General features: G+C 41.2%; 3 protein-coding genes across 10 annotated transcripts; all 3 read left to right on the forward strand.

Annotated features, from left to right (window-relative positions):
- Nucleotides 1-1,649: 1,649 nt before the first annotated feature.
- Nucleotides 1,650-8,842, forward strand: ZNF367 (zinc finger protein 367). Its single transcript, XM_074812197.1, has 5 exons — nt 1,650-2,209; nt 2,799-2,949; nt 5,015-5,134; nt 5,548-5,686; nt 6,197-8,842. Exons 1-5 carry the CDS (start codon nt 1,871-1,873, stop codon nt 6,435-6,437), a joined length of 990 nt encoding a protein of 329 aa, XP_074668298.1. The 5' UTR covers nt 1,650-1,870; the 3' UTR covers nt 6,438-8,842.
- Nucleotides 8,843-9,541: 699 nt separating this feature from the next.
- On the forward strand, nt 9,542-32,570 carry SLC35D2 (solute carrier family 35 member D2). Of its 7 annotated transcripts, XR_012621801.1 has the most exons (14): nt 9,666-9,768; nt 12,043-12,076; nt 13,276-13,438; nt 13,681-13,767; nt 16,457-16,524; nt 18,556-18,627; nt 20,504-20,572; nt 21,607-21,709; nt 23,089-23,181; nt 25,628-25,695; nt 26,441-26,519; nt 27,886-27,968; nt 28,586-28,755; nt 31,745-32,570. XR_012621801.1 is itself a non-coding variant. In XM_074813582.1 (12 exons), the coding sequence occupies exons 1-12, from the start codon at nt 9,629-9,631 to the stop codon at nt 28,686-28,688; spliced, it is 999 nt and encodes a 332-aa protein (XP_074669683.1). In that variant the 5' UTR covers nt 9,542-9,628; the 3' UTR covers nt 28,689-30,748. The 7 variants fall into 7 exon arrangements, 1 of the variants encoding a protein (XP_074669683.1); XR_012621796.1 differs by lacking the exon at nt 13,276-13,438 and having other exon boundaries at nt 9,542-9,768; XR_012621797.1 differs by lacking the exon at nt 13,276-13,438 and having other exon boundaries at nt 9,542-9,768; nt 32,123-32,570.
- Nucleotides 32,115-59,287, forward strand: HSD17B3 (hydroxysteroid 17-beta dehydrogenase 3). Of its 2 annotated transcripts, none has more exons than XM_074813583.1 (11): nt 32,115-32,171; nt 35,794-35,840; nt 40,892-40,967; nt 50,776-50,883; nt 51,580-51,647; nt 52,795-52,830; nt 54,822-54,856; nt 55,889-55,970; nt 57,616-57,681; nt 57,989-58,138; nt 58,829-59,287. In XM_074813583.1, coding segments are annotated over exons 1-11 (780 nt in total). In that variant the 5' UTR covers nt 32,115-32,170; the 3' UTR covers nt 58,940-59,287. The 2 variants fall into 2 exon arrangements, with proteins under 2 accessions (XP_074669684.1, XP_074669685.1); XM_074813584.1 differs by lacking the exon at nt 32,115-32,171 and adding an exon at nt 33,479-33,686.
- The last annotated feature ends 11,144 nt before the right edge of the window (nt 59,288-70,431 follow it).

Consider the following 70,431-nt stretch of genomic DNA (forward strand, 5'->3'; position numbering starts at 1 on the left):
ATAAATGAAGTACTGCTGTGTCTGATAAAGCTAAAGTCTTTTTACTTTCAAGGAACCATATTATAAAGGATTCAGTAAATAAGGCACAATGGCTAACTGCAGATTTAAAAACTGAACATATAACCTGTTACATGTTTTTACCAGCTAAAGCCAGACCAGTACATGCCAGCGTATTTCCAAACCATTTCTCACTACCACCAAATCTTTTGCAGGTCAGCCACATAGCTCTTACTCATAAATGAGTTAAAGCCGACACAAATCCCAATTTCCTGTGGCTGCGGGAGCTTTGCACCCAAGCTGACCTGCAGCCTCCCTGCATGCAGCAGTTTGTGCTAGCGAGCTGCAGAATTAGACTGGGTCTCAGTTTCAAAGGATGTAGGCTGGAAATCTAGATTTTAAGATACCATTTTTGTAATCACTGTATAAATAGGTGAACAGAAAAAAATAAAAAGAACAAAACCCCATCCCTCAAACAGTTCTATATTAAAATTGGTAACCTGCACAAACTTTTAATGCCACGTGTCAGAAACGCCTCCTAAAATTCCCGTCTGGGGCCCGGTGGGAGCCGGTAAGCCGGCTGCGGCCCGGGGCAGCCCCCGCAGCCGCTTGGCACATCTCCCACCCGCTTCTTGGACTCCCGGGACCGGTGCCTGTTGCTCCGCAGCAGCGCGGCGTAGGAGCCGGCCGGGCCGCCTGCCCGGACCGTCCCGCGGGCTGCAGGGCCCCGCCAGGCCGGGCTACTGCCGGCTAACGGCTGCGGGGGCGCACAGCTCCGGCCCCGCCGCGGGGGGGCCGCTGCTGGGAGGGGCGTCTCCCCAGCGCCCCGCAGCCGTTAACGGCCGCGGTGACGGCGGTGGCACCTCACGGGCGAACCCTCCCCGTCGGCCAGCGCGCTCCCAGCTCTGCCCGTCGCGGAGGGCAGAGCCGCGGCAGGGGAAGGGGAAGGAACCAGCTTCCCCCGCCACCGCAGAGGGTGTCCCGCCGCCGCGGCGGGCAGCGCTGCCCCGCGAGGCGGCCCCTTTAAACCGCGCACACGCCGAGCCGCGAGGCGGGCGCGCCAAGGCCCCCGCGCTGCCGCGCCGATTGGTCCGGGTACCCGGCCGCGGCCAGCGCGCGCCAAGCCTGCCCGGGCGCGCCAGCCCCGTCTCCTCCCCGCCGCTCCCCGCTCCGCCGCGGCGGGCCAACCAGCGCCTCCTCCGAGGCGGGGAGCCGCGGCGGGGCGGGGCGGCCCCAGCGGCCCGCGAGCCCACTCAGTTTCGAATTCCGCCGGAGAGCCGGCGGCCTGTCCAATAGGACGGCAGAAGCGAGGCCGCGTCCCTCTCGGACCCCGCCTCCGGGGGCGGGGCTGATGGCTTCCCCGCCTAGCGGTTGGTCGGCGGGAACCGCCGCTCCGTGACGCTGGCGCCGAGTTGGGTGATTGGTTACGCTCAGGCGCGAAATGTAACGCGGGAAAATCCAGGGCTCGGCCTGGGCTGTGGGCGCGGAGGGGTCGCGGCGGCTCCTCCTTGGGCATCGCCGGGACCGGGACTGCCAGCGGGGCCGGCGCCGCTTCGGAAAGGTGCGGGGAGGCTGCGGCTGCTTCACCCCGGCCGCTGCTATGGCCGGGGGCTGCCGCTGACTTTGCAGATCCGCTCGGGGGTGGCCGCGGAGAGGGGGGTGGTGCACCGAGACCCCGCCGGGAGCCGCCGTCCGCGGCGATGAGCGGCTGAGGCGGGCCTAGGCGGCGACAGGTGGCGGCAGCCGCGGGACCTCCGTGCCGCTCCACACCACTCATCCCGGGACGCGGGCTCGAACAGCGGAGCTGAGCCGCCGCGGAGCGCCCCCGTTCCCTCGCCCCCCTTCCCGCGCCGGTGCCCGCGAGGCGTCGGCGATGGCGGAGCGGCTGCCGCCGGCCGCCCCGGTGTTTTTTTGCCAGGACTCCCCGAAGCGCGTCCTGGTTTCCGTTATAAAAACCACCCCGATCAAGCCCTCGCGGGGAGGCGGCGAGGACCCGGCGCCCGTCCCGCCCGTCCCCACCAGCCCCGGCTTCAGCGACTTCATGGTCTACCCCTGGCGCTGGGGCGAGAACGCCCACAACGTGACCCTCAGCCCCGGCGGCACCGCCGTCCCCTCGGCCCTCCCGCCGCCGCGCGGGGGAGCGGGCAGAGCCCCCGCCGGGGACGAGGAGAAGGCGGGGAGCCCGGGCAGCGGCAGACACCGGCACCTGAAGGTGAGTGCGGGGCGGGGCGGGCGCCGCTGCGGCAGGGCGGGCGGGCGGTGCCGTTAAAAGAGTGACTCCGCGCCGCGCGCCCCTCCCCCCCCCCCGCCCGGAGATTTAAAGTGAAGTCACTTCCGGCAGCGGCGCGCGCGCCCCCGGTGCCGTTCGGCGCGGGGACGGGACGGGACGGGACGGGACGTGGAGCCCAGCTCAGCCCGGAGCCGCCCGCAGGCGGAGCGGACCCGGCGAGGCTTCTGTCCCTCCTCCCCACGTTTAAAATTAAAAAGGAAAAAAAAAAAGCAAGGGAAGAAAACAAGTTGTCTTCTACTTCATCTGTTCCTCCCCATTTCATTGAGTGCGAGTCATCGCGCTGGCGGTGCCTGAAGTTCTCCAGCTGCACCTGCCGGCCGTAGCCAAGGCGTTGGGAGCAAGTTAGGGGAGGGCTTGGCACGCTCCGGTTTGGTTAACGACTAAACCACTGACGCTGTCACAGCACTGGTCCTCGGTCCCACTGGTGACTTGAAAGTCACTTCAGGGAAAGTTGTGGATTTTGACCAAACTGCAGAGGTGGGATTTCGGTCACATAATTGTTTCGATGCAGGATGGAATAAGGCGTGGCCGGCCGAGAGCGGACACTGTCCGTGACCTGATCAGTGAAGGAGAGCACTCTTCCAGCAGGATACGTTGCAATATCTGCAACAGGGTCTTTCCACGAGAGAAATCCCTTCAGGCCCACAAGCGAACTCATACCGGTGAGTAAAGGAAAGGTGTGAAGAGCTGGTGTAGGCAGCTTAGGAAACAGCAAGGAAGGAATTAAAAACACCCACAAACAATAAAGAAATGCCAACAAACTCAGCCTGTTAATATTTTATTGTAACTGTTAAATTAATCATACTTTTCTTCCCATGCTTGTTAGTGCAAGTCTTTGTTATGGGAAAGTGTAGCAACAATTTGGACTATAAAAGTATAGGCAAATTGTGTAAATATTTTATCTGCTGCTGTCATAGGCTTACTTCATAAGAGGGAGAACTTCTCTTGATCTTGGTGCTCTGTACATGGTAGCACATTTTATTCTGACTGCCTTTTCTGTGTGGTTTGTTTCCTTCTTGATGGTGTGTTTTCCACAGAACAATTGAAGTTTAGCTGTCATAGGAGACAGTAACTTAGAAAGTGACTGTGTAAGCTGACACAGGCAGGATGCAGGAACAATCACAAAACCACAGATGATATGGAAAGAGTAAATTTATTCTCTTTACCTTGCAACCCAGGGGATCTCCATAGGAGCACCTGGGCAGAGGCATGCAAGCGGAGATGCAGGCATTGTGAAGCTCAGGCCTTGCTAGCCAGAAAGAGAAGAAGATCTCGAACCTGCTGCTTTTGCAGGTGTAGTTTTCCCACAGCAGGGCAGGCATCTCAAGGATGTTTGATAAAGTGCCTCTGAGTCTCTCACAGGCCTGTGTAATCTAAACACAGACACTCTACCCATCAAGCACACAAAGCTAAACAATTAGTATGATGTATGTGTTTCATTTGAGTGTGTTTACAATCCTCTGTGCTAATTTTCCATTGTATTGCCACAGTTGCTGGTAACTTAGGCAGTGTAACACCCCAGAAGTGTAGCTTTAAATGCTGAGAAAAGCATTCAAATGCTTAAAATCACCACCCAGTCTCTCCTACCACTTAGAATTCATTTCCTGGGGTGGAGGTGGTCACACGAACTTACTGAACTGTACGTAGAAGGCAACTCGCAGCAAAGTTAAAATGTAGGATCAACTCACTCAATACCTGGCTGAGCTTCAAGTGAACATGAGATGCTATTTTTTTAAACCAAGTGAATACATTTTTTTTTTTCCTTGTTCCAGCAGGACTCTATTTGCAATGAAGTGTGAACTAATGTAGTTCACAATATGGACGCAACCACTAACACTCCCCCCAGACACCCAAAACAAACAAACAAAACCCCAGAAGAGCCTTTACTCTTGTGGTCTCTTTCTGACTCAAGTCACTAAGACTAATCTAGGTACTAATATTAAACAGCATTTTCCTCATGCTCTTTGGTCAAAAGATGTTTTTATTTCACACTGGTTGTATTGTATGAACTACTTAACTGAGCAGAGCTTACCCTGGTGTTATTCCTCTGACTTAAGTCAGCATCACCCTCATCTTGTCGTCCTTCCTGAGGAGCAGTGGCCTGGCATGGCTTTGCATAGTTGCACACAGTCAGATCCTCTTGAGGGAGGAGACACTTGCTATCTCTGTTCTCATTGCACCTTGCATAGGGAAATCTTCCTTGATGACTGGCACAAGAAAACTTTCTTGGCTTAAGTCTGGAATAAATTACTCTTGCAACCTCCATTTATCCAACTTTTCTCAAATAGTCTTCCCTAATAGATATTTCTACAACTTTGTATATTACTATACTGTTGAACTCAGTTATTTTATCGTAGTTCAGGCTATTTTAAGGATAAAACTTAGCTGGTTACAACTTGAATTACATTACTTCTCCATTTATTCATTTCACTTCATGTATTTCTTGCTCTATAGGTGCATAGTTTCATGGGACAAAGTGTATGTAGTGCTGTGCAAGAGGCTTAAATCAGAAAATATGACAAGGAAAAATATAATTTTGGTTTGTGGGGGTTTTTTTTAGTGATCTCTCTTATTTGATACACCAGGGCTTTTTAAGTAGGTGCAAGCATCTGAGTGAGTAAAAGGACAGCTTGCCTGTGTAAATCTCAAGCCAGGGACCACCACTAGTTTCTATGAATTTTCTTTTACATTCAGCTTTCATAAATCTGTTCTGTTATTATTTTTAAGGTGAAAGGCCTTATTTGTGTGACTATCCAGATTGCGGGAAAGCCTTTGTTCAGAGTGGGCAGCTCAAAACTCACCAGCGTCTCCACACAGGGGAGAAACCTTTCGTCTGCTCAGAGAATGGTGAGCCCTTGAAGAACAATTTGCAGCTTTCAGAACTAGGGTCAGTCTAGTACTGGAAATGTATGCACGTTCAGGTGGCAAAGATCTATTAAAGCTTCAGATTTTAATTTTGGAGGAGCTTGTAGGGAAGGGAGGAGCCACGTAGATCTACATAATTATGCAAAGATGTATCTAAGGATTGCATGCTTTATTATGCAAGTAGGTTATCGGTAATTCTGTCAGTTGATACTAATGTATAAAATGAGGGGGCATGTTATGAACCTTGCAACTAGAGCTTGCTGTTTTCAACCAAACTTAGGGTTTTGTGAGTGAAGAAGGTCAGGTTCACCAGCATCTTCATCCCACAGATGTTATGCTTACTCATTGGCTGCCTTCTGTAATGTGTTCTTCATTGTCACTCCATGTTTTTTAAGGCTGTTTAAGCAGATTCACGCATGCAAACCGTCATTGCCCCAAACATCCATATGCCCGACTGAAGAGGGAAGAGCTCCCAGACAGGCTGAGTAAGAAGCAGACGGCTGACAATAAAGCTGTGGCTGAGTGGCTAGCAAAGTAAGTTCCCTCATGGTGTCATCTTTTTCTAAATACTTATAAGGATGGTCTGAGAAAGCATGTTATTCTCAGGGACAAAAAACCCCCAAACAAACCAAAACCAGCTGTTCCTCCAGTACAAATCAGTCCAGCCTTGCCTTTCTGCATGATTTTTTTTTTCCCCCCCTCTGCTTAAATGCTTCTTTTTGTGTGATCAACACCTGCTAATACCTTGTTAGTGCTACAGTCTGCCTGAATTTGCACCAGTGTGAGGGGCAACAATTGCGTATGGGAACACCATGTAGGGAAGTCTGTCACAGATGTTCACTTGGGCACTTTGCTCCTAAAATACTGAATAAAGGAGGTTTCTGAAAGCTTAAGTACTACTATATAAGGGCTAAAAGATAAAGCCAAATGCAGTGCTCAGTTGGCTGCAAGCTAATACTTGGGAGGTTTTTGCCGACTTTGAACTGTTGGTGTTTGAGTCAGTTGTATGTATTTTAAAAGCATTCCTCACATTTGATTTTGTAGATACTGGGAGACTAGAGAACAGCGTGCTCCTGCTTTGAAAACTAAAACAATCGAGAAAACAGATCAGGAACAGCAGGACCCAATGGAATATCTTCAATCTGATGAAGAGGATGATGAAGAGGGAAACAGCGCTCATTCAGCTGCTCGCCGCCTCCGCCTCCAGGAACAGCGTGAACGCATGCATGGTGCACTGGCTCTCATTGAGCTTGCAAACCTAGCTGTGGCACCACTGCGACAGTAGATGAGAACAGAGTCTGCCTATACAAAATGTACTTCCGGGTGGTACTTAACCAGTTAGATCCTGAGCATAAGCTAAGCACCTTATTTGCTTCTCATAGGCTGCTATTCTGTAGAATTTATGAAGAATGTTGTTGCCCCATAACATGGGGTGAGAGAATTGCACTTTTTGTAGGGTAAAAGACAGTTGTAAAGTTTCTAAGTCTTTTGTAAATACAGGACTGCATAATGCAGGGTTGACAAATTTACGTGTTGTGGGAAGCTAGATTTTGCAAGGTTAACTCATTTATTTGAAGCAGTTTTCATAGAAAGCACTTTCTGAAGAAGGTGTTTGCGATTAGCAGAATGGTACACATGGCCAAAGAAGGCTGACACAAAGAAAAGTATTTATCTGACTATTTAAGCACATTTTTTATTAAGTGGTAGGTCTGAAGATACTGTTAAGCAGCAGTGAAATCACATTTCTCTAGTGTCAGTGTATCTTTACCTAGTATAACTGAGGTGGGAGGCAAAACTTAGTTAACTTGAAGAGGGGAAGAAAATGCTTCATGCAGGAAACTGTAAGATTGTTCAGGATTTTCACTGACTGCTCAAGGTAGGAGGCTTGACTTTGCCATTTTAAATTTTCTGATTTGATTTCAGTAGAATCTCTTGGCAGCACTTGTTATTCCTAATGTGATGTTAGGAAGTTTTGCACGTTGTTTGGTTTATCTGAAAATGATTAGTCTTGCAAAGTCTAGACAAAGGTAGACATTTGGTAGTATTTTTTTTCAGATGTTTTTGGACCCTGTAGTGATTTGGCACTTGATTTTCTTAATAAAGGGGATATTTACAGGGTGGTATGGATATGTAGTAAACTATTGTAGATCTCTTATTAGCAAACACTAAGTTTTGAAGTATTGCTTTTATATGATTATTAGCAAATAGAAGCCTCCGTACTTTCTGTGCATAAAGCCACCTTATTGCTTTACTTCAGGATAACATGCCGATCTTGTGTTCACTAACTGTAGCACAGCTATTAATTAAACACTGCAGAAAAGTATTCACTATACAACTAGAAAATAGGCTTCCAAAGATAGTTACAAGTGTGTTAACAGTGTGATTTCATGTATTTCCCAAATAAATGAAGTTACAGGACTCTGCCTAGTACTCAGACATTGATATAAAATGTTTAGCAGGATATCTCTTCACTTTGTGAATGTTGTATACTTTCAAACAGCATTGTCTCGTGATCTTTTTCTGTATTTTGCTTTGAAGGCAACTAGAGATTCCTACCATGGTAATGAAACTTTGTTTTCAGATTGGACTTTTTGTTGTGTGTTTAGTGTTCTGGTTTTGGTTTTTTTTTAAGCTACTGCTTTAGGGGATATTAATAATTTGTATTTACTGACCTGCTTGCTTTAACTCCTTCCTCTCACTGAAGGTCAGGAAATTCAGATGAGAAGGGAAGCTACTTTCCGTCTCGCTTAAACAAGAGGAAGAAATCATTTTATCAATCACTTGATATAGGCTGACCAGATGCGTACAGCTGTTCCAGAAAAGTAGCGTGATATTACAACAGAAACTGCAACTGTTGCATTATGTTCTCTGATTGATAATCTGTTGTGGTTGAAAATCTCATTAACCCAGTTTGTTTAAATAATATAGTGATGCACTTAACTAAAGAGTAATTGAATAATTAAAAAAAACCCACTTTCTTTGAATATAAATAATTCCACACCAGTGATACGGTTTAACTTTTGCTTTCAGCTCCTAAAGTCAGCTGACACCAGGCTCATTTGTTTCTGTTTTAAGTCTTAAGCTTAAAAATATGAAACACTGTAGTGGTTCAAGGCTCTTTAGCCTGTGTAAAACTGGTAATTTGTTTGTGCAGGTTTGGAGTTTCTCAAATGTTACTGTTTTGACTGTTCAGTTGGCTGAATGCAAATAGTCTGACCCCAAAATGAGCCCCGAGTGTAAATTGGTTGTACTTCTGAGTTGTAACTCAGAATTACTCCTGAGTAGTATTTCACAGGGCACAACTGTGAAATTACCAGCCAGTTGCAGACTTACTTCATTAGGATTGATTTTTATTTTTTTTTTCCCCCCCAGTCAGCTGTAACGCTTCGGGCAACTCACAGAGTATTTCTTCAAGTATGACAAGCATGCTAAATTGTACTTGGCTGCAAACAAAATTCAGGCAGCTGAAGCAGTTTTGTGTTGTGACAAGTTTTGGGTAAAATATCAAGTAAAACAAAATTGAGATGTGGAAGACTGTTTTATTAAGAAGTGATTACATACAGGTAATCTTGAAGTGTTTGGTGTTTCAAAAGATTAAGTTGTAGTTTGGCATGACTTAACAGCAGAAGAGTGGATGTGCTGTCATTTTGATGGATGCTTTGAATAAAAACTTCGTTTGATTTTAAAGTTTACTGTGTGCTGTTGGTAATTGTTAAATACTTGGGTTCTTTCTCGTTTCTGTAATCCTGCCAGCCTGACTTGTTGCGAAGCATGAAGATGTTTGTTTTCCCTGTTTTAGTCTGACACAAGTTAACCACTCACAGCAAATTTTTCACAGTTTGGCAAACTTATGAGAGTTCCCTTGAAGCCAAGTCCAGGCCTGCAGTCCTGGGGGAGCCATGCTGGGCTGGGGTGGGCTGCAGCCCTCGGCCAGCCGTCTGCCTTCGGGTGGTTCGACCCACTCCCTTCCCTGAGACCGAGCGCTCAGAGATGCTGAACTCCCTGCCCGTGAGGCTGGTTTAAAAACAAAGCCAAGGGTGCCGGGTGGTGGCAGAGGGTACCGGCGAACCTCGGGAGCTGCCCCCTGGCGTGGCGTCCCCGGAGGCGGCGGCAGGTCGTGCTGCATTTTTACTCCGAGTACCTTCCCTTTCGGCCGAGCCCCGAAAAGCCGCCGTGGCTGTGGGCTGGCACTGCCGGAGACCGCCGGCGGTGGCTGCTGGGGGGCCGGGCCGGGCGGTAGCGCCCCGCGAGGCGGAGGGGGTGCGCGGCTGCGGCACCCCGCCGGCAGGGCCCCCGCGCCCGGGCTCCGCACGGCGCCCCGCCCCGGGGCACCCTACGGCCGCCGCCGGCCCTCGGGGCCGGGGCGGGGAGTAGGGTCGACGGCCCGGCCGGCCGCACTCGTGCAGGCCGCCGTAGGGCCTGGCCCGCCGCCGCCGCCGCCGCCGCCGCTCCTCGCAGCCGCCGCTCCTCGCCGCCATGAGCGCCGGGCAGGCCGCGGGGGAGGCGGCGGGCGCCGCTGCGCCCTCGGCGCTGCCCAGGGTGCTCTCAGCTCTCTTCTACGGGGCGTGCTCCTTCCTCATCGTGCTGGTCAACAAGGCCCTGCTCAGCGCCTACAGGTGAGGGCCGGCGGCGCGGGCCGGGCCGCAGGCCACGGCGGAGGTGGCGGCGGGGCCTGCCCCGGCTGTGTCCCGGCCCGGCCATCCCGCGGGCTGCCGGCGCTGCCGCTTTTCCCTGGCGAGGGCAGGTTGTACCCCGCTCCCGAGGCGGAGCGGGGCCGCATCGCCCGTCGGGGAAGCGTTTTCATTACCGTTGACATAACTCGGGGGGCGTTGGTGCAGCTCGGGTCTCGGGGCAATCCGCTGGTGCACCGGAGATGTCGGGGAGTGTGCTGAGACTCGGGTCGTTTTCTGCACTTTCAGACCCCATTTATGCCTAGTACGCACCACTTCCGCAACACCGCCTGACAGTGGAGTCCTTGGCAGGCATATTTTTGAAGTATGACAGTCTTTTCCTCGAAGGCTTTCTGTTATTCCCAGTGTCGAGCCCGGTGTCTTGCTGGTCAGACCAGATCAGACCCTTCAGGGAAATAGTTTGCCCCACTGTGCCTCCCGAAAAATCTTATCTTCCTGCAAGCACCTTTGTTTCCTGAGGGAGCTGAAAATGAAAAGTGAACGTCAGAAAAATCCCTTAATGATAAAAACACTGAAGAACTATGTCTTTGACTTGATGGGGCACCCTGTATGGAATTGTCGTCCTGTAGGTGTGATCTCACTGGTAATGTGCTTTACTTAAAAGGTTTTGCTCTGGTTTTGTTGGGTTTTAGCTCATGAACTAAAAACAGAAAAGGAAAAAAAAAACCAGAATGGAAGAAAAAAACTTAAAAGCAAAACTAGCTGTGCTTTTCAGTGCTCTTTGAACACATAACAGCTGTATATAGCATCTTCCAGAAATGATACATGAGGCAAGCTGAGATTTTGTTCCATAGTGGTTTTCATCATACAGTCTGCAGCTCCCTGGCATATGTCTAGCACATCCGCGAAAGATAGTCAAGGACAGCATGACCATCAGTAAGCCTAAATTTTGTACGAAGAGTTTACAGCATTGATGGAAATGTTTGGGGCTATGCAGATCAAAAATGCCTGGAGAAATCTGTGTCGTACAGATGAGTCTCCATATTTATGTGTGGTGTAGCTGTAAGTACAAACCAAAACACAGTTTAGGTGTTGCATAATTATAAATGGAAGTCCTGTTTCTTCTCCTCTTATCCTCTGCCCCCCCCCCCCCCCCCCCCCCCCCCCCCCCCCCCCCCCCCGTTTCCTGAAATCACTTTTGCTACTGGTGGTTCCTAACCCCTTATCTGTGTTAGGACTCCAGTATCCTTATGGCCTTCCAGATGCAGTTCAGAGTGTTTATTTCTTTTGCTAATACTCTGTTCCCATCCCAGTAGTGCTTGTTGGAGATGTACATTTCTTGCACACTAAGTTCCTGGAGGCTTCTGTAGATAAATAGCCACAACCTCAAGGCACTAATAACAGAAAATTACAAAGCTTGTTGAGAGTGTGGACCCTCCTTAGGCATTTGTTAGTGCAGATATGCACAGAGAATTAAATGGGTTTTATTTAGAGACCCTGGATACAGTTTTCTGTGTGACCATCCCTGACAGTGCAGTCCAGCAAAATGTGTGACTCTTCAGAGGCAGCAGGAACTGTCACATTCAGGGACCTAAGGCTTTTGGACAGAGAGGCTCCAGACACTGCTGCAATATGGCATAAAGCAGCCATCCATCATAAATAACTTATTTTTCTGTATTTCAATATGCATATGGAAAATTAGCAGTTACTGCCACACCTTTACTGGTTTTAACTTGAGGTAGATTTAGGGGAAAAAATGGAGGCACTCAGGCTCTTTGGATGTCCTGCTAAAGTTTCTGCTTTCTTAATGTTCAAGTATCCATCCTTTCAGCTAAAGCTAATTGAAGGGATATGGTAGGAATTTAGCTGTTTTAGCAGGCAGTATATGTTTCTACAACATTTACCTAGGTACTTTCTTTTCACAAAAACATATTGCTAGTGTGTTTGGGCTGTGGAGGTAAGCTTCCAAGTTTGCTCAAAAAGTAATGCATTATTAAGAGTTCTCCAAGTGTGTTACCTTCACTTACAAATATTCCCAAAACAATTAGCAGTTTAGAATTGATTGCTACATTATTTGGATGCAGCTTGTGTTTTGCCACAGAAATAAAATACTAGGACTCCAATAAGTGTAGCAGTTCCTGAGCTTTTCTGAAAGACAGGCCAGTCATCCACATGTTCAGTTGTTGACTATGGTGCTAAATTTAAACCCTTTTGTTTTTCCTTTCCTCAGTGTTAAATTTATCTGTTTATGTTTTTCAGCTTCCCATCACCAATGTTTCTTGGAATTGGACAGGTATGTTCACAAGTAAAGCATACTAAATGTACTCCTCATTTTGTAAGTTAAACTAATGGTAACATAGAGATATATTTTAGGGGGGGAAATCTGTTATACCACACTGCTTGTCTTCTAGATTAGATACACTGTAAGGATGAGTGATATGTTTTAGTGAGATCAAGGAAGTTTCAGCTTATGTCAAAACTATTGCCTGGGAAAAGTCATGTAAAGTACTGGAAATGCCATTTATTTCCCCTTGCAGAGTTCAGTAATTAAGAGATCTGGCCTTCAAAACTGTCAAGATTTGGTCTAGCAAGTGCATAGATCCTGTAAGAGTCCTTGAGCTTTTGTGGGTTATATGCAGAGATATCGCCCCTATTTGTAGACAAATATGTATTTCTTCATAAATCTCTCCCCCTGTTCCAATCAGTTTTCCAGTAGGACTACCACACAATTTTGGTTCTTTGTTGCTTTATTTGCCTGTGGGCAATTTGCAGTACTGCAGCAGAAATATGTTTTTTGTTATTTCTTGTTGTTAGTAGGTATCATAGTAAAATCAAAATTCAAATGTTTGTGTACATAATCTGTAAAGAATGTGTGATTGCGGAGAGATGGCTAGGAAAGATGGAGCCCTGAAGCAAGTGTTGTTTAGGCAAATACATTTAAAAGAGAGGATTTGCTTAAGCCAGGGTTACAAGCTAAGGGGTAGTGAGGAAGAGGTGAGAACAGGGTACTGCAAGTCTGACTTCTCTGCTGTTTGATGCTGAAGAGAGTAAAATGTCTTGTAAAGTCTTTGCTGTTTGAAAGGGAGAGAGAGTTTCACACATCCAGACTGCTCAAGAAAACACACATCACGTTTCAGTGGAAGCCAAAGACTAGAAAATGTGGCAACAATTCATGTTAAGGGCAATGATATGCTTTGTTTCTTTGCTGAACTTAAGACTCAATGGCATTTCCATTTTGTGCTGACTGATCCTTCCAAGATTTCCCTGAACACTTTGTAAAATGCATATAATCCTCATTTTAGTCTGTTTTAGTCTGCAGAACCCGACTCCAGCCCATACTCTAGATAGTCAATTATTGTATTTTTGTATAAGAAAAAACCCTAACATTTTTTTTCCTCCCTGGGGCCAGTGTTAACTCTTATGATGTGTGATTGCTCAGGTATTCTTCATTCTGTCCATATCTTTATTATTTCTTCTTCATGTTGTCAACAGACTGATTGGTGCACAACTCCTGTCTCGCATTATCAAAAAAGCTGTGAGAGTGATTCTGCAGACTAAACAGCACTCTGAGTGAAAACATCATGATTATTCTGGAATTGTGTCCTGTTCTATTTTCTCAGCTCCTTCTCAGCATGCGTTGTTTCACAGGGTGCTGGTAATTTTTTCAAGCTAGTAAAGCATATGCCTATACTGTGCTTTTAAATAAATAGCTGGCAAAATTGATAACAATAAAGTTATTCCAGTTTATTAATTGCGTGCTGTGCTGTTCTTTGAAAGAAATACATAATACCTAGCATTTGTCAAGTGCATATAAAGATTTTGTCTTTGAAGCAGTTCTTTCATTCATATATTACAATTTTGCTCTTACATAACTTCTCGTTTTTTCTTTTTGTTTAGATGGCAGCCACCATACTTATCTTGTATGTGTCAAAACTAAATAAGATTGTTCACTTCCCCGATTTTGACAAAAGTATACCTGTGAAGGTAAGGGTTACATAAGTCCTGATATTAATAGGAAAATGTTATCTCTTACAGTGGCATTCTTTCTTATGGAGACAAGATACAAAAGACAAACAGGAAAAGTTTGCATTTGTCAAATGTGATTATTTGTATCTTTGTTTCATTTAATATTGGATTTGATAATTTTATTTTCACTGCAATATTTTGGCCTTTTGTTTGCAGAGAAATGTGGTGCCAATTTGTTATGCAGTACGTGGGAAAGGGTGCTGTACGTTCATACAGCTGGATGAACTCTTTCAGATACCTGAAGTATTTTTCTGGATGTATACAGCTCCCTGTGGGGTCAGTGGGAGATCTGTGTTTAAGAAATAATTTTGATTACAACATGAAGGGAGAAAGGCTGCTTGGAAGTAGGACATGTGATAAAACAGTAGGAAAAGAATAGGTGATAGACCAAAAATGTAAACAACAGTTGACTAAAAGGGGCTGAAATAATGCCCACTGAAAACACTGTAGGTAGGGGCTAGCTGCAGCATACAGACCTTAAGTGTGTGTAGTCTAAAGAGACAGAACTGAGAAAATATGAGAGGAACTTTTATTATCTCAGATTGGGAACTAGGATTTGAAATGACTACAGCAGTGATCTTTGGACATGGATGCAAAAGTCTGCAATGTTGCTGGAGCTTTACCTTGATGCATAAGCCTTTGTATCTCTGACTTGTTGCAGGGTATTGGTCAGTGTTTGCTCAGAGATAGAGTTAGCTCCCAGCTCTGCTACAGGGCTCAGATATCATAGCTTTTCAGGCCAGCAACTTGGTTGCAGCATCTTGTCTTGCCATCAGTATGAGGTTTACTATGAATGTCTCACACCCATTGGTGAATGCTGTTTATTCTTAATGCATGTTGAAATCATTAGCATTTCTTCATATAAAAATCCAAAATATGAAAGAAGGTTTCTCAGGGGGTAGTTCTGAGTTCCACGTACAAACAACTTGTTGAGACCTCAAGAAGTTTCTTCTCTCCGCCTCTCGCACTCTCACTACTCTCCCTGTTTGCTGTTGCCTTCACTTTTAGTACAAAGGCATTAAAAAATACAGCACCCATTTTTTTTGGTCTAAATAATATCTATCCTTTGGAAGACTTTCCTGGATATGGTGGAAGCAGTCAGCGCTGCAGCATTCAGGACTTGCATATTGCTGTAGTGCTGGATTTGACTAGTCACAGTCAGCTGGATTGCTCATTGTTCATTTCTTTACTTTTCAAAGCACCCTTTGACCAGCTCTTTATCCTTTTGACAACTTTTCCTTTCATTGACTCTAAGATTGCTTTTCACTCCTGGACTGGTTTATGTCCTCAGTGCTTTCAGATAGAGTTTTAAACTAGCAAAGTGGTTATTTTAGTGACAAAGCTTTGGAGTTCTTCAACCTTTTAAGTAAATGTTTCACTGATCTCTGATGTTGTGCTGGATGTTGCAATTTTGTCTTTACAATAGATGAATTTCAGAGGAAAGAGAATGTAATGTCAGCTCTGTTTTTATTCTATGAATGAAATAAAACAAATTTTTCTAAATAAAAGAGAGAGCATTACAAAATTTTGCAAACTTATGTTGACAGGCTGAATATACTTACACTTCTGTTTGCTTTATAGTCCTATTTACTTTCACTGTTATTTTCACTTAAAAGCTAACTTTAGTTAACTTTTACTGCACAATTCTCCTCTCTCCTCTTTGCTGTAAAAGAAATGCAAAATTTTTAACATAGATAAGATGCAGCCCACTCCTCTGTATACTTTTTCAGCACACAGTGCTTTGAGAGGGCATAGCCTCCAACAAACACAATGTCTTCTGAAGCATGTATAAGCACAACAACAGCAGCTGTTACATGTTAGGATAGAGGATCTGTTTTGTCTTTCTGCCATTTCAGCTCCATTTGACTGATAGTGAATGGGACTAGATGTACACACCACCTTTGTCCCCATTGATTACTTTGGCTGGTTTTAATCTTCTGCAGTTTTTCTGTAGTGGGAGAGTTAATACCTTTGAACTGCAGCTGAATATTGTGTGGGGATCCCTGACTTCTTGTACGTTTTCTTAAGGCTCTGAAGTTCTGTTATTGTTTCTCTGTATTGTGTTAGGGCCCATATGTTTCTGTGCGAGTCAGTCTCATAATGCTAGAAGCTGGAAAAGGTAAAGGTAAAGTTTCATTACCTTTCATTTCTAGTATCTCACATAGCATAATTTGTTGGGTAGATCTAAAATGGTGTATCTTCCAGACATACTAGTATATGCGGAGTACCTGGAGAAGCACAGCATACATACAATTTATTCATTTTTTTATTGCATCTGTTCTCTTGCTTATTTAGCTACTGTTATTAATACTACTTTTACACCTAAAATTCAAATGTTAGAGTGGCTATTAATCTGAGGGTTATAGTAATTAAAATAAAACTGATTAACATTTACTCTAAATGGAGTCTGAGTCTCATTAGAGGTAGATTGCAACTCTTCTAATGAAATCAGTGAAGCTGGGGTCGTGAATGATCACATAAGTGGGAGCTTCAGATCAGTTTGCAGCATAGTTTTGTTTTTTTTTAAAAACCATCTTTCTTGCTAAAAATATATCTGATATTATAGTTATAAAATTCTATCAAGTAAAGTTTCTCAACAGTGCTTCAAAACATAATAATCTGAGTTGTGCTTTTAATTTTATCACAGTTGTTTCCTCTGCCTCTGATTTATGTTGGAAACCACATAAGTGGATTATCAAGTACCAGCAAACTCAGGTATAGTAAATGGAAATTATAAGTAGACTGCTTGGATTTTACCCTTTTGGGGGGGGGGTAAAAAATAAACACTAAAGAGCATTGCTTAGGGCCTTAAATGCATGTGATGTCTGTCTGTCTGTCTAAACCCCTGATACTGTTATGAAGTTCTTAGCCAAACATTTGATCTCTTTACAAGTTCTGTGATTCCTTATTTAAGGGGGGCTTAGCCAGGCCTGTACTGACAGAAAATCACAATACTCCACTGTGACAATGAAAGTGCTTTCACTTTCCCCTCACACCCAAGTGTCCAGCTTTTCCTGGGAGTCCTAACCAGAGAGTTTGAAAGCTGAAAGAAAGATATTTTTGAAGGAAGAAGAATAAAGGAAAGATTCGTGATGTCAGTGCAGGTTATTGCCAAGAGATAGAGAAGCTGCTGTGTAGTGGGGTGGTGGCCATGGCTTAGCCCTGCTGAGCGCCAAAAGCAGGTTGTGGGGAGATTGCTGAAGGGCTTGCTGGCTCCTCTGTGCCTGTAAGCATAGATCCATGAGAATTTCTTCCATGCTAGTGTTAAAAAGGTGTAAGTTACATAGAGGACCTGCTGCAGTAGATTGGATGACCAAATTTTCTGTGGAAGAGGAGTGCAGAAGCATGATGACTGCACCAGGATTGGAGGATACAGCACTACCATTGCGATGGTTTCTTGTATGTTATTACAGGTTCCTGAGGATTTGACAGTAAGCTAAACCAAAATGGAGAATTTTGCAGGTTTTCAGCATTTTGTAACTTTGAGACAGATGCTGGGAGAGAAAATATATTTCCTTTAATTTGGTTACATTTGGTTTTATTTATAGAATTAGTTTTCTCTGACTAGCAGCATTAGATGCCTGATTCTGCAACTCTTTGTTGTATGCATTCAGAAGTTGTTTCACTGAAGTGACTGTTCAGGCAGACATAAGGACTTTGGCAGTACTGTCCCTAGTAGCACTTGAGCCATTGTGAATATGGAAGTAGTTTCAATCCTATAAAAGTCTGATTTATGGGTTCTTCTTTTCCATATCCTTAAGTGTAATTTTAAAATAAAAAGTTCAGTAGGTTATTTTAAACATCAGTGCACGGGCTCCTCCTCCTGTGGCTGACATACCTCTTTTAGATTTACTGTTAATAAATAATTTTGGTAACAGAAAAGTAAGAATGGCTGCAGTGTTTCTACCATTAACATTTTGGTGTGTTGTGTTTTGTTACATTATGTGACATTTGTTTACATTATGGAATTTTCCACCTTGTTTGGGTTGTCAGTAAGGTATAGATGATCCTATGCATAACTTCAAAATGTCTGTTGTAAACTGATTAAACTGTGTGTTAGGATTTGTATAATTCATGAATGCAGTTGCTAATAGTTATCTTAAACAGAGGATTAATTGGTCCATATGGCCATGCTGTCAGACAGAAGTGTAATCTCAAATTAATCAAAAAAAAGGTTTCCAACTGCATTACTTGATGTAGACCAACAGTATGTTGTTCAAAAGTAACTGTTTGTTTGGTAGTTGCAGCTGGTCCCACCTTTCATGTTTCTTGTACTTTCTGTGATTTTTTTCTTGTGGATTTATTTTACTTTTTTTAAAGTACAACTTGTTTACTAAGTATGTTTGCTTTGTATTTTATTTCTGTTACATGTTTTTGGAGACAGGTTAATTATGTGTTCTCTAAGTTTAGAACAGAAATAATTTTTACCTACCCATGAATTCTGCAGAAAGAATTATTCCATAGGGAAAATAGCTTTTATATTCCATTTCACTGATGCAGAGGAACATTTTAGAAGGTAGCCAGTTGCATATCTGATTATTTTTCAAAGATTTGGTTGTCTAATCTGCCTGTAGTGTCAGACTGACTTTTTTTTAAATATGCCAGGTGGCTGGGAATTTGTTTTGGTTGCTTATTGCTGGACTAATGGTTTCATCTTCTGGTTACTAAAATTAGGTAAGAATTAGGACATAAAAATGCTGTTAATCTGACACTATGCCTGGATTTTATTTTTTTTTTTTTTGACAGTTTGCCGATGTTTACAGTGCTCAGGAAGTTTACCATTCCACTTACTTTACTGCTGGAAATCATCATACTTGGGTGATCATTTTTTTTTTTTTTTTTTCATTTAAAATACCTTTATTTTAGATCATATCAAATGGATTACTTGTGACATCTCATCAGAATATTGAATGAGTGCTTTTTACTGACAAATAGAGAAAAGCAAAGAAAGTGGTTTTATGTAGCTTTTTTTGAAGACATAGATACCTGCATTTTAGTGAATACAGGAAAAAAAAATCAGCTTGCTTTCATTTATACAGCTCATTGTCTTGCCTGTTGCACAGGGATAAGGTAAGCAGAGCACAACTCACTTTTAGCGGTTATGGTTTGTGTCTCATCTCGGAGGCCCCTAAACTGCAAACTGCTTCAAACAGGGAGATCCGTATGTCCAAAACAGTGATGATAGTATGTCAGTCTGCTTGTGTAGAGTAGTTTTCTGGGTCAAGTCCAAAACCATACCAGTTTAATGAAGCAAAATGGTATCTACCAGTGTGCTGTCAGATCAGAAAACTCCGTAATTATAGATACCTCTGCTATTTTTAATGAGAAATTAAGAAGTGTATGCTATTGCAGCTTGGGATCACTAGTTTCAGTTGTACTATCTTGGAAGAGCAGGAATATAAATACATCATACTTTGTCACTGTCATAGTTCCATCCAGATAGCTTGTGCTTGCTTGAGGTGAGGTCATAAGGGGAAAAGCTGAACCTAGGCAACATGAGAGTGATGATCAGGGGAAAAGCTTTTCAGAAAAGCTCCAAGTAGACTGTCATCTCTTTTCAGATGAAGCAGCAGTTGATCAATGTGATTCACATTTGGGGATGCTCCAGGATTATTTTCTCGTTGTAAGTTCTCACAGGGAAAGCAGAACTTGCTGTCTTCTTCTGTTTGCCTGAGGACTCCCACAAGCAAGTGAGGAAATTGTGAGTTAGGTTGTCATCAGTTCTCAGCTAGACTACAGCAATATGGTGTATGAGTGCAAGCAACATCCTAACCTAAGGGAAGTTTAAGAGCAAAACACTGTATTTGTACAGACTGCTGCAGTGTATTTCCTCAGGGCTGGAAATGAAAGGACTCTAGAGAATTTATGCTGGCTTACCTCAGGATTTGAAAAGCAGTCAAGGTCTGGGTTGTTACTGTTGAGAGTCATAATCAAAGCCTAACATATCTAGAGACTACATACAGCTTTGTTGTTGGGACAGTGGTCCACAGCTGTGCTCCTTTGACACACAAGATTCCTCCAAGAGTATTGTATATTTCTCACAGGCCATCTCAGAGGTGGGGAGAATACTAGGGGAATGTCTGAAAGGCACATTGCTGTATGGTGCAAAAATAAGTACTTAAGGTATTTCTAAGTAAAGTAATACAGGTATAAGAAACAGAATAGTTTTATGGTATGCTTTTCCCTACTCCGTCGAGTGCTGGTGTAGGTGTAGTGAAGAATATGGTAAACTTCCATGCTTTCCCCTTCATGTACAATGTTTCAATTTGACTTCAGACTAAGTATCAATTTGAAAAATAACCAAGCTAGTGTGCTATAGGGCATCTTCCCCAAGAAAGGTGAGATGAAAAAATGCATTGGATTACTGGAATACACTGAAATGTGTCCATTATGAATACCAATACCCAGTAAATTACAGTTTGTTTCAGAGCTGTTACCTTAAACCTTTAATCTTTGCTTTAAAGATTATCTAGTAGCAGACTGCTCACAATGCTTTTTCAATCTCGGTTCTCAGGGCCAAGGTCTGACAGCGTGGCACATGGTGAATCACATGGCTTCTGTAAGGTTATCGAGACTGTGCCCTCCTGTTAAATGTTCTGTGATTGCTAATTGCTTTGAAACTTCTCAGGCAGACAGCCATTTAATCTCCTCTACAAATAATGAAAATGTGAACTGTCTTAATTTTTGTCTACAGGAAACGATACCCACTGAGTATTATAGTCAGCGTATTTGCCATCATTCTTGGGGCTTTCATAGCAGCTGGGTAAGGTTTTCATTTGTTATATGAAGTCATGATGTGAGAGGAGGGACAACAGGAAGATTTTTTCCTTGTTAAGTGCCAAGTAAACCTAAGTTGAGATGAGTTACTCTGGGTTGTTGATTTGGAAAATCTCTCTACTGACATCATTGGGAGTTACATAAATACAAAGGGAAGAATTTAACTCCAGCTGGAAGTATTTGGGTGGTTCTTTTTCCCACTCCTAAGTTTTCCATGTTTATAGGATCATAAGTGAAGCAAGCTAAAACTGTGTGAGGAATGCTGCTTTTATTTCATAGTATCAGTGTGTTTTAATCTTAGAAAAATATGCTCTTGTTCTGGACAGAAAGACTGACTTTTTGGTTGTCAAATATTGTTTTGAGGTAGGCAATGTCTGTTTCTTTAATCACTTTAAACAAGTTCAAATGTGAGATGAAGTTCACAAAGCACTTTTATGCTGGTCCCTTCTGTTTTCTTTCTGTTTGAATATTCCTTTACTTAACTGGAAATGTAATGTTATTTTTTGTTTCTTGACTTTGCTATGCATGAAGGTAAATAATTTCCATGTAATGTGACTCAGATAGAGCCATGTCCTATTAAATTAATTGCCCTGTATCCATAAGGTAACTAGTCAAAACAGAAAGGATGACAATATGTCTGGTCTGACTATAAAACACAAGTAGTCAGACTATTTCCTAGATACTTTTTGTGTAAAAAGAAATAGATAAGTATACTCAGTAATAATTGGACAGGTTGTCAGGATTGAGACAGATGGAATTTTTCAAAGAATGAAAACTGAACGTTTCCTGCCACTTCCGCACTGAGTACTGGGAACTCTCTGATGACTTATTTGTGATGGTCCTGTGACTCGAGAAATATAAGGTAATTCGACTTGCAGAGAAGACTTAAAGCAAAACCTATGACTTGCTGGAATTCTCAGGATTTGCATTTCCTCGTTTATGTTATTTCTCTAGGTAAACAAGGTAATGCAGTGCATTGTATACTGTTTGCTTATTTACAATATTATATTTCTTTCTCAGGTCTGATCTGTCTTTTAATCTGGAGGGCTACACCTTTGTGTTGCTAAATGATATCTTCACAGCTGCAAATGGAGTTTACACAAAGCAGAAAATCGATCCAAAGGTAATTGTGGGGTGATTGTTTAATTTAACATTATGACAGTATGGTAACAGTGTATTACTTACTATATGACTTTATGAACATACAGTTATGAGCTGTTCAATAGTTTCATTTGCTTTCATAATTCAGTTGATATATACGTCATTAATACAGAACAGCCTGGGAAAAACTTGTTATTAGTATCTCAGGCTAGTTTAGATAAACAGTGTATTTTATTTTCTCCCAAGTCTTTTAGGCAGAGGTTGTAGTGGCTTTAAAATGTTCCTTTTGGCTAAAAAATAAAATAAATCCAAACTAAAAGCAAATTGTTTCCCTGTAAACTTGATGTATATATCTAAGAAAGATAACTTTTTGACTAGAAACAGATTTTAAGTGAGGTTTATGTAAAATAAACTTGTGGGTAGGAACAGAGACCTGTCCAGTTTGAGTTAATAATCACAACTGATGTATTTTTTGTATATCTAAAAGCAAGTCTACAGCAAACCCAGTCACGGCAAAGAATTAGGTGATACCTTGATACATTATACTTTATGTAAACATTGAGCAGGCTGCTCGTCAAATACAGTGCCATGAAAACATAACCAAGCCATAGCAAAGAACAGTCTTGGAGATGCTGGATAGAGGTTTTGTCACTGACTTTTGTGGTTCAGTCTGTACAGCGGAAATATATATCTTTTAATAATCTTAGGAGTCACATAAAATCCAGACTCTGTATTTTTCTTTATAAGCAGCACTTAACAATCTCACAGTTTTCTGCAAAATAACGTTTTCATTTTAAAGCAAGAGATAAGATGGAGAGCTTTGCTAAGTAGCATGGCTGAATCTGGAGGAAGGGAAGGCTGCTTTTTCATTCCCCTAATCTGCCTTTGTGTCAAGCAAGTTAACCAACAGGATATATGGCATCCCTCAAGTTGCTTGAAGTTACATCAGTTACCAGTGATTAAAGATGCTCCATCTAGGAGTCAGACTTCATTAATTTTCCTATTATGCTGGCCCTAAGGAGCCATCCTGCTATATGCTTTTGTGGTTGATTTACAGTAGATGGAATGCGTAATCCCTTGGCCAGGCAGAGACTTATGTGGAGTCTTAACACAAAGCAGTTCTGGAACGGTGCCTTGGGAAGTTTCTAACTAGCTGGTGTTTTATAGAAACTGTTCAAGGTGTAGTAGAGCAGTAATATTCTGCTGAACATACAGACAAAGTGACTTAAGTGGAAACTCAGCTCAGTACTAAACACTGAATCTAGCAATCTCAAGTTTGTATTTTAAATTGAAATGTATTATATTTTGTCTGCTCATTGACAATAATGTCAGAAGGATTGCCAGGGTAGTATTTAGTAATTTTAGCCCAAATGGCTAGTAATTCCATTTCATTTTTCACAGGAGTTGGGAAAATACGGTGTGCTTTTCTATAATGCTTGTTTCATGGTGGTTCCAACAGTAATTCTTAGCTTTTCTACTGGAGACTTTCAGCAGGTAAGGAGCAATATTGCATATCTCAGACTGGTAACGGTGTTTCACTAGGTTTTTTCAGTTGTGGGTAGGGTGGGTTTTTATGTTTGATTTTAAAGAGATACTTTCTAGTTAGTGACTAGTATTTGAAATATGTGACTTGGGCTTGCCTTTTACAGGTAAGAACTTGTAATTATTCACTCTAAGGAGAAGCCATGATATGATATGATATATGATATGATATGATATCCCTTATATGAATCTTTGTTTAAGAACTAGTGTGTGAGTGGGGACTCTCGACTAGAGCAATTGGTTGAGACTCCAGCTGCAGTGTATGATTTGCCACATGCTCTAAAATGAGATTGCAAATACCAAAACCAGACAATTTCTAGTCCTTCTCTCATTCTGATGCACATAACAGATTCCTGTTCCATCTCAGTCTAGTTTAGTGACCTACATTCTACATTCTCGTAGAACAACAGCATGACTCTCCATAGGTAATCATAGTACAATATAATACCGTAGTCAGTATGTCCTGGCATGTAAAGTATCAAACCAGGAGGTTTGTGTTTTTCTGGCTCCCTCACAGACTTGCTGAGTTGCCTTTTTCTTACCAGTAAAATGAGTCTAGACATTCATATTCCTTTTTGGAAATGTTTGAGATTTGCCATTGAAAATTGTTACAGAGCTTGGGGGTGTCATAAATCATTCCAGTGTCCTTTGTTGTGTGTTGTTGTGCTGTGAACTCACATGATTTTGTCATTGTGTTCTTAGAAGTCTGCTTTAAGCGGAAAAATTGCCATTCCCTGAAAATGATGGATTTAGATCTGCTCTGAGTGTGAAATCTCTTCTTGTGGTGTCAGTTCACCATGACCTTGTGCCAGTTTAGGAGAATGCAGCTGATGCCCATCTTGTCAGATGTAGTGGGAGCCAAGTTTGTATGTAAGGTTTCAACTGCCTCAACTTCCCAGCAGACAGGGCTGGAGGCATTTTGGGAGAACGGAACAGGGAAGTTTACCTTGTTGCTAGGTTTATTGCATTGGAAAAGTAGAGTGTGTTTTGCTCACATGTTGATTTGGCACAAACAATTTAATGCCCAATTACCTGAAAAGAATAAATAAATATCAGAGAAATGCATAGTGCCTATTGTGCATACACAGTGGCCTGGTCACTTAATATTAAAAGTCCCATTAAATTATGTGGATAACTAGTGTCAGTGTGATGCACAGAGATTAAATCAGAGAAAAGAGGGAGAAAATGGAAAAATATTGATGAAAAGTCAACAAAACGTTGTAGATAACACCTGTATTTAGCAGATTTTTGGGTCATGGAGGTTGGCTTGCTTTTACCCTGGCAGAGCTTTTTGCCTTGATCCATTACAGACAATGCACAGCATGTATCTTTTGCCAGTCAAAATATCAGTACAGAGTCCATGTGATAGAGAGATTGCTGCTTCTCCTCTAGCTAGTTCTGGAATGGTAGCTACCACATCTCATAGAGACTGCAGTTTGTGAGTGTCCCAGTTATTCACTTCTCCTTCACCAGTTGGCTGACTAGGAGGACAGCAAAACATGATGCGGTGGAAGAGAAAGGAACCACCAGAATGTCCTTCTGTAATACTTTGCAATTTGTTGTAACACCAGCACAATTCTAGCAGGGCAGAGCTGCCCGAGATCCCTCTAATCTGTTACATCAGGTGGTGGAGGCTCAGCTTGCCACAGCTCAGCATGGACTAACAGCTTTTATCCTATTCCTCCTCAGGGGTATGTTCAGCCTTTCCTGAGTTTTGTGCTGATACAGGTAGCTTTAAACTAACCAGATTAAAATGAGGCATATCCTGGAGTTACAGAGATGAAAAGAATCTGTGACATCTTTCTTAGTGACTGTTGTGTGTCACTGTGTGTTTGTTTGCTGCATATCACTAAGGATCAGACTTCAAAGTCGTGATTTAGCCTTTTCATTGACCTTCATTGGTGAGAGACCTTAGTAATGCTTATTTAATCTACTTCTGAGCTCAAAAATGCAGGCTTGGACCTTGAAAGCTGTTCATGAATGAATCTATAGTATGAAATAGATTGCAAGGAGATTATTTATTTATTTGTTTATTCTCTCTGTCTCATATCAACACTACTGTATAATATTAATCACAGTGTTGGTATCTATGAAAAAATAGAAAAACACAAATTCTCTGTATTGTATTTACATTCATTGCTTGCGGCGTGCAGTTTTATATCTACACTGCTGTACATGTTACAAGAATGTGTCTAGGTATCATTGGTGCTGTCATCCTGTTGTCTCTGAAGTTAAATGCATCAACTGTTTCCAGTACTAATACAAATGTTTTGTAATTATAATATGAATCAAATGTATTTTGAGATTTTGCACATTTTCATATTAGCTATATTTTATATGTGTTTACAGTTGATTATATAGCACATAATTCTCACTCTCTCTTATTTTCTTTTAATAGGCAACACATTTCCAGCACTGGACAAATTTTTTATTTGTCTTTCAATTTATTCTTTCCTGCTTGTTGGGGTAAGGACACAGGGCAATCAAGTAAGAAGTTTTAATGATAGTGTTTCAAATTGCAAATCTGAGATGTAAGACTCACCAATAAGTTATGTTAAAATTAAAAGAAAATATATTTTTCCCTAGGCTTCTGTCTTGTTTTTTAATTATTTCTAATAGTGTAAACAGCCATTTCAGTACTATCTGTGTTGTTGACCTTGCAGCACAGTGGACAACAACATGAGATTCAGTTTTTTACTTTCTGTACTTAGTATCTCTCTGATGGATTATCTAACTTCTTATTTGCAGTTAATAGAATGTAAGCCCTTTAGAACAGGAATTGTTTCAGTGTGTTTGTTCTTTAAAGTACCTGTAAGAGTGTGGGAGACTCAAAAGTAATGAAACAATGCTGTGTTCCTGTTCGACCTGCAGAGTCAAAGGAAGAATAGAAAAATGAATTGGATCCTGTTCTGCTCTTTCACACATCACCAACCAAGGGGTAACTTCAAATACTGACATTTAAGAAGCACAGAGAACAGGGATGACTCTGCTAGAGCTCAAGCAGCACATTTTAATGTGTATTTTGAGTACTCTGTATATGCACATCATTAACTTAAAATACAGATCCACAGAATCTTTTTTTTTTAGGGTGTGGAGCAGGTGGGATTGAAGATCCCAGCAAAATAGTGATCCAGAAAATGTTGAATGTTTCAGTGTTGCTAAACTTCTGAGCACCCTGGGAGGAATTTATAAAATTTTCTCCTTTATTTAGGTTTCTATTGATGTATTCTACTGTCCTATGCAGCCATTACAATTCCGCGCTCACAACAACAGTAGTTGGTGCCATCAAGGTGGGTTACGGAGCAGAAGAGGGAGATGAGAATGCTCAAATAGACAGGGAAGAGCGTTGACTCAGCAGTGATCCTGATTATGTTTTGAGCTGGACACTCAAAATGAGGGCTAATAGTGAGACACTACTTTTGCGAAACAAGGTCACACCACAAAGTGACCTAGTTTTCTTCCATTGAAGCTCAGGTATACTCTAGAAAGCAATGTGAGTATTGTTTTATTTTTCTGCAAGATAAACTTGAACCACTTTAATTAAAAGATGTACATTTAACCACATTTCATTAGGTACTGTCACCTGGAAGAGTTTTAGCAAAATATAAAACTCGTGCAGTTGTGGGCCAAACAACTATCAGAATCCAAACTAGCTTAGACTAGGAATAACAGGCCTCAAGGTGCTCCCTTGCATGGGTGATTAAGAAAAACAATAGCTCCAGCATAGCAAAATTTGCAAAAGGAAGATGGTAATTCTCTTTCTGCAGTTGTTTTTTTTTTTGAAAGCTGTCAAGATTAATCTAGTAGTTTTCATTCTGTGGCCCTGAAAGCGTTCTTCTAAATTTTATATGTCTGCATTGAACCATTGAGATAGAGCAACACTATTTCTATTTTCCGAGCAATAGTAATCTTTGAGACATTTTGAACAGCTTTAAAATTGAGAAGCACTTTATGATGCAGTAGTCCCCAGTAGAAGCTGATAGAAATTATGTCATTGTCCAGGCTAGCTGCTAAAACATTTGAAACCAACAAAGTGTTGGTAAAATGATCACACAGTTCTATAGCTTTCCTTCTGTCTATAGGGGACCATCTTCCCAAAACTTAATGGGGGCGACGTGAGAGGTAGAATCTTTCACATTAAACTATGCTGCCTTGAACTTGAGCCAAGTGCTTTCAATGCACATTTAGTTGGCAAAGTAAGGAGGTAACCCTTTTAAAGCAATAATAAAGAGCTTTTATTGTAACTTTAAAGCATACTTTTTATGCTTGAGAAGCCAAAACCTGCTTTTAAGAAATGGGATTTGAAAAGAGCCTTCCCAAGATTAAAAAGAAGTAAATTTTCAGAAGGTGGCCATAGTTTCATTTTACCTAATATCAAATAGCTGGGTTTTTTTAATCTTTTTTTTTTTTTTTTCCCCAGGAAGTCATTCTCCATGCATTGCGTGCATTTAGAAAACATACTGATTTTAAGATTTTATTTTGCTGTTACATTACCCATAAGTCTGACATCCTGTGAAACTAGTTCAAATACTGATTTTAGAGTGGCCAGCAACAGAATATAGCTATTTCCTTCAAACAGTAAATTAATTGATATAGTTTACATTCTTGGAGATGAAAACTGACCTCAGTAAATGCATGGCTTTTGTTTCCTTTCAGAATATATCTATCGCTTACATTGGAATGTTGATTGGTGGAGATTATATATTCTCTGTGTTAAACTTTATAGGGCTAAATATTTGGTGAGTGGAACTTGAATAACCTTTATTTGTTAAAGCTGAAAATTTTTCAGTGAGATAAAGTTTTATGTTCTGTTTGATTTCTCCCACTTGGGTGATGCAGTTTTGAAACTACTGGCCTGAGGAAGCACAGCCTCAGAATGTAAAGTTCATGACAAATAGTTATGTCTTTTCCTGTCTGTTTTAGATATTGAATCTTACTGTGGTAGGTTCTTAACTATGGAAACATGCCTGCAGTTTTATTATGTGGGATTGAGTTCATTCTTTTTTTATGAGCAGCAGTTCTGAGCTGTGAGGATTGCAAATAAAAGCCAAGTGGTGAGGGAAGTGAGAACACTGACTGAGTTGTGCCCATTGAATATGAGTTATAACTTGTCAGTTGTTAGTTTTTGTGCTTGGATGAATTGTTCCGTCCATTTGTATGAATCTGTTGGAGTAACTGCTAATTGATCTTTGTCTGCTCAGGGCTAGTTTCTCAGATGGCTTATATAGCTCTGAGGCACTCCTAATTTATGGTAGCTGGCATTCTTTAATCCTTTGGAAGGCTAGGTAATTACCTGTAAAATGGTATATACAACATCAGGTATCTCTGACACCTCTGTTCATTCTCTTTTCTTTAGTATGGTGGGAGGACTGAGATACTCGTTTTTAACATTAAGAGGAAGCAGCAAGCCTGTGCAACCTGGAGATGAAGAGAATGCACTTCCTGTGTCAAAGAGTTAGCCAAAATGCCTGCCTTGAAAGAGACTGAAGATACAAGTTTGTTCATCATTGCTGAGAACCTAAATAAGTATGTGCTGGAACATATTTGGAACAAGAAGAAAAATCTACCTCAGTTGCCACAGATGTGCACACAATTCATTGGTTCAGAAATATTCTAGCTCACCATGTTCTTCACATGTGGACAAGTTTAATTTTAGCTTTTTTTTTAAACCATGAGCTAATTTATAGGAAGGAATGCCATGAGCAAATCTCAAGTGGTAAATTTCTTCATTTACCTGTACTTCGGTGCTGTTTGTACTCAACAAGATCTTTGAGTTCTGTTTCAGTGTCTGCTAGTAGTCTCTGAGGCAAAACTCCCTGTAAAGATCATGAGGCTTGAGTCACCATTGCCTTATGCCAGCCATATGCAATCTTTGATATCAGGGAAGAGATAAAAGTTGCTAGGGATTCAGAATGATTTCATGTATGCATTTGCTCTTGTGTAACGTAGAACGTATGGGGCAAAGAGGGGATGTGGCCCCAGATTGTTCCTTGTGTAAGTGTTGACTAAAGAATTCAGAATATGGCCTGGTGTGTTTGGTATACATTGTGGACATTCTCTCAGGCTTTTCATCATCCTCAATAACATCATGGTGTTCTGCTGCAATTGTCACTGTTGTTATAAGCGAACCCTCATAATTTTGCTGCAGGGTCAATGAGAGAAGGAAATTCAGAGAGGATTTTTTAAAAAGATTTTTTTGTGTGTGAGCCAGTACCAAACAGGTGATTAGGAGAGACAGCAAAGGAAAATCTACTTTTGTTGAGGTGCATTAATCTTTTTATATCACAGTCCCCTCCTCTGATGTTTTGTCTATAACTACCTTTTAATGCTGCAGAGGTGTGATGCTACTATGTACAAACTGCAAGAGGGGAAACTGATTGACATGGAAGACTAACTTGTTTTTAAATTAAGAGAAAGGTTCAGTGTCCTATTATGTCTTATATGTGCAGTGAAAGCTTATCTGGTACTGGTTCACGCTTAAAATTCAGAGCAAGGAATCATAACAAGCCCAGGGGGTTGCTACAGTGGGCAAGACCTGTCCAGTGGTTAAAAAAAAGGGTCTAGAATGTGGTGGTCTGAGTTATCGTCTGAGACTATAATGGCACCACTCTGTATCTTTATTTCCTTCTCTGAAAATACAGTTGATAGTGCTTACCTGTGTCTCTGAGAATATAGCGTTAATCTTTGAAAACACAGTAGAAGCATTGTACAGTGCTGGAAGGCAGCAGAGTAATGAATCTTGCTGAAGTTCTCAATTCCCTTCAAGCATGAGCCAAGATTTTTTAAAATAATCAAATCAAAATAAGATTTTGGAAGACCTTGACATGGAACCAGGGTAGTCTAGTGATTTGTTTGATTCTTGCTTGAATTAAAATACAGCTAAATCTGAAAAGCATTACTCTGTGTGTAACACATGAATGACCAGACTGGATTAGATCTAAGAAACATGTGAGTAGCTCACACCATAAGCTTCAGAGGATGACTAGGCTGCCCACTGCCTGCATAGATTTGAATGGCAGGAGGAGGAGTGGCTGCAAAGATTAGAAGTGGAATTTAAGGGCACAGTCAAAGTGGAAACAGAAATTTGAGCTGTCCAGTTTCTCACAGCTGGCTAAGAGATGTGACTTTTATTTTCTACATGTTGAAGAGCTGGGGAGGGAAAGGGTTGCTGCATATGTTTTAGAGAGATCTTCTGTTTTTTTTAAAGATTATACTTAAAAAGCTTTCAATATTTTTGAGTGTGTTTTTCTATAGGACTCCTTTTTCTCCAGATCATCTCTACCTCCAGAATCCCAATTATTGAACCTCAGCTCTCTGCAGTGGGACAAGATGTTGGAGGGTTTTCATTAATTATGAAAAGATTATGAGAGCCATTTGATTGCAGTACTGGTTGACACACAATGGCACCTGCTAAATAAGATGTAGTTCCCACAAAGGAACAGCTACTGTATGCATTTAATTCATTAATATTTTGCTGTACCTTTTATAAATAAAGAGAGACAGATTACAGTTTTAACAAATTTTTTGGGTTTTGTGTGGATGGACATATAAAATGCTTTCAAGCATACATGGATAGCACCAATACTTGCTTTCTACACAATCAACTGCTATAGTGTACTTGAAATAGTTTCATTAGTTCATTGTGCACCGTAGTTGAAGTGAATTTTATTCATTGTTCATGTTACGTTTTTGAAGTGCTTCAGACTTAGACTTCTTACATAAAATAGCGAGTTTATGAATACAGTCTTTACCTAAAACACTCAGTCTTTATGATAGTATTAGAGTCATTTAAAAAATAAATTTAGAAATAAAAAGAAGTAGGCACTATCTGGAAGAACTTGCGAGTGCTTGCATCCTTTCACAAAACAACTCTGCTTCAGTCAGTTACTATTTTCTTCTGTATCTGTGAAGCTAATATTGATTCCAGTAAATTTGCTGGTTGAAACTGGGAATATGGGCTCAACCAGGCACAACCATCATGTTAGAATTTAGATAATTACGGAAATGGCTATTTTGTTCAGAACCTCAGTAATTGTGTCTTTCAATTAATAAGGTAGGAATTTAAAACAGATTTCTCTTAGGATTCATCTGTAGATCATCCTGACCTTACTTTTCTACAGATTTCATATCAGCTTAATGAAATATTAAAACAGTTGTAAAACTAGAGGACTTACTTGCTGTGTGAAGCTTAATTTTCTTTCTTTTGCAAAAATGGTAAAACTGGTTAGAGAAAACATTAGTTTTCAGAATACATATTTAAAATAATTAGTACATGGGCTAATTTTAAATACTGGACTGACTTCTGGAAGTCACATTCCCTCACAGAAGTGTCTTGCAGTTACACGCTGCTAGCTACAAAATGATTCTCAGAAGTCAGTCCAATATTTCTAAAACTTTTTAAGTTCTACAGGTGGCAAGGTGTATTTACAAGGGAGTATACAAAGAAACTTCAAAACAGTAACTGGACTGGAAAGAAATATTGTACATTAATCTGTTCATACTCTTAATTTTACAGGGATTGCTTGGCAGTGGACTAGCGAGAAGTACAGTGGTCACCCAAAGAAGCTTTCTACCCATGCAGTGTGTAAAGTTCTCGCAGTGATTCCCTTGAAAGTCAGAGAAGCAATACCTCAGGAAAAAAAAAATAGACTGGGCAGGATGAACAATTCACATTCATAAGAATTTATTATTTTTTCTCTCAGTATCCTGGCCTGATTTACAGATATTAGGCCCATGAAGTACTGCAGGCATATCTCGGACTCATTTCCAGCCTCTGGAAAAGAAAATGTCAAAGTATCATGGGCAGAGCTGGAAGTGCAAAAGAGCTATGGAAGTTTGTGTTTTGACTCCATCATCAAACAGAAGTGATTTTTTTTTTTTTTTTCATTTAAAGGAGGTATTCACAGTGCAACTTGTTCAAATTTAAAAGTATTCCTTGAATAGTGAGTAATTCTTTGGGGAATTTGTGATTACAAACATTTTTGGAAATGTAATATTCAGACCTTTTTTGACTGGTCTTACAGGGTAAAACAAGTGAAATTTTAAGAGAGCTTATGTGTGAGGAAACTGGGTTGTTAAGCTAAGATGGTAATGATTTTTATATCTTGTTACAGGTAAGTTAGTGTTACATTTCTTGTGATTCAGACATCTTTATTCTGTAATGCATCTGCATATTGTGGTTTTCTGGCTGAAGGTGTCTAATGTCAATATGTCAATGACGACAAGACATGCTGTTCTTCAGTTGGAGATTTCTGGGTGTCAGAGGTTTAGAGATGACTCGAGTTAAAAGTGGAAGAATATCATTAAAGTATATAGACAAATTTTATTTTACCTTATCCTAAGTGCACATGTGAGCATCAGTGTTTCTCTTCTCCAGTTTAAACTGATCTTTGAAAAATGGATAATGTTTCAAGTTACCACTACAAAGAAGAGTAAAGGTTGCTTCTGTGTCTTCCCTGAGAAATTCCATATGGTAACTTTTTAAATTTTTTTAATCACTTGAAGTCTGAATTTCATCAATTTCACCTCTGTCTTGCAGTGAGATACTGTTCTTGTAAGCATGTTTTCCCCTTAAGGTTTTGATACATGTCCTCAATTTTTAGTACTAGTTCAAACATACTTTGCTCAGAAAAGCTGAAAGTCCTATTCCCTTGTTAATAGATTACTATACTTGTTCATGCCATAATTGCACCATTTGTAAAATGGGCATAATGATACTAAACTCTTTCTGGAAAGCTCTGTGAAAAGTTATATAATACTGCTTTCTCTGTATAGAAAGAATTAGGTTGTCTTTAGCAATCTTTTATTATTTTGTCTTTGAATTGGTAGATAAATCTATTTTTCTGCTTTCAGTGTGAACTTGCCCTGGAAATATTTGGGCTAGAGTTTAACTCTTTGCTGTAAGAAGTAGTGCTGATGTGTGTTATCCCCAAGGTTTGAAGTATTCTTGCAGGGTTTTGGTTTAGACCCATCTTTAGTCTCTATAAATCCTGTACAATGACAATAATTTTTTTTTTTCTTTTTGTCCTTGGGTAGTTTCCAGAAAAGGAGTGAAACCTTTCCTCTAAAGCAAGCATCAGAAATCAGTTTAATTTGGATTTTTTCAGTCGTTTACAAATCTGGGTGTAATGTAGAGAAGTTATTCTAATCTAAGCCCCGGACATTCCATGGGAGAAGAAAATCACGTGATTTGATTAGACTTCTCATTTCTCTGCCAGTGCTCAGAGACTAGCAGCGTGCTGGAAAGAGGCATTTCCCGGGGTGAGAGCGACTAATTCATGCTAGCTCACTGCCTTTGCTCGCCATGGAAGTGTTCCAGCATCAGCTACTCACTCTTCTTGGGGGTCTGATCTGTTTCTGCATTCTGGTAAAATGCATCAGATTTATGAAATATATTTTCCCACGTATCTGGAATACTTTGCCTCAGACTTTCTTTCGGTCGCTGGGAGAATGGGCAGGTAAAGGAAACTTCTTCACCTTCTTCTTGTAACTGAGTGGTGGCTTGTTACATTACTGATCAGGAATGGTTTTCCTTGCATTTCCTTACCCTGTCCCTTCAGAACAAAACACAGTTTCCACTAGGTGTGGTTTGCTTAATTAACTTTTGTTTTCTCTAGTAACTTTGGGTTTATGAGCCTGAAGGTTTTGTGTACTTGGAGAGAACAGAAAAATAGTCAAAACTGGTAACAGCTCACACACCTGGTGTGTAGATGTGAATTCTCTCCCAATTTCTACTTCTGTTTTTTTTTCTCTACTGCAAATAGTTTAGTTTTAATAGCATTGCCTATACCCTCAGTTTCCTGATATGTGAAGCAAATAGTTTATGTCTGGCATATGTTTTTCACTTTTCAAAGCAACTTTTCTTTGTTCCCAGTGATTTTGCTTCAGTGTGTTTTTTCCACATTGGTGACCTATCCTTATTGGTATCGTTAACAAGCCAAATCTACTCTAGCCTAAAAACTTCAAAGGCTGCAACTTGGCAGTACTTTTTAAAAGATACTACACATTCTCATAAAATAACAGATATGTTTAATAAACACCACCTTCTTCCTACTGATCATTGATGTTTTTCTTAAGGTTGTTAAATTATCAGTATGAGGCAAGAATGAACAGATAAGACATTTTCTGAGTTCCTGAGCTACAGATTGATGGTTGCATCTTGTTAAGAAGTGACCCAAACAGTATGCTTGTGGTTCTTTCCTTTCCCCTGCATTAGAGACTTGATGTGACTGGGTTGAATACATCTTTAATAAGCACATCTCACAGTGGATTAATAAGAAATTAAATCCACCTCTGTGAAGAAGACCTGCCTGAATACTAGCTGCCTCTCAAGCAATATGTATGTCTTGTTTTGATTTAAGTGAGACAAGGACCCCTGTTCTGTGTGTGAGGTGAGGAGCAGCATATATAACTTTCTGTGTAAAATCCTTATTTCCACTGAAGGTTGGGAGACTTGTTTCCTTTAGTGGACCCTTTATGTTCTGTCCTTTTTATAAACATAAAGTCTTCTGGGCCCAGTAAAATTCATAGGGCTTGGGTGATTTGTTGTATTGTGTGGCACATGAGATCTTGAGAATAATGAAAATTAAAAGTTGACAGGTGGAAGCTTGTTTCCCAACAGACTCTTGCTTTTTATCTGCAGATCTGCTAGAAAGCTAAGGATCCACTGCTGCTTCATTGAGAGGTCTCTTTCTCTGTGAAATGAGAGAGAAATTGCTCTTCTGTTGGCAACAAACCTAACCATCCAAAATCATCTTGCTTCCCCAGTGTCTCTCGCAATTTAGAAGTCCTTAATCCACATTTTTTTGAGATTGACTAATTTTCTATTTTCCTCTGAAACTTAGGTGTTTTACCTTGGAATTGCTTTGGTGTTTTCCTACTTTATTTCTTCTTTATGTCTAAGGTGATAGATTTTCCTTCTGTAATTTCTCTGTGGTATTTGTGTAACATTTAAAGTTCAAGGTGCTTTAAAAATGCCAAAGTTTGTCTACTTTCCCAGTAACACTATATCCAAAGGTAAACTGAGTAGTACAGCTCTGAAGGAAGAGCATTTTATAGATGGTGGTAAGTTTGCTGTGATGTTTACAGACAGATTTCTTGTGTGAGAAAGTGTTATATCAGCTTCAGTTACCAGTTAGTCCTTATCTGCTACCATTCTGCCACCAGCGTGTAAGTGTAAAATTTGCAAAGCAGAACTTGTAAAAATATGTATATAGAAGAAAATTCTATCACCTCTTAGGCAGTTGACTTGTTGCTGAGGCAATTGTTGTTTAGGCAATTGACTTGTTGCTTGTTGTTGACCGCATTGAAATTGAGAGTAGTAACTACCTACTGCATCAGATAGGTTACTGTGGGGAGGGATTTGCTTTGAAGACAAAAAGTGCTGAATGAAATAACAAAAAGATGAAAAGGTCACAAGGAGATAAATTTTTAAAAAGATTGATTCTGTGCTTCAGTAGAAGCATTTATGTTGCAGTGTTCAAACACAGATTAAAGAACTGAAGAAAGAAAAAACTAAAGCAGAGCTCCAAATGTAATCTTTATTCTTCTTTTTACTTTCTCCAGTGGTCACAGGAGCAGGAGATGGGCTTGGAAAAGCATATTCCTTTGAGGTAAGATAGATTATTTACCCTTGTTTATTTTAACAAAATAGCAATTGCTACCCCTTCATTAGTCTCTGCAAATTAGTAAAATTATTCTAGGATTCAAAGCCACTGTGACAAACATGGTGTTAATCCTTCTCCCTTGTATGTGCAGAGTAGCATTAATCGAGTTCTGAAAGGTAACTGGTGCTGCATTTCAGAAGAAAGTCATTCATGCCTCAATGGTCTTGTCAGACCAAGGAAATAAAATGAGTAATCCAAAAGATTTTGCATTGTCTGTCCAGGGTAGGAAGTCTCCTGAATTGTCCTTTTTTTCCCAGTTCTGCAGCTAATCTGCTTTTTGACTGTCAGTGGGGTGGTCTAGCATTAACATACAAAATGTAATTTTCTAGCCTTTACACTTGCAAACACATTTTGAAAGATATATCTGAAATAACAAATCTGTAGTCAAAATCTGTATAAATTAATATAAACTAAAAGTTACGGAAATTATAAGGAAACCTAATCATTTAATTAAGAATCAGTAGCTCTAGGAGGCTGCAAGAAGAGAGAAGAGCTCCGAGCTGTCCCTGTAGCTACAGCAGTCCCTTTCTATTTACCCGTGCTAATCAACACTGAAGGCAGGGTGGCCTTGTACCAGCCTTGCTATTAGTGATAGTAACTGAATGGTAGATTTTTTCTTTGGTGTGTTCATTTGAAACTCGCCCCCTTTGTAGAAGTTTAACAGCAATGAAACATGAGTTGTTGTCTTCAGAGCAGAGGTAAAAATTAGCAGCCTGTAATATGCAAGAGTTTAGATGTGATGTCTTATGCTCATAAATTATAAAATATATCTTACAGGAAAGGAAAATGAGTTGGCTTTTGAATTAATTTACAGGATTTTTAAGCTAGTCTTTTTAAGTGTATGGATTGTTTAAGCACCTGCCTCATGATTTTCATTACTGGGAATGGCAATACAGTAACTGCTTTTGAAGGTGCGTTGAATATAGGAAGCACAAAGACAAATACCAGGTATTACAGTTTTTAACATTTGGCATATTTGTGATAAAGATCACAAGTTCTTCTGTGGGAGAGAAGGGAAAAATGTTGCCTTCTGTCCACTCACTGAGTTGCTGTAGTGATGAGCAAATGGGAAGGGTCTGGTGAATACATAGGTTGGGGGGAATGGGTTGGAATCGAGACAGGGAGAGGAACTGTCAAAAATACTTAAACATTTATTTAATACCATGCCTCTGGGTGTAGTCACGTGTACATGCAGCTTGCTGAACTAACTTTGTGTGTGAGCACCTGGTGATATTTTATCTATGTGAAGGCTGGAGGAACCTGTGAAATGCTGGATCAGAGCCTTTGTCATTGTTCTGCTTTCTTTGTGCTATATGAGTTATGCAAGAGTAAATCCCATTTAAAAGGTCAGCCATAGAATGCAAATGCCTGCTTTATACCATGAGAAAAAATAAAACAACTACTGTGCTTTTTTTAAAAAAAAAAAACTTGGCTGGAACTGGCTAAATTTTGAGGAACATTTGTTGATTATGTTTGGCTTTTGTGGGATGACTGAGAGCCATCTTTATCCATGCTGAGATGTACCTTCCTCCCCAGGTGGTCCCTTTGATTGAAGCTGTGCTCAGCTACTGCTCTGTGGGGCAGATCCTGAGCCCACACCACATGAACTCATAGCTTGGCATATAATCTTGCTGGCTGAGGTTGAAGCACACACTTGTGTGTGGCTTGTGGATAAATAAATCTGACCCTGCTGTTTTAATATCTGTGTGCCTTTGGAGTTTTTGGCTTGGCACTGCGGTCTTGCTGGTCTGATGTCAGGGTACAAAATTCTCGGATGTTCTTCTGGCATAGGTTCCTATGGTGTTATGAACATCCATTACTGATTTAGCACCTCAAACGTACTGGGTTTATGGATGAGGCCATGCTATACTCTTGAGATTTGTGGTTTAACCTCTGCACACTTTTCATCTGATGTCAGGGCACAAGCAGGATATTGGTGGCTCACATGGTCACCATTTTTGTTATTGTTAATAGTTCATAACTTATAAGTCAGGCCAGTGCTTGTGTTTAATCAGTGTTTTAGCAGACGGTTTTGAGACAGGCACTACATTCATTTATACAGCAGTTTCTCAAATCTTAAACCTTTGTTTCATTTCCTGAAATTGTGCATAGTATTACCAGCAGTATAATACAAGCTAAATATGATCTGAGTTTTCCTGCCCCAGTTGCAAATGTGTTCTAATTTCTCTGCTTGGTCTTGGATTTATTCCTGGAAATACTGCTATTCTACTTGTGTTGCACAGGTGCACAGCTAGAAGAAAGATTGCAGGATCCTTCTGCCCTGTTGTCTCAATCTTGGTCTGCTGGACCAAAAAGGGTTGAAAGATTTGAATCATACAGGTCTGAACCCCAGGCAAGGAAAGAAAAGGGGTGAAGCACTGAGACCATATCAGCACAACCCTGGAGAAGAGAGAAGAATCTCTTTTGTAATAGGTAGAAATTTATGGTAGGCAGCTACAAATCCCGTAAAGCATTATTAGAGATTTTAAATTATTACATCTATTGATCCAATCTATTGATTGTAGAGTATAACCAATTTGTCAGGGTAACTGTAGTAGTTACATGCATGGTTTCAATCTAAAACCTGTGTCTTGCCTTTCATGAAGCTTTATTGTTTAAAAATTCACCTCAGACTGAGCTGCAAAAACATGCTAGAAAATGCAGAGTGACTTTATACTAATTTAATGTATGTTTAAACTTTTTAACCATGAGTTTTGTGAGATTCCAGAGTGCACATCCTGCTTGATCCTTCTTCATTATTAGCCCCTTTTCTAATTTGTCATAATGCATTATGGCTGGAGTCAGTAATAATGATCTTACATTTTGGCAGACTGAGGTTCAGGAGCAGTTTAGTTCTTTGCCGCTAGGAGTCAGGATTTCCTAACCCAAGCCGGTTCACGTTACACAGTGCTGGGAGCCAGTGCTTATTCTTAACTGTGGGGGAAAATACCATCCTCTAACGTCAAAGCCTTTCTGTGGTCGGAAAATGCTTTGTGCTGTAGACATCTGTGCTAAAAGTTACCTTTATTTGAAATGTGATAATGTTAAACCTGATTTAACCTTTCCTGTGGATGGCCAGGAAATTATTTTCTAAACGCAGTTCTTCTTGTTTACTTCAGGGTGCGTTTGAATGTCATGGTAGTTACAATATCCTGTGAAACCTATTTCTGAAAAGGATGCACATTTTCTATGTGGGTGAGGAAGCAAAAAAGAGTGGTCAAGTGTGTAGCCTCTTTTGCCTTGAGAAATGGCTGCTATGGCTGCTACAGCCTTACGCTTCTGGTTAGTCTGGTATACAGCAGCAGGGGAGTGTCCTCTCACCTGACAGTTAACAATTTTATGAGATTGCCACAAACATGCTTTGAGCTGAGATACAATGCAATCTTAGCAAGAGGAATAATTTTTTACTTAGGTTTTAGGGGGGAGTTTTCTACAAACAAAATACAGAGGCAAGCTGAGATGATATTTGTTTTTATTTTGTATATGACATGGCTAATATTTGGTCTTGGGTCTGAAGGCACAGAAATTAAAATAATCCACATTGAAACACCCCCAAATGGCAGATGGAAGCAAGTGGCCATGGAAACCGTGCCCATGTCTCCGAAACGTCTCGAGTCAAGCTCATTGTGGACAAAGTATGTAGGCAATTATAGTTCTCTTCCTGAGAACTTCAAAAGGAGCCCTTAAAACAAGCTTTCAAAACTCCTGAGCATCTAAGTCTCTGGAGGTCTCTTTGGAGCACCAGTCAATTGTGTTAGAGGGTCTCCAAAAGCACAGAATTGTGAGCATGGTTTTTTTGCTGAAAATGCAAATGTTTGTGGCTGGTGCATTTAATAGACAGTCTGCCCCTTGTACTCTTGATGTAGCAGAATTTTCAACAAAGGTCCTTATTCCTTAACATTCTCCACATTGTTTCAGAAGAGCACAACAGAACAAACAGTTTCCCTTAAATAGATTTAAGGAGAAAGTGTTGCAGGGAGTCAACTGTGGGAATGAATGGGTCTTCAGTGTGTGGCCTTCGCCAGTTAGTTTCTTCTTCTAAGCAAACCTGGTACTTTCAGATGATATTGGTTTTATCTTTTGTGCTGACTAATTTAGCTCTCTTTCTCCTTGCTCTGACAGGCATTTTTCTAGTTTCAGCTTTATCTTCCCATTCTTTATACACACAACTCAGTTCAGTTTCCACTTGTTAATAACTTTGTTTCAAAAGCTTGGGCCATGTTTCTCTCTCAGTCTTTGCTGATGAACTGATGGTAATAGGAGGCCTCAGGAGGACAGGAGAAAACCATTTTCTATTTGTTCTGCATATGGGAATACCAAACAGACTATAAATGAACTGCTGTGTTAAGTACTGTTCACAGCTATAAACTTTTGCCACCATCTTTCTAGATGCACATTTTCTGACTATATTTTGAGGTTTTACACATGGACTTTACCTTTTTTCCTTGGTTTGCTTTTTTTGTTTAGTTTGCATGTAATGAAAAAAACAGTTAAAATTTATCCATCGACCTGTATCAGATTTTATTTCTATTAAAAAAATATGAATAATGTCAGGATAAAAAAAGTGAGAGTGGAAGGTGGTGTTGTAAAATAACTAGGAAGTCATCAACATATTTGGCCTCCCAAATCCAAGTAGAAATAAAAATGTGTTTCTGAGGACTGCCGTGTTGCTTCCACTCCCTGCAAGCTTTCATTAATTTGAAATTCACTCAGATTATTTATTTTTGCTCATATTATTGGGGTATGATTGTTGTCCAGTATATTTTTCTTGTAAGAGTCCAAGATTCTACAGTAAAGGAGACGTTTTGGAAGACTGTTAGAAGCCTGATTTTTCTTTGGCCTGGTTTTAATATCTGTTGTTTACCCATTAGGCAGGTGACAGGTGAGTGAAAGCAATTTAAAAAATCCATTATTCCTTTTATTGCAAAATGGGAAAAAATTGAAAGATTTTTGTCACCTTACTGTTTCCTAACAACTTTTATATTCCTCTCTTGTAGCTGGCAAAACGTGGATTAAATATAGTTATGATAAGCAGAACTCTTGATAAACTGCAGAGAGTAGCCTCCGAAGTTGGTAAGTGTTTGTCTCAAACTTACCTTCCTGTCTAGCAGGCTGGCTTTACAGGGATCTGGAGGTCTCTTCCCTTGGTACAGTATCTAGTACAATAGGGCCTCAGATACTGCTACAGATATAGCCCCAAGTATTGCTCCAATACTACAAATAATTTTTGGCATTACTGTGTTGTTTGAACCCTTCTAGTCACAGAATCACAGAATCATCTAGGTTGGAAAGGACCTTGAAGATCATCTAGTCCAACTGTTAACCTAGCACTGACAGTTCCCAACTACACCATATCCCTCAGCGCTGTGTCGACCCGACTCTTAAACACCTCCAGGGATGGGGATTCCACCACCTCCTTGGGCACCCCATTCCAATGCCTAACAACCCGTTCTGTAAAGAAATGCTTCCTAATATCCAGTCTAAACTTTCCCTGCCACAACTTGAGGCCATTCCCTCTCGTCCTATCACTTGTTACTTGGTTAAAGAGACTCATCCCCAGCTCTCTGCAACCTCCTTTCAGGTAGTTGTAGAGGGCAATGAGGTCTCCCCTCAGCCTCCTCTTCTCCAGACTAAACAACCCCAGTTCCCTCAGCTGCTCCTCATACAACCTGTGCTCCAGACCCTTCACCAGCTTCGTTGCCCTTTTCTGGACACGCTCGAGTAATTCAATGTCCTTCTTGTAGTGAGGGGCCCAAAACTGAACACAGTCATCAAGGTGTGGCCTCCCCAGTGCCGAGTACAGGGGTAAGATCACTTCCCTGTCCCTGCTGGCCACGCTATTTCTGATACAAGCCAGGATGCCATTGGCCTTCTTGGCCACCTGGGCACACTGCTGGCTCATGTTCAGCCGGCTGTCAATCAACACCCCCAGGTCCCTCTCTGACTGGCAGCTCTCCAGCCACTCCTCCCCAAGCCTGTAGCGCTGCTGGGGGTTGTTGTGGCCCAAGTGCAGCACCCGGCATTTGGCCTTATTGAAACTCCTACAGTTGGCCTTAGCCCATCGCTCCAGCCTGTCCAGATCTCTCTGCAGAGCCTCCCTACCCTCGAGCCGATCAACACTCCCACCCAAGTTGGTGTCATCTGCAAACTTACTGAGGGTGCACTCGATCCCCTTGTCTAGATCATCAATAAAGATGTTAAACAGGAGTGGCCCCAAAACTGAGCCCTGGGGGACACCACTCGTGTCCGGCCACCAACTGGATTTAACTCCATTCACCACAACTCTCTGGGCCCGGCCATCCAGCCAGTTTTTTACCCGGTGAAGCATGTGCCCATCCAAGCCACGAGCAGCCAGTTTTGCCAGGAGAATGCTGTGGGAAATGGTGTCAAAGGCCTTACTGAAGTCAAGGTAGACAACATCCACAGCCTTTCCCTCATCCAATAAGCAGGTCGCTCTGTCACAGAAGGAGATCAGGTTTGTCAAGCAGGACCTGCCTTTCATAAACCCATGCTGACTGGCCCTGATCATCCAGTTGTCCCACATGTGTTGTGTGATGGTACTCAGGATGAGCTGCTCCATCAGCTTCCCGGGCACAGAAGTCAAGCTGACAGGCCTGTAATTTCCCAGATCATCCTTCTGACCCTTCTTATATATGGACGTCACATTGGCCAATTTCCAATCTGTCAGGACTTCCCCGGTCAGGCAGGACGGCTGGTAAATGATGGAAAGCGGCTTGGCGAGCACCCCAGCCAGCTCCTTCAGCACCCTCAGGTGTATCCCCTCCGGTCCCACAGACTTGTGTATGTCTATGGGATGCAGTAGGTCACTGACTATCTCCTCCTGGATTGTGGGGGGGTCGTTCTCCCAGTCTCTGTCTTCTGGCTGAGGAGGCTGGATTCCCTCAATACAACTAGTCTTGTTATTAAAGACTGAGGCAAAGAAGGCATTAAGCACCTCAGCCTTCTCCTCATCACTTGTTACCATGTTTCCTCCTGCATCTAGCAGGGGATGGATACCCTCCCTGGTCTTTCTTTTGCTGCTGACATACTTATAGAAACATTTCTTGTGGTCCTTGATTGCTGAAGCCAGATTAATTTCCAGCTGGGCTTTAGACCTCCTGATTTCCACTCTGCATAGCCTCACAGCCTCTTTGTAATCACTGTGAGTGGCTAGCCCCTTCTTCCAAAGGCCGTAAACTCTCCTTTTCTCCCTGAGTTGCAGCCAAAGCTCCCTGTTTAGCCAGGGTGGTCTTGTCTGTCGCTGGCTTCTCTTACAGCACCTGGGGACAGCCTGCTCCTGAGCCATTAACACTTCCTTCTTAAAGAGTGCCCAGCCTTCCTGGATCCCTATACCTTTCAGGACCGTCTCCCAGGGGATCCTTTCAAGGTGCCTAAACAAGACAAAGTCAGCCCTTTGGAAGTCCAGGATATCAGTTCTGCTGCCCCCCTCTCCTGGCGTCTCTAAGAATAGAGAACTCTATTATTTCATGATCGCTGTGCCCTAGTCGTCCTCCGACCACCACATCATCCACCAGTCCTTCTCTGTTCACAAAGAGGAGGTCCAGCAGGGCACCTTCTCTGGTTGGTTCCCTCACCAGCTGTGTCAGGAAGTTATCTGCCACACATTTCAGGAATCTCCGGGGCTGGTCCCGCTCTGCTGTGTTGTATTTCTAGCAGATGTCTGGGAAGTTAAAGTCTCCCACAAGAACAAGGGCAAGCGATCGTGAGATTTCTCCTAAGTGCCTATAGAATATTTCATCCACCTCTCTGTCCTGGGTGGGTGGCCTAGAGTAGACTCCTACTACAACATCTGCCCTGTTGGCCTTCCCCCTGATTCTAACGCAAAGACACTCCACCCTGTCTTCACTACACTTGTGCTCAAAGCAATCATAACAGTCCCTAACATACATCGCCACCCCACCGCCTCTCCTTCCTTGTCTATCCCTCCTAAAGAGCTTGTAGCCATCAACTGGCGCACTCCAGTCATGGGAGACATCCCTCCATGTTTCTGTAATAGCCACTACATCATAATTTTCCTGTTTCATCATGGCTTCAGGCTCCTCCTGTTTGTTACCCATGCTGTGTGCATTGGTATACATGCACTTCAGATGGGCTGGTGTTTTGTCCCCCTCCCCCTTCAAATCTAGTTTAAAGCTCTCTCAATGAGCCCAGCTAACTCCTGCCCCAAGATCCTTTTCCCCCTCTGGGACAGGTGCATCCCATCTGGTGCCAAAAGGTCTGGTGCCCTGTATACCAACCCAAGATTGAAAAATTCAAAGCCCTGCCCATAACACCAGTCTTGGAGCCACAAGTTCGTTTGTTGAGTTCTCCTGTATTCTTCTTCATCCATCCCCACAACTGAAGGGATGGACAAGAACATAATTTGTGCCCCTGACCCCTTAACCAGTTTCCCCAAGGCCCTGAAATCTCTCTTCATTGATTTTGGACTTCTCCTGGTAATGTTGTCACTACCTACCTGAAAAACCAGGAGAGGGTAGTAGTCCTTCGGTCTCACTAGAGCAGGGAGTTTAGCCATGAGGTCCTTGGCACAGGCCCCAGGGAGGCAGCAGAATTAGTCACAGATCACTTTAAAAATATATGCTATCATTCAAACAGTGCAATGGGTTTGATAAAAAAAAGTGAATGTGGGTTCTTTATGGGCTTCATCTGCCTTTATAATCTGTAAATACAGGCAAAGGACATGTAATATTAGAGTTGTCAGAGGGATCTATGAAACAGTTTATGCTTGAGAAATAAGGTTACCTTTAGGCCAGTTCTTGGAACACAGCAAAGGAGGAGTAAAAATTAAGTCAAGGTACCTGGTTCGTTTTTGGTTTGTTTGTTTGTTTGTTTTTTTTAAGGTTTTCAAGTTAAATTTGGCTTTTGATAAAGCAGTTAAATAGTTTGTCTTTAGAATTAATGTTCCCTTTCTTTTCTTCAAAGGAAAATAGCCATCTACCCTGGGGGGAATGGCTTGTTTAAATACATTAAGATAAGTATATTAAAGATTTCTTTAGGAGTCAAATCAGTTTATATCCTCCATTAACTTTAAAGATTGCTGTAATCAAGGTTATTCTTCCCACTGTCTGTTTTGCTATACATGGTTTCTGTTCACCAGATTCCTGGATTCACAGGTTCTTGTGTTAAACATATTTTGCTCCAAGACTACACCTCTGTCAGAAAGATTTGCCTTCAAGCAGGCTTAGCAGCTGACTCCAACAGAGTATCACGTCCAGGATACTTACCTGCAGAGAGAGCAGTGCATCTCTCAGGGACGGGGCAGACTTGAAGTGAGTGAAAAAGTCTGTAACTTCTGAACCTTCACCTACCAAAACCAAGGATTAGACCCTGAATTTTTCTGTCCAATTTCTCTCTTTTTTTTCCAGGGGTAGACTTGTTTTCCTTTGGGAAGCAAGGGATATCAGAGGAGGAAATCACCAACTCCCTGAATAATCTGTATAAGCAGTTGTATCTGTGAGACCAATATGACTACATCCCTCACTAGCCCTTCTTAAGTAAACAGCCATAAAAAAAAATTTCTGTGGGAATTAGGTCATCTCTGGTGTCATTGTTGTATTTCTTTGCAGCTAAATGTTAAAGAATTACAATAAGAGAAACCTGAAGAAAAAAAGGCTAAAGAGTTTTTATAGTTTCTTTGCATTGTAAATTATAATCAGAAGCAAAGAATTAAAACAATAAGATTCCTGAGACTAATGTAGCTAAGTAAAGGCAAAAAGTGATGGAGGGCTGGAGAGATGATATAGTGTAAATTCCTCTGCACTATGATTTATTATAAAGCCATCCACTGGCCACCTTCCTAACTGAGGCCATACTGTGCTGAATTGTGAGCAGTGTGTAATGTAGGACTTGCCATGTCCTGAAAGGTACAGCTGAGATAGCCTACCCTGCAAACACTCCTGTGCCTTGTGCAAAAGTGACCTGTGACTTTTCATGCTGTGGAAGCTTCATTGTCAGCAGTAGTGTTATCCATGTAATCCAAGGTGTGGGGACGTGGATGGTGTGACCCCAGGAGCTCAGGCTACACTTATCAGTTTTCCACACTATGTTCAGCTGGGTTGTGGGCATAAAGAGTCTTCTGCAAAGCTTGCTGAAATTGGTGGCAATTCCCAGTGAGATCTTTCCATTGTTTTCAGTGGGTTTTGGCTGAAGCCCAGAATGACTTATCTGTTATTTATTGTGTCAGGTTGGAAATGAGTACATAACAACAAGTAGATGGCAGAAACAAAAGAAAGGGAGGAAGATTCAGTGATGAAAAGCATGGAGTTTCTGACCTGGAGGCCACTAAAATCAGCAGGGAGCTCTGAATGTGGGTTTATGTTAAAGCTTCGGAAATGTTCTGTTGATTCCAATTTTCAGACTCGGGCTTTACTGTAATTAAGCTAAGCAGTCACTGGGAAGGAAGAAAAGTTAAACTTACTCTGATGTTGTGTGAGTAAATAAACAACGGAAACCAAAAATGAAGCAGAAGCTTAACCAGAATGATTGTACTGTTTTCTAAATTTTCTAATTCTCACTGACTTTTTCTTTCTAAACTGCTTAAACAAGCAGTATCTCGCTTGAAGTGGCTATCATTACCATGAACTAACATGCAAGGAGATTAAGGCACAGAGGGATAGACAAAAAAATTTGTTGTAGGCTATGTAAATTTGTTGCAGGACTGGACACATTACTCATTTCCTTTTTCTTAACAGCTACACCATGTATCTTTTTGCAATCAGCTGGACACCATAATTAAAAGTCTTGCCCCCCTTTTCAAACTGATGATATTATTTGCCTATCAGTTTGGATACTGAATAATATGAGTTAAAAGAGTCTAAAGTAAGGGTAATTTCAGACATCTGAGTGTTTGGCTTTCCAACTCTTGTGGGCCACTGGTGTGCCTGAGAACAGCTCTCAGAGCTGGAGCAGGCAGAAATCCACAGTAAGAAAAACATTTCTCTGAAGAAGCACTGCAATTGAAAACCAGATTTCCACCCACTCAGACTGGAAAGCTCTTTTAGAATGAGATAAAAGATAACAAAATAAGTCTTGTGGAGGGCAGATGGAGAGGACCATTATGCCAGGTATACTGCTCATTTAACACATTTAGTACTGTAGTTGTGAAACATTGATCAAACCATAAAACCAGGAGATTAGAAGTGATGTAATGCTATTAATTGCACTCCTTTTTTATTTCTTCTGCCTACATTTCCTAAACAAGCTGTACAGGCAGAGCTAGGTCCTGATTGAAAAGTTATATGTTAGGATCTATTTATATGACCAGGGTCTGTAATGTTTGGCGGTTAATGCCAAACAAACAAACAAAAGCAGCTTCTGTAAGACATAAAAATTATTCACAACAAAGGTGGTTGGGTTTTTTGGGATTTGGTTGTTGGGGTTTTTGGGGCATTGGTTTTGGGTTTGGGGTTTTTTTTTGAGAAGAAACAAATCTGCATTTAAGGAAAGATAAGGCGTGTGATCATCAGAAAGCAGTAGAAAATACAGCTGTACCAGTTTACACTAGCTGTGCATGCGGTTAGTGAATTTGGGTTTGGTGATGCAGGAAGTAGTCTATCCACCTCTCACTCCTGAAATTATGCCTGTTAATATAGAATAAAGCAGTGAATAAAAAAATCACCCCATATCATTAAGAACCAAATGTGCCTTGCTCCCACTAAGACCTGTGAAGGTGCTAATTCATTTAGCTGTCCCCCTTGCTACAGGTTGAGTTTCCAATCTGCTGTACTGTGTCCTCTGCCTCTTGTCCTTCCTGCTCCAAGAGCTATAAGCAGGTAACAAGCTGACATCACTGACTAGTATAAAACAACTCACTTGACACATCCTTCCTTCGTCCTCAAAGACTCTTAAGAATGCCTCTTGTGTCTGGCTGGTCCCTTGAGGTAAACGTTATTGCTCAGGACTTGTTTTTCCAATATGTACTATTATGTAACAGAGCACTTCAGGGCCTTGACCAATTTTCTGAGTGCTCTGGTAACTAGTAGCAATTCCTGTGGTTTGTTTTTGTTTTGTGGAGTTTGTTTTGTTTTGCTTTTCACTGAGTTTGTGTTCTCTGGTATCTTAGATCATCTTTTTTGTCTCTTCTATTTTACCGTTATTTCTGAACCTGAGTTATTTTGTATCTGAGGAGATGCATTTCTCCAAAAGACTTTTGAAATGTAGCCAGAACTTGTGCTTTATAATCTAACAGGACTTTTTCTATTTCCCCCCAGTCTTAAATCTTTTTTTTTAACCTCTTTCTGTTGTTAAAATAACTTCTCATTTTGCACTCCTCTGCAAATTTCCACTGAATATGAATGCCCCTCTTAGCCTGAGTGCTTCTCTCTTCCTATCCAAATTTTGCTGTAGCACTTCAAAAGGGTCTCCTCTTTCTACGTGTCACTTAGGCATTTATTTTGCTACCTCAGTTTTTCAGAAGATCTTCATAACTCTGAGTAGAAAGGGAAAGTTTCTGTCAGACTGCAGATCCTAACCAACTTCATACTTCATCCTGATCTGTTCTCTTCCTGGTAAATTTCAAAAAGCAGCATGTTGTCCTGTCTGACAAGTGGGATTCCCAAGTATCCTTCTTAATGATACATTTTATAACACATCAGATTAAACAACTCAGTTCAAGTTTTTAATTTTCATAGATTAATTTTCTCTTCATTTTTAAAAAAAAGACAATAACCTGCCCTGATGTTTGAAAACCCAGGCTTTTTGCTTCTGGCATGCTTAGGACTTTTAAAAAGAGTTGGAATGGTTTGTGTCTTCAAAGACTGTCATAAATCTTTGTCACAGAGAGAGAGAGACACATAAGAAACATTGGAGATTGTTTTTTGGCTCTCTCCTTTGCAGAATTTTTATCATTTTCTGAAGAGCTATCCCTGGATAATTCATTTATCAGCATGATAGTTTTGTTGGGTTTTAATATATTGTTTTATTCTTAAATGAGACAGAGGAAAGCCATCTGGAGTACCTGTTTGCTAGCTGACAGTGCTGGTTGCAGCAGTACAGACAAGGGGATGCAGAGAAAGTCCAAATGGTTTGTTTGATCCTCATTTTTATGTTGCTCTAGTTTTGGCTGCCCTTCTGATTGCCCACAAGAAAGATGGCTACAGTATCACCACACTTTTTAAGACCGTCTCATTTTGTTTATAGAACTCTTCAATCAGAAGGTCACTGTAGGTGTCTGCTCCAGCTGTTGCTCTGTTCTCTCCCAGTCGCTGCATTTACACTCACAATGTCCTTTTCTTTATAGCTGTACCATTCCCCCACCCTGGGACCATGAGGGGGTCATTTGCCACTAGAGTTGCTTTTATAGGTTGAAGGTTCAAAGGGTGTTTCTCCCTTTCATACACACAACTGCAGCTTAGAAAGAGGGCAAGAAAAAGGGCACTCCTTCCTCCTTTCTTCTGTCATGGAAACAGATGTCCTCTAAAATTGCACACAAGACACAGCCTGCATTTCAGGTCTGGAATCAGAGTGTCTGCTGTTTCCTCAGACTGCTGTCATTACTTGAGTAACGTAAAGTGGTTGAGACTTGGAGGATATCAAGGGGCAAGGAGGAACAACCAGGAGGGAACAACTTTCTCTCATCCTCCAACAGAGGCTCTATTTTGTTGCAAACTGGCCTGCGGGACCCAAAGCCAGCTTTCTGCCAGCCTTGCTCTCCTGCAGGAGCTAGTGCAAGGCCTCTCTTTCTAAGTTCTGAATGTACACCAAGGCATGAGGCAAGATTTCTGGGTAGAAATCAGCAAGTCTGATTCCTATTCAAGGGAATGCTCTCTGTTGCTGGTATGATAAAATCACGCTCCAAACAAGCAGAGACCCAAAGCAGACTTTCTGCTATCCGCATGCACCTGAATTCCTGCCACTTGCAGCGAGTCTGCAATCCAATCATCTATTGACATTTCCAAGCTTTGCCTGTCACTTTTTCAGCAAACTTCACCTGGATTTCATGTTGCCCATAAAACTCCAGAGGTTTAGTAGCAAGAATTTACAATGTGAACATCTAGTTAGAAGAGACCTTACCAGGCCCCTTTAAAGGAGAACCTTGCCTTTAAAAATGAGTAAATAAGAGCCTCTACCTCTTTTCCTCATGAAACTTCACTGAAAATATGAACAGCAATAAATCAACTGCTGAGAAAAATGGTAATGTACAGCTGGACTCTACTCCTGCATAGCAATGACACTGGAAAAATCACACACACTTCCCTTTCCCTTCTGTGTAAATTGACCTTGTAAAATTTAAGCTATACCCTCCTTAAAATGCCTTTTAGTCCTGCAAAATCCTGAGGAAGGTTCAGTCTATGGGAATCCAAATGTTAAAACAGGAGAGGAATTGTTTGAAAGTAAGACAGAAAATACTGCATCACATCCAGCACTGTTGTCCCCTCCTCCTATGTAAAAAGATAAGCTCTGCTTGTTAAAATGTTCATCTTAACATATGAAAACACTTTTAAAACATTCTGAAAAACTGTGCTTATGTAGAAGATCTGGCACCCATATTTTCTAACATATGCTAACAGTGTTCATTTGTAAATATTATGATAACCAGGGGAAGAAGTCCTGGTGATTTTTTTTTTTTTCTTTCTGAAGGACCAAATCATGTTTAGATTTTATGAGGGAACTTCTGCTGATTTCAGGGCATAAATTAATCCTGTATTTGCCAGGCCATTTCCCTGAAAAACAACTGGATACAGTGAGAGTGTTTTGCTGGTGTTGTAATATTTCTTAAATTAAGAAAGTTGAAACAATTGCATACTGTAAAGCAGGCATTACTAAATGAGACATCTGATTGCTTCTGTCATTACTTAATTACAGCAGTCCCTCTCTCTGGGTAGATGTGAAGGGGTTTTCTATTTTTTTTTCTTAATTACAGAGCGGACCACTGGTCAAAAGGTGAAGGTTATACAAGCTGATTTCACTAAAAATACAGTATATGAGAACATTGAAAAAAGTCTGCAAGGTTTGGATATTGGTGTTCTGGGTGAGTCATTAAGGTCTTAATCGAAGAGTATTTTATAGCTGCAGTGTATTAAACAGAGAAGTGCATAAATGATGTGTCACAACAACTTGTTAGCCGACACTTAAAGGATACAGCTGCCTAATGCATTTGAGCATTACTTATCATGAACAAGTTTTAAAAGTGAATTAGTATTCTCCAAAGGCTTCCTGTTTCTCTGAACAGTGGCTTCTTTACTGTGAAACCTCTTCTGGCGCTTTAAAAGCAGCATCCAGCATGTGGGGTGACTTCCTCCCTCTTTGGCCTCAAGGAATTAATTTTCACTATCGGTTGTTTTACAGCTGTGTGCAGTTCTTATATTCAATCTGAAATGAGCCTGTGGCTAACACTAATTGGTACAATCCACACAGCAACAATGAAAACATGGGATTTTTTTAAAAGAAAATAATCCTTTTTAATAGTGAAACAAATGAAACAACAACAACAACACACAAACAAACAAAACCCCAAACTGTAGCAACAGGCTGTTTTTCTGCTCCCTGAAGTCAGCACTGATCAGTATTGATGACTTCAGTAAGAACAAGACCCGATGCTGAACAGCATTTCTCTTCACATACAGCTCAAAAGCTTCTGGGTCTCAAGGAGAAGCCATTTGTTTAACTAGCTGAACTATGCACTTTGTCTAGATTTAATTCTTATCATTGTATCTTCTTTGATTAGTTAACAATGTTGGAATGCTTCATAATCCTCTTCCATGCCGTTTCCTTAATGGACCAGATGTAGATGAGGTAGGATTACTCTGGGTTTCTACTTCGAATATAACAACGAGGAATTGTAATTCTGTTTAACAAGGGACAGATTCTGCTCCTGCTACAATCAGCATGTATTTAACTGTTCAGTTGAATGGCAAAAGAACTGGGCCTGAAGGAGCATATTTTGATTTATTTTTAATACTCAGAAGAGCTTGCAAGAGAAAAAGAACAGTAGATTTCAGCTAAACTGCAGCAAGCACCGAGTGATAGAGGGGAAAGCTGGCCTGGTGTAGCAGGGATCAGCAACCCTTCTGGCTTGCTCCTCACCTGTATGTAATGTAATGCAGTCCAGCCTGGTCACAGCCACAGCTGAAGTGTTGGCTTCTTGTTAGTAGTATCAAAACTTACTTTATTTGGAACACCATTGCTTAACTATGTAAAATTAAACACAGTTTACTTTTTGGGGGGAGAATTAATTTACACATGTAGAATAGTTTGACAGAATTAAGGATGTGATCAAGTTTTTCACTGCCTTATTGTTATTTACCTCTATAGTATTATCCATGAAAAAAACAGAATTTCTGAGTGTATTTCTTGCTAGCACCTATCTCAGGATCCCTTCAGTCTGTATATCATCACCTATTACAAATCAGAGATCCTCAAGCAGGCTACTTCTCTCAGCACTGCAGCTGTATGATGGCATCTCTGCTGCTACTAGACTTGTTTGCTTGCTGGTCTTGTGAAGATATCTGTAGGTGGCAGTGATTTTGCTGCACAGTCTGTCTCTGCCACTGAGAGCCACGCCGTTTCTGCCTGGCCCCTCTGTAATTTGTTTGCTGTGTGTGTCCAGCTCGATCTGCTGGTGCCAATCTCTGCCTGGACACTAGGCTTCTGGGTTTTGCCATGTGCATGACGTGGCTAGGCAAATCGGAGGGCATGGAATCAAAGGGATGCAAAGGAGATTTGAGCTCCGTGTTTAAAATAAAGTGAATCAGGACTTACCTGCCTTTGAGTATCCCACCTCATAGGCACAGTCAGTGACAATTCAAGGCAAGCTAAGCAGCTCTAAAAGCAACTGCCTTGCTAGAAAGCTTTTCAGGTGGAATTGCTAGCTTTGTTACCTAGATAAACTACAAACTCTCTGAAGTTAACTGTCAACTTACTGGTTTCTTGCTTCCTGCAGAACCTTGTCAACTGCAACATTATTTCTGTTACAAAGGTATGTGACACACTTGCATCTGTTACATGTATGATGTATTTTATTGGAAAAAATTAGTCCTGCACAAGAGTGATCTACTAGCTTTCCTGTGTATTTTAATTTAATTTATCAGCAGAATGTAATTTTCAGCAGGAACATTGGCATTATTTTAAGGACTCACATCTGTTTCTACTGCCTATGAAATATTTTGATCAGAGCTGACTGGAAGCATTTTGACACAGTTGCTCGGTTGAGACACAGCATTACACTGCAGCTGAAACACTTTGCAAAAACATGTTTTGGTAAACAGGGAGATTTGTTTCAGAATCAAAATCTTCAAGACAGGAAGATCTGCAGGCTGACTTTTTGTACTGTACTTGCATTTTTTGTCACGATTCTGTTCTGCAAAAATATTTTTGTATTAGTGCAGGACAGAAACTTAAGAAGCTGACTTCCAATTCTGTATTGTTACCTCTTGGTGCTAATTTTGGTTGGCTACTTCCCTTACAAGAACAGTTAGTATTTCATGCTTTCCACCTCTGATTAATATTTGTATCACTCTGCAGTTTGCAAGCGGCATGTTAACATGAACAAGAGCAGAACGGGAGCTTTGTAGTAAATCTCAGCCTTGGCTAATATCTTTCTAAACATGACATGAAAATTATCAACAGATGTTCCTCTTTATTTTGCTAGCAAACTTTACATCCCAAATTTGTACTGCTGCTTAATGACAGATACTAAATCATGTAATATCAGTCAACTGAAACAAATTCTTCCATAAAGTAGTCTGGTGAACTTTCTGCTCCTAGGTTTTATTCTATTTGTATGTCAAAAGAACAGAAATATCTGCAGTATCTGAGTGGTGTATATATGCCTCACAAAAACAGGCAAACATTTTATACCCTTGTCTGGATACAAAAGGTTTCTCCCTTTATCATTTCCCACCTCAAACATACCTCAAAATCACCTTCTTCTGCTTCACCAGGACCTGGGGATTCCTTTCCCCTAGTGCTGCAACCATGTCCTTTTCAGTCTTTCATGAGCTTTCACCTTCCTCCATAATATAAAGAAATGCTCCTAAGTAGCATTCCTCATGGTTAGGTCCAAATCATCTTTAAATCTGTTTGGGTGCCCCCCACCCCATCTTGATTCCTGCTAGGATCCTGCTCACCACTCCTTGCAGTGGGATGCCTGAACTCCAGGTATTCCTGGCTCCCACAGATGTCAGTGGATTTTCAGCACTGCAAAAGCAGGACTTTTTCCCATGTTTTCCACTTTACTTGGAAATTACCCTTCACCCAAGCTAATGTGACCCACCTGCATGGTCATCCTTTCTGAAAACTTTTCATTACTACCCTTTGCAAGTAAGGTCACACTCTTACCCTGAGAAGATTCATACATATGTGTGTTTTTATAAAGCGTCAATAGTATGAGTATGAATTCCCTAAGGACTTAGGCTTGTTATCAATAAAACAGAAGCAGATTTCTTACCTAAAAATGGATTTAATTGCACTGTAAAAATCGTGTGATTAAGTCTACTGTTAAAGTAAGAATGGATTATTAAATAATTAGCATCAAAAAAGATCCTAAAGCTCTTTTTTGGTAGTAGAAAAAAGTTGTCTTTTCATGATTTTCTGCTCTTTCTGATCCAGGTAGAGGCACAAGGAAAAATGTTAAAACCCTGTGGAGTTGAATTTCTCCTTACTATTGATTCACTATTGAAGAATGATGAAATTCAGATACTGTTGAGAAGCTTTGGATAAGCATAAGACTTTCACTGCTTGGAAGACTAACCTTTGGAATTTTTTGACAATTCAGATGATTTGTAGGCCATTAGCATTTCTAAAATGTTTTCCAAAACTTTGAATGTGCCACATTTTAGCTATCTGAACTGTGTACATATGAGTGCGGCTTCAGCAAGTGGAAAATCTTGTGAATAAAACAAAATCAGTTGAAAAATGCGATCAGAAAGAGGGAGAATAGATATAATTCTTAACATGCTTGTCTTACAGATGACAAGAATAATTCTGAAACAAATGGAGGCAAGGTAAAATCTTTTTTTCTAGAACTTTCAGTAGCTTTTAGCTGTTACCTCCAGTTTATTCAGTGCTAGCTATGCTTTTTCATTATTAATTTCTGCACTTTACAGAATGTCAATCAGTAAGATTTCTTCTTTTGCTGTTAGTGCTGTGTGAATGAATGATAGGAACTGCCACAAATTATCAGTCAACTGTAGAATAAGACAGAAAATATAAAATAAAGGACTGTCTCCAGTAAAACCATGCAGGTGTTGCAGGAAAAAAATGACATGTGATGGGTCTAATTAGGCAAGAAATGGGATTTGAATATACTGTTGTATTCTTCTAAGAGTGGTAGCTGTGCTTGGAATAATACTTTTCAAGCTCTGGAAATACCTGTACTACATCAGAGAGATTAATTCAGCTATGCAATTAAGGATTCCTTTTCTCCTTTTAATACAATGTGTATTTTAGACATGAGGGTCCTTAAACCAGAAGTTAAGGTTTTCAGATGGAGTGTCTAGAAAACATTGTTAACTACTGCATTTTAGGGGCCAGTGCATACTTTTTGTTTTGGCAACAAAATAAGCTCTTACTGTTTAATTATTTTGGTTTGGTTTATTCCTGGTTGTTGCTGAAAGAATTGGTTTTAGTGATTTGTACAGGGAGTTGTGAATAGAGAAGCTAAAACAAGAGGTGCATGGAGGAGGAAAAAGAATGTGCTGGCTAATGAGCAAAGGAGACCTACCAATTACTTAGAAGGATAAAATCTTTCCTCTGATGGCATTTTTTGCTCTGTTAGATGTACAATAGCAGGTACAATGTTCCCATGGTTTTGATTCCTCTAAGCATTCAAATTTCACTTATGACATTATCCCTAGCTGTTTTAGGCTTAATTGCACCTAACTAAATCGTAAAAATTGGGTCTTTTGAAAGTGTAGTCTACAGTATAATAGGAGAGCTATGCCTTCTGGGGGAAAAAGTTGTTTTCCACTTGTGCAGGCTTTTACTATAATACTGTCAAATGTAAACTGAATGTAACTGTTTAAATTAAATTTCAGACAGAAAGGTCTTATTCTGAATCTGTCCTCTGGTCTGGGTACTTTCCCTTGTCCATTATACACAATGTACTCAGCTTCTAAGGTAAGTCTTTCACACTGCTTTATAAAGAAATCCGCATCAAGTGTTAACCAGTGTGTTTGTATCAGCAATACAGGGCCAGATTACCAGGACATAAATCAGTGTTGCTCCACCAAAATAATGAAGCAATATAAATTAGCACTAGCTGAGAGCTAAGAATCAGTGAAGCTATGTAAATGAAATCCATTGCTGATCATTGGGAAATCCAGGCTGGTCATTGGGACATTTTTGCCTTTGATTAAATAGTATTATACCACTGCTCCCAATTTGTCCTCATGCTGGGAAGTGATGACTTTTACCAGGCTGGCTTAACTAGTTTACTCAAAACTGTAGATGCACAGCAGTGCTAGATTTTGCCTGTGGAAACAAGAATAAAACTCCTGGTAGGTGGGTGGTGAGTTGCCTGACTTCATAGATTTCACTTTGAAATTTTGCTCTGAATTAAAACCCCAGAGCTTGTAAAAATGAGGAGTGAATGATTTTTACTGAAACTCCAGAAGCAACTTGCCTCAGCTCAGGGTTGCTTCAACTGAAAAATTTTAACAGTATTTGTTTGAAAAGCTAAAGTTCAGCTTGGTAAGAAAAAGCTAGTTATTCTTGGTAAGAAAATCTAGTTTTCCATTTCCTTTTGCTCTTTTCAATGTAAGTTTCTCATTACTCAAAGCTTGAACTACATTCAAACCAGACAATTTTAGTTCCTTAAAAAATTTTAGTTAACATTATTTCAAAGTGATATGGTTGTATTATTTTGACTTTTTTCATTCTTGGGTATCTTTTACCTTTGTTTCTTTTTAAATTGACTTTTTTTTCAATGCCGTGAAAGGAAACTATTTTACTTATCAGCATACTGATGTTTCATGCAATATCACGACACTATTGGTTTTTAAGTTGTAAGACCTGTCAAATGGTGGCTTTGAAACACTGTCATTTTTTCTCCTTAGTAGGACTGTTATATTTCTAATTACAGAGGAGTCACTGTCAAGTTTCTGAATTTTTCTCAAAGATCTAACTCCTAAAATCAGTCTTCAAAGAAACTCATCTTTTACAAAAAGAAGTTGGTATATGCATACACTTCATGGTGTGGAGAAAAATGTAGACAGATAAAACTTAAACGTTGAAGCTACAGTCCTTCCCAGACTCCCAAATACCTGACTTTGAAAATCATAGTTGTAGACTACGCTAATATGTATACACTGAAGGCATGAGTTGTATTTCACTCCCCTTTTTATTGCAAGAGAAACAGCAGTGTAAGTGTTGAACTGGGAGGGTAGGTGTCAGCGAGAGATAAGAGCCACATGAAACAATAGCTAGAATAAATGGGACTCAATATAGTTATATCTCTGCATTTTCATAAATGTGACAAAGCTTTCCATCCAGTCTGCAGTAGTACTTGTTTCATGTCGGGCTTGGGCTAACGCCAAGCTCCATCTTTTCTGGTGCAGATAAACAGTCAATCTTCAATCATCCATGTGCACCAGCAGAACTTTGTCTTGAAAAATTAATTTTTAAGTTTTTCACCACTGCACTGTGCCTTAACTTGTATGATGCTTGGCCATCCTTGTTAAGAAGCTGTTTGCACATATTTGTGAGCATATGTGAAAGTACTTAGTTTCCTATGCTAATGTTATTTTGTTTTATTTTATTCAAGGCTTTTATAAGCACTTTCTCCAAAGCACTACAAGCAGAATATAAAGCAAAGGGAATTATCATACAGGTAATGCTATATCTCACCACATTTGCCTTCATTTTAACAAATTCTTCAAAAATATCTGAGATGCCAAAATCTGTATAGTGTAACTGTCCTTGGTGAAATGCTAGGTGACCCTGTCAAAGCTCTCTCTCCTCCTAGTATGCATCTTTTTTCCTTATTCCACCATAGTACCATTACCTACTCCACATAGTGCCTTAATCCATTGCAAGTATCTGTTACAATTTGTCAGATGCTGTGGGATTCTGCAGAGTGAATGGTCTCATGTGAATGTTAGATGACATTACACTGTTAGTATGATTTCTTATTTTAGGTAGTGGCTCCTTATGGTGTTTCTACTCCAATGACAATGTACCAAAAACCCGGTCTTATTACAAAGACAGCAGAAGCGTTTGTTAGTGAATCACTGGATTATGTCACCTTTGGAGATGAGATTTTTGGATGTTTAGCCCATGAAATGCTGGTAATTGAATTTGTTGCTTTGTAAATGGGACCCAAAGGCTGAACCAAGGCTGCCTGGGCTCAGCAGGTTCTTTTGACTGTTTTCAGAGACCTTAAGGTTGGACATCAAAAGAGAAACAGTGAATAGGTTGTTCAGGCTAATATGGCACCAGTAAACTATGAAGGGAGGAATATACAAGTAAAGCATAATGTTATCAGCACAGTGTGGCTTTCTCCACTTTTGTGTCTTGAGCTGAGCTCATTTTGATATCTGATTAGTCTTTATCCTTTCTCTAGCTGCCTGTTTTTATGACCAGATTAGGAGTATTTCTGGGACCCCTACTCCTTTACAAATGTTGGTCAGCCGATTCAAAAGTTATTAGTGGGGAGGGGGAATGACATAAAAACAGACTGTGCTATCACATAAACATAATGTCCTTAGGATACCAAGCTAACAAAATAGAATAAATATTTATACAAGGCAGCTGTTAATGATGAGCATTAAATGAAAGTATATGGAAGGGAACAGATTTGGTGAAAACTGAGAGGAATTAACATTTGCCTCTTAAGAGAAACACACATACTGAAAGTATAAAGTAAAAGCTTTTGCATTTACTGTTTTCTGTGTCCTTTCTGAACACTGAGTTAATTTCTTTCAAGAGGTTTCTATAACCCTTTGCCTTTGTATTGTTTTTGCTTGATTATTCTGAAGGCATGTGTCCTGCAGTTCGTCCCTTTATGGGTGTTCCACAGCAACAGACTTCAAGAAGCAGTCCTGCATGCATTTGCCAATTATCTGAAGAAGAGGCGGAGAAACCCCTAACAGAATACTTTTTTTCAGAAGATGTGCAATGGGAAACACCAGCAGGATGCATTTTACTGTGTCTCTGTGTGTGTGAATGTAGAAAGAATCAAATTAGTTTGAGCCATAGCTCCATCCAAATCACCTATCAAGTAATAAGTGATTTGATCTAATGAATCTATTAAGTAAATTCATTCCTGTCCCTTTCCAGAGATGATAAAATTTGCTAGAGCTGTTCCAGTGACTTCTGTGGGTGTTAGATAGGTTCTAAGAAATTTATGTTACTACTTTAACATAAGCTTGTAGGCCACAAATGTTTAAACTTATTTGATGTTCATGAATAAAACAATGATTTGCTTTATTTCCAAACTTGTTCATGGTGTATTTTGATGTTTTTGGTGAGTGGTTAGTGTCTTTGGTTTCTTCTGAAAAGTCAAGGAAATTTGCAAGAAGGAAAATAGAATGCTTTCAGGGTGTAAAGTACACACTGGACCTTTGGAAGTCTGCAACAATAAAAAAAGTATTTCTGTCCAGAGCCTGTGAATTACTTCATCCTCTGCAATATCTGATATAGGCTGGAGGAGGCAGGAGCATAGGCAAAAGATACACAGTAATTCCACGTCCCTGGATGAATTCAGAAGGCAAACCTTTTGATTGTAGATACTTACGAAGATCATACTGGGTGCTATTAAAAAGCATTTCAAGGACAATGCAATCATCAGGCACAGTCAGCATGGGTTAACAAAGGGAAGGTCCTGCCTAACTAATTTGACATCCTTCTATGATAAGGTCACTCACCTAGTGGATGAAGGGAAGGTGGTGGATATAGTTTTTCTTGGGTTTAGTAAGCCTTTTGGTACTGTCCCTCACAGCATCTTTCTGGACAAGTTGTCCAGCTGTGAGATGAGCAGGTACACAGTGTGCTGGGTGAAGAACTGGCTGAAGAGCATGGCTCCATGGGGTGTAGTGAATGGGGCTACATCTGTCTGGTGACTGGTCACCAGTGTTGTTCCTCAAGGCTCAATTCTTGGGCCAGTTCTGTTCAACATGTTTATCAACAATCTGGATGCAGGAGTTGAATGCACCATTAGCAAGCTTGCTCATGGTATGAGACTGGGAGGTGCTGTTGACTCTCTTGAGGGACAAGAAGCCTTGCAGAGGGATCTAGATAGATTGGAGCATTGGGCAATCATCAGTGGCGTGAAATTTAACAAGAACAGATGCCAGATCCTGCATCTGGGATGGAGTAATGCTGGACACAAGTACAAATTGGGAGAGGAGTGTCTGGAGAGCCGGCCTGCAGAAAGGGATCTGGGAGTGCTGGTCGACAGCAGGCTCAGTGTGAGCCAGCAGTGTGCCCTGGCAGCCAGGAGAGCAAACCGCATCCTGGGACACATCAAACACAGCATAACCAGCCGGGCAAAAGAGGTGACTGTCCCGCTGTACTCAGCGTTGGTGCAGCCTCACCTTGAGTGCTGTGTGCCGTTCTGGGCCTACAATTTAAGAACGGTGTGAAGGTCCTTGAATGCATCCAGAGGAGGGCAACAAAGCTGGTGGAAGGCTGGAAGGCATGTCCTGTGAGGAGTGGCTGAGGACTCCTGAGTTTGTCTAATTTGGGGAAAAAGAGGCTGAGGGGTGACCTCATTGCTCTCTACAGCTTCCTGAGGAGGGGAGGTGGAGAGGGAGGTGCTGATCTCTTCTCCTGGGATCCAGTGACAGGATGTGTGGGAATGGTTCAAAACTGCATCAGAAGAGGTTCAGACTTGACACTAGGAAGCATTTCTTTACTGAGAGGGTGGTCAAACACTGGAACAGGCTTCCTAGAGAGGTTGTCCATGGCCTGTGCCTGTCACTGCCTTTGGTGAGCCCTGGAGTGGTCAGGCAGTTGGACTAGATGATCATTGTAGGTCCTGTGTGGCTGAACTATTCTATTCTATTCTATTCTATTCTATTCTATTCTATTCTATTCTATTCTATTCTATTCTATTCTATTCTATTCTATTCTATTCTATTCTAGTCTAGTCTAGTCTATTCTAGTCTATTCTAGTCTATTCTATTCTATTCTATGCTAGTCTAGTCTATGCTAGTCTAGTCTAGTCTAGTCTAGTCTAGTCTATTTCTAGTCTAGTCTAGTCTATTCCTAGTCTAGTCCAGTCCAGTCCGGTCCAGTCCTGTTCGTCAGAATCAGGAATTTTAATGCAGGTTTATTTTACTTCTGCATTTCAAAAAGCCTTTTTGTAAAGCTGCATGAAGATAGCAAAAACCTTATTAATAAAAGGAAATGTATGTCAGTTTTTTTTGGCCAAATGTGAGGAAGAGTCTCTGTAATCTTTGCCACATACGATGGAGAGGAATCACAAAATGTATCCTCCTGTCTCCAGAAATTTCTGTCTGCTGCATTCAAGCTAATGACATATATAGGCAACACCACATACGACTTAGAACGCAGAACAATAGGGTCCCAACTTTCTGTATGTGCCTTCTATATTTGTTGCTGTAATTCCCAAAAAGAACAACTCAGGATTGCGCTGAGATCTCTGAACTGAAATAATAAAAACTGTGATACATAAAATCATATGTCTTTCCTGCAGTAAAATCAGATTTGATCCAGGTCTGCAAACAGTCATAAAAAAATCACCTTATTCACATGGGTTCCCAGGTCCTGCCACTGAATTCAATTAAGCTGCTGATACAATTACATTCTTTCATGTCAGAAATGGAAATGAAGTAGTTCACTTAGAGATCAGTATTGCTAAACCCCAGCATTTAAAAGGCTTGGCTCACACCTAAAATGGTGAAATTTTAATATACTGTAAGTATTCTATATTTCTGGTTTGGATTTGGTTTGAACCTTTGAAATTCACACAGTTGATGCTTTTTCTGTGCCCCCATCCAAAAAAAAAACCAAACCCACATTTATTTTATATATATATTTGAGAGGATAAGCTCCAATTCATACATGATTCTAGAATTTGGTGCTTTAAGGAAAACACAAGCAAGCATGGATCTTGATAGAATTATGTCAGTGTCAACATTATAATTTCTCTCTCGAGATGGGATTTTAAATGAGTCTTTTGACTCTGCTGAAAATGAAATCCTGTCTTTGAATAAAAATAATATCTGAGCCATACTCCTGAAGGACAGCAGAAAAATTGTTGAGATGCGGAAGCATCGCAACGTCACAGCAGCAGTGTTCACTTGGGAGATAGTCCCTATGTGGAACCTTTCTCCAGAATTCCCTGAGGCAAAATAGCTGCAATTACCTCTGCAGGGGATAAAGATTAAAAAATATCACCTCCGGCCTCCAGAAGAAATTTTGCCTGCTAGTTTTAATGGTCTGTAGGCCCAAGTTTTAACTTCCACTTTGTGCACATAGAAGTGTATATTTCAAGTTAGGTTTGCTGGTTTATAAGGAAGGAGTGCGGGAGACATTTCTTTTTGGTGCTCTTAATCATCATTAGAAATAAAAGCAGTGGGTAAAGTTTTTTTTAAAATCAATTCTGTGGTTCAGGAGCAAAGGTATCCCTGTTTCTTAGATTATGAAATCAGTTCAGCCTCTTCAAGATGTTTTCTAATTAAATTTTTTTAGGTTGTGTCTCATCATCAGATGATGACATTCTGTTCTTTGGAACAGGAAACCATTTCTTTCTATGACTCTAGAAATTTTTTAAAAACTCCTCTTGTACTATCGCGTCCATCACATCTCATAACCTTTTTAATTAAATGGCTTGTATATTTCTCTATGGCCTCTTGTATTTCATGCCTTAATATAAAATAATTTGTCAAATAAAACTACTGAATATTACGACCCAATGTAGAAAACATCTGGAAGTGAAAATGAGACATCTGTGCTGGACACTTTGGCAATGATGTTTTGAAAAGCAAGGAGATGGTGGAGTCCCCATCCCTGGAGGTGTTTAAGAGTCGGGTCGACTTAGCGCTGAGGGATATGGTGTAGTTGGGAGCTGTTAATGTTGGGTTGATGGTTGGACTGGATGATCTTCAAGGTCTTTTCCAACCTAGACAATTCTATGATTCTGTGATTCTGTGAATAGGAATGGTTTGTTCATCACTCCATAAAGACTGTTTACAAGTGATTAAACTATATTCTTCTAAGTGGTATATTTGTGCCGCTGTGTAGCAAATAAGTATGGAATATAATATATGATACATATTACATGTGGGCCAAAATATGGAGTCCCTGATATTGAGTCCCTCAATAGGAGGCCTGAGTGTGGAGTGCAGAATTTGTATTTGCCATTGGTATAAGTGCCCAGTTCTCCACGGATGCATATTTCCAAGCAATACATTCTCAGAATCAGCATGAAATGCAGCGCGTGTCCCTTTCACTTGTTTCTCCACTCCAAACACATACCGAGGCCTTGCCCACAGGCAGCCCTTTGCATGTTTGATTTACATGTGTGAGTAGTCCCAGCAGGGTGAAGCAGTTCCTACAGAGAAGTGACTGCTCCTGCTCTGCTTGAGTCAGTGGAGGTCACTTAGGAGATTCAATGGCAGTGGCAGCAAACCTGAGGACTCCCTTGCCTGCAGCTTGTCATGATACCACATAATATAGCTACAAATTCCCTTGTTTTCTTTCCAATTTTCACAAATTACCTAACTCAGGTTAAAGAACACCCTTTCACCCTCCCCACAATGACAAAAGGTCTGTATGTTTGCCATTGGAGACAAATACCAGCTTATCTGACGTACAGGGACACTGGTAACACAGAAGTAGCATTGGCACAGGCAGAGGTTAGTGAGCAATAGAGACTTGGTTTCCAGGGTTTACAAATCCTGTAGTCTATGACAACTGACATTTCCATATTTCTTGTCTTACATTTGTTTATGGTTGTGCATGCTGTGTGAGTCTTGCAGGCTGTTACTGAAGTTGAGCAATCAGCTCAGCATATATTTGTTTCTCTTGAGGAACAGGAGGATCTTCTTACTTGCTGCTCTTGCGTGGTCACTGTGTTAAACTAGACATGTTTTGACCTTTTCACTCCTTATTTGCACAGTATTAAGGATCTTGCTGACTTGCAATCTTCAGGGTGCTCTCTCTGATGGTGTGTTAATGTAAGGCTGCAGAGAGAGGTTTCTCCTCCTTTGGCCCTTTGGAGAAGTTGGTGGGTGGATCAGACATCAGTGCACAAGCCTGGAGGAGAAGTGATCATGCCTTCCCCTTCATTTTGTAGGCCACATGTCTCTTCTGAGTGCTGAACAAACAGCTCAAAAGTTGTATTGTCTGCTCTTGCTGCTGAACTTGGGCCTGGTTGATGGGGAAACAGAAACGGAGGGGATAAAATGGCAGAGTTTTTCCCAGCATTCCCTGCCCAGGGAAAAGATGAAGAAGCAGACCAGCAGGTCAGGTTTTCTGCTTCCCCCCAGCATCCATTGCATGGGATTTCCTGTTTCATGACAAAACATTGATAATAACAATAAAAACACCTGCAGAGCAGTGGCTCTGTGTGGACTTTGTGGAAGGACTCAGCGTTTCCCTGGTTTTACGGAGCCGGAAGGAGAGGTGCAGTCATGCAAAGTGCCTGCCCCAAGCCACTGAGGGGAAGGAGGATTACCTCAAGACAAACACCATCGATGTTTCCTCAGCCCCAGCCACATGCCTGGCCAGCCAGGGAGCTCCAGGGCTGGGGAAGTCGAATATCATCAAATCAATAAACCAAAATGATGGCTAACCAGCTAGAGCCAAACTGTGCTGTGCTTATGTGCTTATAGCCTGACTCCAGCTGGAAGCCTGGGGAAAAACTGCCCTCTGGGCCTAAAATGGATAGTTATGCCTCCTTTCCCCAGGGTCACAGAATCACAGCATGGTTTTAGTTGGAAGAGGCCTTCAAAGATTATCTAGTCCAGCCCCTCCACCAAGGGCAGGGACGTCTTTGTCAAACTTGATCTTGAACACTTCCAAGGATGAGGCATTCACAACTTCGCTGGGCAACCTGTGCCAGTGTCTCACCAACTTCACAGTAAAGAATTTCTTCCTTATGTCCAATCTAGATCTACCCTCTTTCAGTTTAAAACCATTGCCCCTTGTCCTGTCAGTACAGGCCCTGATAAAAAGTCTCTCTGTCTTTCTTATAAGACCCCTTTATATATTGTAAGGTTGCAATAAGGTCTCCCTGCAGCCTTCTCTTCTCCAGGCTGATCAATCCCAACTCTCTCAGCCTTTCTTCACAGGAGAGGTGTTCCAGCCCTCTGACCATTTTCATGACCCTCCTCTGGACCCGCTCCAACAGGTCCATGTCCTTCTTACGCTGGGGGCCCCAGAGCTGAACACAGTACTCCAGGTGGGGTCTCACCACAACAGAGTAGAGTGGGACAATCACCCCCCTCAACCTGATGGTCGTGCTTCTTTTGTTGCAGCCCAGGATATGGTTGGCTTTCCGGGCTGCAAGCATGTGATGACAGCTCGTATGTAATTTTTTCATCTACTAGTGTCCTCAAGTCCTTCTCTGCAGGACTGCTCTCAATCCATTCATCCCCCATCTCTACTGATACTGGATATTGCCCCAAACCAGGTGCAGGACCTTGCACTTGGCCTTGTTGAACTTCATGAGGGTCACATTGGCCCACCCCTCAAGCCTGTCAAGGTCCTTCTGGATGGCATCCCTTCCCTCAAGTGTATCAACTGCACCACTCAGCTTGGTGTTATCCGCAAACATGCTGAGGGTGCACTCAACCCCACTGCCTATGTTGTTGATGAAGATATTGAAAAGTATCATTCCCAAGTGACAGGTCACCTCAGCGTTTCACAGTTCCTTCAGCTGGAAGAAGAGCTCCATCTAGTGAGGCATGTTCTTCTTGGGGGCTGCTACAGCAAACATCTACCCACCATATGCCAATTTTGGCCCCAACCAGGATCACACAGTGGAAAAAAAACCTAAAACCTGTCTGCAGATCCCACTGCCATGGGGGCAGCCATCGGAGAAGGCCACCATTGGTTCCAGTTCCTCTCAGCTCTAGCACCTTCATGGCACAAGACCCTTGGTCATGGCCACCTTTCTCATGGGCTGGATGACAGGGAGGTTGAGGAGGCACCATTTTGTTTGGGGACCTGATAGTGGTGCAAAAACGCTAAGTGAAGGACATGGGATGGCAGGCCCTTCAGGAGTGTGTTGTACCCACAGCTGTTTCCAAAAAGGGATTATTTGGGGATTTTTACTGCAGGGAACTAGACGTCCCTGTTTTTCTGAGTGATCGGTAAGCAGAAATGAGCTAGAAAGAAAAGCGCTGGACCTATGGAAAGAAGCAAATGGGGCCTGAAAGTAGTGTAGAACACAAAGCAAAACATTTTAAGAATCTCATTTTCTTTCTTTCATATGGTCATTTTCATTACATTCCCCTGCTTTGCCCCTGTGTGTATGCATGTGCATGGTCACCTAGCTGAAGTGTTAGCGTGCTGGTCACCCATGCTGAAGTGTAAGCAGCTTGGGTTCTCTTGAAGTTGGGGTTCAATAAGGGTCCCAGTTTTCAGAAAATCAGATATTTGAACTTCAGGCTCCTTTTAGGTATCACAGTGCAAGTGTTCACTAAGGGTTTGGAAGCCACTATAGAGTTGTGAGGGTCTTTTTTTAATTTCAACCCTTTATTTTCTTTTTTTCCCCAAAATCACTGCTTGCTGAGTAAAGAGGTTCCAAGATAAAACAATTTACAGTTGCAAACAGCAAATCTTTGCCTCACACAGATCTCAGTTATTGAGCTAGTCTAATGTTCAAGCAAAGAAGACAATCACTCAAGATAAAAATTTAGTTAGTCAGTCTGCAAGACTACTAGATTAAGGAAAATGGGAACTATACAGTGTAAGATTGCTTTTAACAATATGGTGTACTCTATCAGTGGATTACCGTAACTAAGTCAAAGCCTTACTTTCACAAAGATTGGACCTCCAAATCTGTCTAGACAAGCAATTTACAGCAGGGGGAAAAAAAATCAAAACCAATGAGGCCTACTGTTGCAAACAGTCTGTTATCAAGGCTGGTAATACACACAGGGCCCTACTGTTCTCAAGGACCACCCACAAGAGAAAGAATTTGATATGGCAGCTTGCCTGAAAAATTTATTTGTGATATACTGGTATGTGGTAACAGCATGAAAGAGCTGTAGGAGTGCTTTGCTGAGGGAGCAGCTGATGGGATTGGCCTTGACAGTGACTGCAGCATGCACTTCAGAAAATGTCAGTCCTCCTAAAACACAGCAGAAAGACAGAGAGGCTGCAAATGGTCTCCTTGGCTATTCTGCAGTGTCCTCTGATCTTCCCATCATAATGGCATTTCAAGAATCACAAATCAATCATAACCTGTATGTAAAGGGCCAACTGTCTTTTTTTTTTTTTCTTTTTAAAGAGCTTTCTTTGTTAAGAGCATACTTGCAGAGCCTATGCATGTTCTTTAAGCCATGGTGGCATATATCTTGGCACATTTGGGTTTCTGAGGATGAAGGCAGAGTTCAACATTACAACTAAGAGTTTTCCAAAGTAAGACAGACTATCAGTCACTGTGGCTGCAGCAGAAGCATGGCAGACATCTGGTATAAACTGCCTCTTAATATCCCCCTGCATCTCCTGGGATGGCCACAAGACAATGAGAGCTTTCTAAACCACATTTTCAGTCTTGAATGTTAAAGCTAAGTACCCACATCCACACTTACACGCTTAGGTCCCCATTTTTGAATTGTATGTGTGACTTACATTCAAATTTCTGGCCAGTTTACTCAGCAAATTGAGAGACAGATAGCAAAATACACTTCTGACCAAAGTCTCCTACGTTGATCTTGATGTATTTTAACCTTCCAGAAATTATTTAAAAAAAAGTAACTGAAATGTTTATATAAAGCATGTTTCAAACTAAAGCTATCTGAACTTCTCTGGTGTTTCAAGTCTAAGTGAATCTGGGCATTTGTCATGAAAAACTGTAGCAAATGGACCAAAAAAGAAACAACCTGTAAACAGTTCTGCCTCTCCAATTTATTTTTTTTTTTAATTTATTGCCAAGAAAGCAAGCTGAATGAAAAAAGTCTGGCTAGCATTACTGGCTACTTGCTCAGTAAAGAAAAACACAGGAAAGGCAGCTGGCCCAGGAGGGCTATTGCATTCCTCTCTCCCCTTCTTTTCACTCTACCACTCTGCAAACTTGAGAGCTGAATGGTACAGAGGGGAGTGGAGAGCAAGGTCAAACACAACTTTACATGCCAAAGTCCCAACTTGATATCTTTGCTAGCAGAAGGGGAGAGTGTAAAATCTACTGGAGGCAGACCTACTGCAGTTTGTACCTCCCTGAAGTATCGAGGCAACTAGGATTGTTACTTCCTGTGAACAGATTAAAAATCTATTGGGCTTTCCCAGGGAACCTTTTGGAAATGTCAAGGATGGCAACATTCTGTGTGGCCAAATAATTATGCTACTGTTTGAGATGATAAAGGGCTATTCCAGTACTGAGACTTTGCTGAAATGCTGTGACCTAGAAGGAGATGTCCTCCTGATGTAAGACCTTGCTACATTGTGAGCACAGTGTGAGTCTGTTCTGGGGAAATCTCTTCAGCGAATAGCTCCATGAAAAATAAGTAAGTGGACATCAAAGTTCTGCTCACTGTCTTCAAACAGACAGGTAACCTAGGATTTACAGTATAAGTAACTAGTGGAAAGAAATAACGGTAAAAACAGATTCATGAAAAAATACTTGGAAAGGAAAAGAAGAAGTCAAAGGTAGTTTTGCTTTGACATAGACTAAAGCATACTTGGTGGTGGCCTCAGGGAGAGAAAGAGAAAGGTGTGACTCAGGTGCCTGAGCTGAAGCAGTATGATCTAGGCTGAGGACTGATGCTGGCACAGACTCAGTATGTGGTCAGAGGTCATCATTAATGTCTCCAGTGCAAGGTGTCCCTCCATGGAGACAAGAACATTTATCCCACATCAGAGATACTAAGATGTGAGTGAAGCCACTTTCTTGGAAGATTTATGGACAAGTGTAGGGACAGCTGGTTAGTATTACTGTTGTTTAATGACTTAGAATACGTTAGCACTGCAAGTACTGGAAAATTTAATTTTGCCCTAAAGAATGTACAGCTTAAAATAACTTCTTGAAGAAAAAAGATGCAGTATATAGTAGTATTATGGTTTCTTGAATTCCCCTGAGCAGGCTAGACCAAGTTCTACAAGTGTACCGATCTATCAGCATGGAAAGCAAAGCAGGAGAAAGATTTCCGGTGACCTAGTGAGACAGAACGACTCTGCATAAAACCAGACGTCTTATGCTGAGAATGGATATTGTATATCAAGCAAAAGTATAGTGTGTTAATCCCGTTTACTTAGATACTCAGTCCTAATAAGGTATTTGAGGTAGCACAAATTTCTTGCAGGGAAGTGAGTGATAGTCTTAATCAGACCAATAGATACCCCTTACTGAATATTGAACTGCTATTATTGAAACGAAGAGAACAAAACATCAGATCTTAAGTGCTAACGTAGGCCAGGACCACCGGCCCACTCCCTGGCAGCGAGGTGGAGGTGGGCCTCGCTCCTGGGACAGACTGGGGCACGGCAAGGACGCGTTCCGTGGGGCGGCACCGAGCAGGGAGAAGCGGGCGAGTGCTGTGGGGACGCCTGTGTGCCGCCCGCCCCGGCGCGCTCCCTCTCCCTGTGCCACCACCGCGAGGGACAGGAACGCGGCCGCGCGCCTCAGGCGGCCGCACGGGTAGGAGGCGCCTCAGCCGCGGCCTTGCCACTAGGGGGCGCTGCGAGCGCGCGCAACGGCAAAGCGCGCGGTGACGTCACTGCAGCGTGCGCGGGAGACGTGACGGCTGCGTGCGGCTGAACCTGCGGGGACGGGCGGTGCTCGGGAGCCCTCCGAACTGCGCGAAAAGCAGGACAAGTCAGGGTTAGCAGAACTAGTTAGATCTTTAGGGTTTATGTACACTGCTGTATAAATAAATAAGCTTTAAAATTACAGGGAGCCATAAGGCTGGCTGAACACAGATACCTCAGGGGGTCACTATGACCACAAAATAAAACCCCGCCAGATTTTCCTATTATTTTATTACCCTGTTTCGTTTCATTTAGTGTCATTGTAAGCCGCGTACATTCATTCAACTTCTCTCTCCAAGAGTCTATACAATTATTTTTTTTTTAAAAAAAGGAAAAATCGGAAAACAAATGCTGATTTCAATGGTGTATTTCTTGAGCCAGAACGCAGTGAAACCCAGGTAAAGACATCAGAGCTTGTGATCTTTGTACTGATCTCTGCCATATGCAGACCACAGCACATTTCACCTCCATGCTGAGCTGGAAAGTCTGACAATCCAGCAGAAAGTCCTGCCTTTCATACACCTCTCAACGTGCTGTCCACATTAATAACTTCCTAAAGAGCCAACTGGGCATGCTCACACCAAAAGCCCACTGATTTCAACACAATATTGAAGAAGGATCAACACTACAGGAGATCAGCCCATAAGGGCACACCTGGTTCTGGTTTATGTCTGCTCTCCGTACAGACTTAGGTCTAAAT

Source organism: Strix aluco, chromosome Z (assembly GCF_031877795.1).
Source record: "Strix aluco isolate bStrAlu1 chromosome Z, bStrAlu1.hap1, whole genome shotgun sequence".
NCBI lineage: Eukaryota > Metazoa > Chordata > Aves > Strigiformes > Strigidae > Strix > Strix aluco.

Bases quoted from the DNA above. Each gene is read 5' to 3' on its own strand.
- HSD17B3 (XM_074813584.1), top strand. From the start codon at position 33,533: ATGGAAGTGTTCCAGCATCAGCTACTCACTCTTCTTGGGGGTCTGATC. The intron at 40,968-50,775 runs GTAAGTGTTTGT...TCTTAATTACAG, and splicing joins GAGAGTAGCCTCCGAAGTTG to AGCGGACCACTGGTCAAAAG. The intron at 52,831-54,821 runs GTATGTGACACA...CTTGTCTTACAG, and splicing joins ACATTATTTCTGTTACAAAG to ATGACAAGAATAATTCTGAA.
- SLC35D2 (XM_074813582.1), top strand. From the start codon at position 9,629: ATGAGCGCCGGGCAGGCCGCGGGGGAGGCGGCGGGCGCCGCTGCGCCC. The intron at 20,573-21,606 runs GTAAGGTTTTCA...TTTCTTTCTCAG, and splicing joins GGGGCTTTCATAGCAGCTGG to GTCTGATCTGTCTTTTAATC. The intron at 27,969-28,585 runs GTGAGTGGAACT...TCTTTTCTTTAG, and splicing joins TTTATAGGGCTAAATATTTG to TATGGTGGGAGGACTGAGAT.
- ZNF367 (XM_074812197.1), top strand. From the start codon at position 1,871: ATGGCGGAGCGGCTGCCGCCGGCCGCCCCGGTGTTTTTTTGCCAGGAC. The intron at 2,950-5,014 runs GTGAGTAAAGGA...ATTATTTTTAAG, and splicing joins CCACAAGCGAACTCATACCG to GTGAAAGGCCTTATTTGTGT. The intron at 5,135-5,547 runs GTGAGCCCTTGA...ATGTTTTTTAAG, and splicing joins TTTCGTCTGCTCAGAGAATG to GCTGTTTAAGCAGATTCACG.